The following is a 72,089-nucleotide window of genomic DNA, read 5'->3' as shown; positions in this document are numbered from 1 at the left end:
ATCGGTGCTCTGAAATAAGCTATTATATCCCATATTTCTATAAAGGACATCCACGGGGGATCTTACTGTTCTATATCAGAGGGAACTTTAAAAGAAAATCATTGTTATTTTTAGTGCAGGAGGGGAGGATCAGAGAGCTGACAGGCAAGGAGGGGAGTGGGGAGGAGGACAGAGGGAGACACAGACAAAGGAGAACAGGCTGCAAAGGCACGTACTCTGACCACGGTGTCAGGGCTCAGCAGCTCTCATTATCGTGGTCAGTTTACAGGGGGTGGGCATAGCTAGGCAGGATTAGCCAGGTATTACACGGGGTCAAATTACACAGCACAAGCACTGTGCTGTTTAACATGCTTTAAAAAAACTGGATCAATATATATTTTTGGGTTAACAAACACTTTAAAAATATATTCTGTGCTCAAAATGCCAGAACATAAGATCAAGTAGGCATTACAGTGTCTTGTATGCTGTATAATTCACATGATATTCATAATTTTGATTACTGAAGAGGTTTAACACTTTTCATAAAAAAATTATGCGGGCTGCCACTTCCTACAGTACCTTTCCCTTTGATAATGTTGATTTCCTAATGCTTTGGCTCCAATTCTTTCTAAAGCCTCGTACACACGACCGGTTTTCCTGCCAGGAAAACTGCCAGGAGAGCTTTTGGCTGGGAAAACTGTCCGTGTGTATGCTTCCTCGCAGTTTTCCCAACAGGAAAACTGCCGGGAATCCCTGCAGGAAAATAGAGAACCTGCTCTCTATTTTCCCACTGGGATTCCCGGCGGTTTTAAACCTGGCAGTTTTCCTATGGGGAAACACCGCGAGGGAGCATACACACGGCTGGGATTCCCGGCCAAAGCTCTCCCCACAGTTTTCCTGTTGGGAAACCTGGCCGTGTGTACACGGGGTAACTTACCAAGCAGGTTCTCAGTTTTCCCTTTGGGATTCCCACCGGGCTTTATATCGCCGGGAATCCTGGTCGTGTGTACAGGGCTTTAGTCTATGACCTGGAACACGTTTGGATAGAAGGAATTATGAAAATCATTTACAATATATTTGTTGCTGACCTGTGACTCAAAAGTGCTTAAACCAGCATTTTAGAAGGAGCCCAACAATGGCAACCTCTGTACGTCTTTTGTGTCAGGTGCTCTTTATATCCCAACTCCAGCCAAATATTTTACTTTTTAAACCAGATGTTCTTACCAGTTTCCAATATATTAAAAAGCTGTGCCTTCAGAATCACTCTATAGACAGGTTTACTGAAAGAAAACCTTTAATAAAAAATATGTAGACCGCCATTCTTGACCTTTAGAAATATTAGATTCCTAGCTGTCTCTGGCTTGCTTCAGTACTTTGAGTCATAATACACATGCTGCTGAAAACATCTGAGCCACTAATCCAAAAACTTGTTCAAGGTGAGTGGCTAAAAATCTTAAAGAGGGTAAGAAGGGGGTCATCAGGACAGCTAGGCAACTGATATCTTCATAAGTAGATGATAGTAAGGGCCAGCATGGTGTGATATTGCAGAGGCTATACCTAAGTGTATTGCTTTTCCATCAAGTTCAGACCAGCCGGGGAAGTACGCTTTCAGAGCTTTTGGGACACTTTATTTAAATGAATAGTTCACAGGGTTGCCCTGGCAGGGATTTTCAGCATCAGTCTCTACACAGACTCGCCACTTTAACTCGGTCTGCTTTGCGACCAATAAAATGCCCACCTGGGTTTCACAGGTTGCTGCCTAAAGACACTGTCTCCTAACTTATCTTAGGTCACATCTGGCCATATCTCCTTAAAGCCAGGGTTGACCCTCCCCTGTGTCTTTGACATACATACTCTGCTCCTGCAGCAGCTTTTCTTCAAGGGAAAGGATACCTAAATCACAGAAAGCTCTTTAATTGCTGCTGGTCTCCATAAAGATGTGGACACAGCATTAGATGCTTCATTACTCCCAAAACTCTTCAAAGACTCTGGACACCAGAACTCAATTCGGGAGTTACAAAATCAGTTTTCTCCACTCAGAATAGACATTCTGGAGAAATATACTTATTTTTCCACTGTGGCAGGGTACAGCAATATCACAATGGGTTTCACATTTTTTTTTTTTTTTAGTTTTAAGTCAGGGTATACAGTGCTATAAGGAAAAATGGAAAGAAACTGCGCTAAAATATCAGAAAAAGAAGAGAGAAAAAGACCTGCAACGCAGTCACAGTCTATTCACTCCGAGAGCTGCGATTACCATGTAAACAATAGATACAAGAAAATTTTTTTGAAAAAAAATATAAATCACGCTACCTCTAAAGCAGAAAACACTTATTGAAAACACAAAATTATGAATTTACAAATGGGTGATATATGGTCATATATATGGAGCAGCTCACTGCTATATCAAAAACATTAGAGTTTGATGGCCACTAGGGTGCACTATACAGCAATCTCAAAACCCCTCAGTAATAATGAAAAAGTGATATAATGGTGACTAATACAAGAAGAAAAAACATATTACATTTCGATCAAGAAACATATATATACAATAACTGAAAATAAAATATAATTCTAAATAAAAATAAATAAAAGTTGAAAATTGTGACAAAAGTCCATAAATATTTAACAGATGAGATGTCAAACACCCGTGTATTTGTGCCACATTTCAGATTAGTTGAAAAGCGTGTCCAAAAGAAAACAGTGATGTATCCTCCACCAGACTATGGATTGCAGTCTGAGCTTGCTTACACGCCATTCCAGAGCATCAAACAGAGTGCAATGCAGAGGGACTATTTGTAAAGTTAGAGCTGTAGTAGGGAGCAAGAGTCGCATAAGCTGATGCCTCCTCTGTAGTGCTGGCTCCTGTCCCTTGTGGAGTGATACCAACTGCCCTCCACCTCTTATCCTGGCTAGTGGTCGCCAGAGTGGTGCCAGCAACAGGAAAGAAGAGATCTTCAGGTTAGTGTGAAGCAATACACTGGGCATAATAGTATACAGGTAGGTCTTCTTTCACACTAATGCGCTGCCGAATGTCACGAAGGGCTCGTTCACAAGTGCAGCAGGCACTACTGCTCCTCTGAAAAGAGGTCTGAGTGTGTTTTACAGGTGGTGGGAAGGAGATATGTTGCCTCCTCACCACCTGAATTAAACCCATGATTGCCGTGCAATGCACGCGTTTGCAACATGGTAGTACGGCAATTAGAAGTTTAAATTAGGTTTGAGGAGGCAACACTGCCTGGTGATCTTTGACTTCTCCCATGATGTTTAGGTAGATCTCCACCTCTTTATTGTTGCCTACGCTTGTTCTAGAGAATAATTTGATGGTTTAGGCAATTTTTTATGTCACACAAAAAATTTTCAAACGCAATTTATTGGAATTTTTTTTTAAATTTGAAAGCTAAAAAAGACATAACCAAATTTTTGGGTAAAATATCAAATATGATGTTACGCAGAGTAAATGGATACCCAACATGTACGCTTTAAAATTGTGCACGCCCGTGCAACAGCGACAGACGATGCAAATTTTACTATTCAAAGGTGACACTTTAAAAGCCTTTACAGGTTACCACTTTAGATTTACAGAGTAGGTCTAGTGCTAGAATTACTGCCCATGATCTGACATTTGTGGTGATACCTCACATGTGTGGGGCGATCGCTATTTGCCTTTGCGTGCAAGCACTGGGGGGTGGGAACACTTGTTTTTTTATTATACATTTTTAACAATGTTGCTTTTAAAAAAAATCATGTTTATTGCTGTCACGCGAATGTTTACATTTCGGCCAGGTTCACACCTATGCGAATTGGTTGCGGCTTAAACCACATCCAATTTGCATTACATTATAAAATACATTGATTTCAATGAGGCTGGTTCACATATGTGTGATGCATTCGCACTGCGCATTGCCGAAAAAATGTGTGTGTTTTCTAGGCATTGCGGTGCGGCTCAGGTGCGAATTCAGGCCCATTATATTCTATGGGCACGCATCTAATTCGCAGATGTGTTAATTTCTCTTCAGGATTTCTCTCATTCATCTCAATACACTTCCCCCCTCCCCCTCCCCTCTCCCAGGTCTCCAAATTTGCAGTTAAAACAGAGATGATCTGCTGAACAGTTCTCTTATCTCTCTGCAGAGATAGGAGAGCTGATATTCGCACCACACTAGTGTGAATCCGGCCTTAGGCATGTGAAAAGCACTCTTTATGGGAAAGAGATGACTGCTAAAAGACCCCAAATTCCTTCACCTGCCCTTAAAAGATTAAAAACACCAAGTTTGGTGTTTTTGAATGCTTTTGATTTTTTAAAAATGGCGCAGTTGACATCCGGGCAGACCGGAAGTGATATTGGGTCATCGCTTCTGGATTACCATAGCGGAGAGCTGAACAAAGCCAATCCCAGCTTTGTTCAGCTGTTCTACCAGCCTGTGGAAGCACTGGCTGGTCATTTGGGTCTCCCTGTGGAACAGTAGAGTCCAAGCAAGCCAAAGAAGGCAGCAGGGGGGGCACATGTCCCCTCCTGCTGCTCGTAAAAGCAGGCCAGTGGCTAGCTAGCCATTGGGATTGTTTTTACAGGAGAGTTGATCGTCGTCTCTAAAAAAATGGTATTGGGGTGATGCCTTCGGCTGCAGGCATCATCCCAGTATAACCACCCATAGACTAGTGACATACGGGTACACACTGTGGCCATCATATGCAGCCACTTGTGCCCATAAAATGCAGCCACTTGTACCCATCATATGAAGCCACTTGTACCCATTATATGCAGCCACTTGTGCCCATAAAATATAGCCACTTGTGCCCATAAAATATAGCCACTTGTGCCCATCAAATGCCGCCACTGTGCCCATAAAATTCTGCCACTGTGCCCATCATATACAGCCACTTGTGCCCGTCATATTCAGCCACTTGTGCCCATCAAATGCAGTCAATTGTGCCCAGCATATTCAGCCACTTTTCCCCATTATATGCAGCCACTTGTACCTATCAAATGCAGTCACTTGTTTTCATCATATGCCGCCACTTGTGCCCATTAAATGCCACCACTGTGACCCCTACCCGCCAGGCAGTGGCGAGCTGTGGGACAGCTCCTTTGTCCTCCATGCCTCCCTCTCCTCTCTTCTTTGGTCTGCTAGGTGTCCAATCGGGACGCCTGTGCCTTCAGTCAATCAGGGGATGGGTATTGGACCCACGTTACCGGATTGGTGGAGAGATGGTTCAGTGTTAGAAAAGCAAATATTAATTTGCTTTTCTAACACATCTGGGTGGACTGCAAGCGCAATGCTCTGCGCCACAAGTCCACCTTTTTTGAAGCCTATTAGTGCCTATGGCTCTAATCAGGTGCTTAAAAAAAACACCCCCGCCCAGCGACTGAAAAGGGGCCGGACTCCTGAATAGGGGGTGGCAGCGACGGTCATGAATAGATTCATGCTATGCACAAATCTATCCATTAGTCATAGAGGGGGTGGCGGCGCCCGTGCACCCTTAATCGACGGGCTGCCCTATCTATATAGAAGTTGCACCTGTCCGGAAAAAAAGTGTGATAAGGTAGAAATACCTACATATTGTTAGAAGGTATAAAGTGCAAAACTGAGACATCTCCAAAAAGAGAAAAAGGCTCTAGGACAAAAGTTGTTGAGGTTAGCCTGTCACAATTCTTTTCAATTCATACTAAGCATATGATGGCAAAAATGCCTAGACAGCATGAAAGCAAAAAAAAATAAATACTCAATAGATTCAGACATATAGCATACATCTTAACTAGTTGAGCTTAAAGCGGGAGTTCATCCATTTAATAAATTTTTTTTTTCTTCCCCTAGATTCCTGCTCGTTCGGTCTAGGGGAATCGGCTATTTGTATTAAAATATGAGCAGTACTTACCCGTTTTCGAGCTGCATCTTCTTCCGTCGCTTCCGGGTATGGGTCTTCGGGAGCGGGCGTTCCTTCTTGATTGACAGGCTTCCGAGAGGCTTCCGACGGTCGCATCCATCGCGTCACTCAAAGCCGAAAGAAGCCGAACGTCGGTGCGGCTCTATACTGCGCCTGCGCACCGACGTTCGGCTTCTTTCGGAAAATCGTGACGCGATGGATGCGACCGTCGGAAGCCTCTCGGAAGACTGTCAATCAAGAAGGAACGCCCATTCCCGCAGCCCATACCCGGAAGCGACGGAGAGGATGCATCTCGAAAACGGGTAAGTACTGCACATATTTTAAAACAAATAGCCGATTCCCCTAGAGAAAACGAGCAGGAATCTAAGGGGAAAAAGTGCCCTCTAAGGGTGAACCCCCGCTTTAACATCGCCATGATACTTTACTGTGGTGAGCAGCTTCTCTGGCAAATACAAACACTAAGGCCGAGTACTCACGATCAAACATGTCCGATGAAACCGGTCCGCGGACCGTTTTCTTCGGACATGTCTGCCCGGGGACTTCTGTTCGATGGCCGTACACACCATGGAACAGAGGTCCGCGCGTAAACAATGACGCGGCGACGTGGGCGCCCTGCCTTTAAAAGGCTTCCACGCATGCGTCGAAGTCATTCGACGCATGCGAGGGATGGCGGGCGGCAGGACATGTACGGTAGGTCTGTACAGACGACCGTACATGTCCGGGCGGACAGGTTTCCAGCGGACTGTTTTAAAGCAAGTCCAGGAAACAGTTGTCCGCTGGAAACCTGTCCGATCCGCCCGAAAATGGTCCGCTCGGGCCTACACACGGCCAAACATGTCTGCTGAAACTGTTCCGCGGACCAGTTTCAGCAGACATGTTTGGTCGTGAGTACGGGGCCTCAGAAGACAGGACAAAGCTGACTCTGATTAGAAAAATTTAAGCATTGCCTAAGCTGCCTACATCCGAGTCTACTGGTCATTTTGACATACAGTTTGCAATGAAGGTAATATCTGCTTACTCACTCTTTCCATCTCACATGCTCATTTGTAGTTACCCAAGTATGTGACAGGTTTTCTACATTAGTATTTAAAAAAATGCAGCCTAAAATACTGCAAAAATGTTGTACCTTCATGCTTTAATTTAATTTCTATCTGGAAAACCACAACACTCAATCCAATAATTGCTATTTTCTTTAAACAAATGATTGCATGGAGCAGAAAAAAACTGCGAAAAATGTGATCATTCTTATAGCCAGCTCCGGAATCTCCAGAATGTATTTACATGAAGGAGAAGAACATTGGTCACAAGGGAGTGCATAAACCGTACATAAAAAAGACATATTTTAAATTGAGTATCAAAGATTGAACATTTAAGCTTTTTCTTCACATCTGCTCTTTTCTTAAAAGTCTTGTGGTTAATTTGAATAGCCTTAATAGTTTAAAAACAGCAGGGTGCCACATTACTGGGAGACTGTTATTTGCCAATAATGTGGAATAAACTGTCTGAAATTAGATGTCATATGATAAAATGAAGCTCATTACTGAGAATCACCAAACTTATTACTCATGTATATGAATATATGCCACATCAGCTTTCCAAACTGCACGTCTTGCTTACCCAGAAATCAAATTACCTTTCGTGATTGAAATGCATGCAGTGTGTGTTATTGAATAAAAAGAGGGCAAATATGAGGACTGAAAATATTCAATTTCTTTCCTTTGTTGTTTATATCCTGTTTACCCTGTAGTGCTGTTTCTCTTATTCGCTTTAACAGTTTATTAAATATAGGAAAGAATCAGCCCTTGCTGGTTTTGTTGCGAGGCAAGGTTATGCAGTATGTCTTAAATTTCTGTATTGGTCTGTAGAAAAAAAAAATCCAGTCAGTACATCCATTATGTTCTATCCTACTTTTTACTCTGGTGTCCACATTATCAATAGAATAATAACCATATGTATTCTATCTATCTATCTATCTATCTATCTATCTATCTATCTATCTATCTATCTATCTATCTATCTATCTATCTATCTATCTATCTATCTATCTATCTATCTATCTATCTATCTATCTATCTATCTATCTATCTATCCCCTTATACACATGATGAGACTTCCATCTGACTTTTCCGTGGATTTTTGTCTGAAGGGCGTTGGCCATGAACTTGTTCTGCATACACGCCGCACAACATTTTCAGCCAACTTTTACCAAACCATGTGTTTTTTCAGCTCTTTACTGCCACCCTTTGGGAAACTTCTTCTATTGTTGCTAGATGTTTAGCATTGGTTCCGAGCATACGTGTTGTACTTTGGATTTTAGTTGGACGGACTTGCGTACACACGATCGGATAAACCGATGTAACATATTTATTGCCCAACAATTGGTGAGCATGAACAGCCAAATTTTGTTGTCGTTAATTCAGCCAACAATTGTCTGATGGACATGGTCGGATTATCCCACACATCGGGTGGCATCTGCGACAGCTCTGTCACCCAATGGCAGTGCAGTTTGTTCTCTTGGATTCTCTTTTTATGTTTATAGCGCAAAAAAAATAAAAAATCGCAGAGATGATCAAATACAGTAGGTGTTTGTGATATTGTGCTTTCAGCACGACAGCGTCGCGCTGATACTCGGCGACAGGGTGCCGAGATCTCGCCGACATCTCACACTCACTGGAATAGTGACAGCACATCCCAGCAAGCGCGTCATAGAAGCGACGGGAGATCCGACTTGGATTCCCGCCAATTCTACACGTGTGCGGCGTTTGTTATGAATCCTGAGGGGGAAGTCCCCGCCGGATTTTAAATAAAAATCCGGCATGGGTCCCCCCCTCAGGAGCATACCGGGCCCTTAGGTCTGTTATGGGTTGTAAGGAGAGCCCCCTCTACGCCGAAAAAAACGGCGTAGGGGTCCCCCTACAATCCATACCAGACCCGTATCCAAAGCACGCTACCCGGCCAGCCAGGAAGGGAGTGGGGACGAGCGAGCGCCCCCCCCCCCCCTCCTGAGCCGTACCAGGCTGCATGCCCTCAACATGGGGGGGTTGGGTGCTCTGGGGCAGGGGGGCGCACTGCGGCCCCCCCACCTCAGAGCACCCTGTCCCCATGTTGATGAGGACAGGGCCCCTTCCCGACAACCCTGGCCGTTGGTTGTCGGGGTATGCGGGCGGGAGGCTTATCGGAATCTGGGAGCCCCCTTTAATAAGGGGGCCCCCAGATACCGGCCCCCCACCCTAAGTGAATGAGTATGGGGTACATCGTACCCCTACCCATTCACCTGCAAGAAAAGTGGTAAAAACACAAATAAACCACACAGTGTATTAAAATATTTTATTTTTCTGCTCCGGAGGCCGCCCCCTGTCTTCTTTATTAGCTCTTTTACCAGGGGGGGCTTCTTCTTTGACGTCTTCGGGTGGGTGGGGGCCGCCGTCTGGTTCTCTTCCACCGCCGGGGGGGGTGGCTTTTAAAAAAGCCCCCACCCCCCCGGCGGGTTTCCTCCGGCGTCTTCGGCGGGGCTCTTCTTCTTCCGCTATCCCGACGGGTCTTCTCAACTCTCCGGGGTTCTCCTTCTGTCTTCGCCGCTCTCCGTTGTTGACTCGGCGCACCCCGGTTCTTCGTCTCGCTGTCCGGTGTCTTCTTCCGTGCTGTACATCTTCTCCTTCCGTGCTGTGATGAGTTCTTCTTCCGTGCTGTGACGTCATGTTCTTCACTTCTCTCCTTCTCCCGATGTTGACTCGCCGGTCCTCCTCGCTGAAATGACGGATGCGCGCCTTGCATCGGACCTATATAGGCCTCACAGTCCCATCATGCTCTGTACCTACCCATGTGATACCTACCACGTGGTAGGTATCACATGGGCCCTGTCCTCATCAACATGGGGACAGGGTGCTCTGAGGTGGGGGGGGCCGCAGTGCGCCCCCCTGCCCCAGAGCACCCAACCCCCCCATGTTGAGGGCATGCAGCCTGGTACGGCTCAGGAGGGGGGGGGCGCTCGCTCGTCCCCACTCCCTTCCTGGCTGGCCGGGTAGCATGCTTTGGATACGGGTCTGGTATGGATTGTAGGGGGACCCCCTACGCCGTTTTTTCCGGCGTAGGGGGGCTCTCCTTACAACCCATAACAGACCTAAGGGCCCGGTATGCTCCTGAGGGGGGGACCCATGCCGGATTTTTATTTAAAATCCGGCGGGGACTTCCCCCTCAGGATTCATAACAAACGCCGCACACGTGTAGAATTGGCGGGAATCCAAGTCGGATCTCCCGTCGCTTCTATGACGGCTCTGTCTCCATCGCGGCAAGCCAGCTCGGCGCTGGCTCCCGCGATGGGGCTCGTAGGTGCTCAATCTCGCTGAGAAAGAGAGCGAGATTGACACAAAATCGGGTTCACCTACTGTACCACCAAAAGAAAGCTCTCTTTGTGGGAAAACAATGATAAAAATATAATTTAGGTACAGTGTTGTATGACCGCGCAATTGTCATTCAAAATGCGTCAGCGCTGAAAGCTGAAAATTTGTCTGGGCACGAAGGAGGTTTAAGTGCCCAGTAATGAAGTGGTTAAATCTTTTTGTAGAGGTTCAAACAATCACACTAAGTACCTATAAATTTAGCAAGGAAGGGGAATGGAGGGATTATGGTGGTGCCTAACCAGTCAAAACACGAGGGTTTAATTCAATTTAAAAGAAGACAAAATGTATTCTATACAAATTGATATAGTGCTAATATTGATCAATACATGATATAATACACTTAATTAGACTTTATAACAAATTCACCCTACATGTTTTACCAAGGCATTGGCTTCTTCAGGGGTATTAATAAATATTCAGCGTAGTATTACAGTCTATAAAGAAAGACAGAATAATAATAATAATAATAATAATAATAATAATAATACATAATTAGGTTTGTACATAGCAAAACACAATAAACACAACAAAACTTGAGAGCTAAGAAATATCTGAGTGCTAGAAGGCAAAACAAGGCCCTGCTATAAGGATAGCCTCTGTTAACAAATATAACTCTCTGTATAATGCATCCTTACCTACTCCGGTGTCCACAGAGAACGGGTCGAACAAGATGTCCGAGGACGGCAGACCAAGGAACAGACCCTAGTGTGGCTGCAGGGGACTATTATATCAAAACTGAAAAAGAGCCAAAAAAGGCTGTTACAAAGGACAAAAAGCCCAATGGCTATTTTTTATCCCTAAATGGGGCTAACAAAGCCTCCAAACATACCATATTAAGCAGACATTAAAACATAAAAGAAGGGGGGGGGGTGACTGAACTGTCAATGTCCAGGAAGGGATCAGAAGCAGATGTGATCCAGCTAAAGAAGAAGGAAAAGGTTGAATTTTTTTAGAAAGAGATCCAAATCCCAAGTTTTAATAAGTCCTAAAGCAACAGAAATCGCAATAGGCTGGCTTACCTGAGGATAATCCACTATGTATTAAGGGTTAACAAGGCTGGATATTTAGCACAGACAGGACCCTGACATAGTATCCAGATATGAAGCAAAGGATCAGAAGGAGGACAGCCTAATAGTCAAAGGATTGAAAAAACACACATAAATCCAATGCATCCTATTGGATAAAAGAACAACACCAAAGTAGGACCTAAGAAGAAGTAAATTACCTTCATTCATCAAAGACAAAGAATTCAGCGCCCCCACGGCAAACCAGCACACAAAGGGTAGCAATGCCGACTTAAATAGCCCCCCGGGACCGGGACCGGATGTACAACTAGCCAATGCACCTGTTCGGCTACAATGCTAGAGCCTACAATCCCCATAATGCTATGCGAGTGTTCGTCAGCGTGAAGAATGACGTGGCCAACGGCGGGCGGGACTAAGCTTTGCCAGTCAGGGGAGCAAAACAGGGAGGGCAGATAAAGAAATGGATATGATGGAACAAGCAGCAGGGGCATGGCTAAAGGCGGGCAACGATGTCAATGGGACTAATGGCCCTTGGGTGTCAATACAGCCACAGGCTGTGACCAAGGTATCGCACAGGGGCATCAGAGCAGACCAAACATCCGGGATAGGGGTGGACAGACTCCAGAACATTGATGGAAAACAAATTTCCTTGGGTACTTAGCTAGTGGCATTGGATGTTGAGAGTTTGTATAACTCTATTCCACATAAAGAAGGCATGGAAACTATGAAGATTCAGTTGAATGAACGTGGACCTTCTTCTTGTCAGTATAGCCAGTTCGTCCTTCGGTTGCTTGAGTTTATCCTTACACCCAATGTTTTTGTATTTGGTACCTCCCACTTCCTCCAGGTGCAGGGTGTGGCTATGGGGACCATTTGTGCCCCCTCATATGCCAACATGTACCTGGGGGGTGGGAGAGGGAACTTTTTTCCAATGATCATCTATCGAATCTGTTACAACATGTGATTGCCTGGTACAGGTATATAGATGACATTTACATTTTTTGGTCTGGTACCAAGGATGAGCTCTTGCAACTGATGGATCTACTGGCTATCAATGACTACAATCTAAGCTTTACCGTGGAATGTAGTCAATCGAGCATTAATATCCTCGATCTTAAAATTCATGTTGATCAAGAGGGGACCCTTCATTCCTCTCTTTATTGGAAACCCTCACTGGGCAATACCCTTTTGCATGCTAGTAGTGCACACCCTAAACCGTTGCTTGACAGCATCCCCTATAGCCAATTTTTATGGCTTAGGCCTTAGGAGAAACTGTAATCTTGAGCTGTATTTCGTTAAGGTGGCTAATGATTTACGTGATAGGTTACTTGCCAGGGGTTATAGTTGATCTCTTCTGAAAAGATCCTTCAACAGAGTTGTTAGGCTTAACAGGAAAGATCTAATTCATTCAATCAATCCACCCAAGTCAAATGAATCTGTTTGCGTAATCACACCATTTTCTAAACAACATGGTCAAATGAGAAACATTCTGAATTTTTTTTGGCCTATCTTGCTGGCAGACAATACTATCAAAAAATATATTAAACCGCACCCGGATATAACATATCGATGCGCCCCATCACCGAAGTATACAAACATACAAACAGCTTTGATACAAATGGGCACCTTCCCTTGTGGAAGATGTGTCATCTGCTCTTTTTTATCCAATTCGAGACCCCATTGACATGGATGGGTGGTTTCCGTTGCATCAGAGGGGGGCGGGGTCACCCATTCACGTAACTGAGAAAGCCCGGCATTTCCCCTTGCGTCAGAGGGGGCGGGGTCACGTGACGGGTGGCCCCCGCCCTCAGCTACATAAGAGCTGTCAGGCTGGCAGCGATCATTCGCGGAGTGTCTCCGGTGGAGTAAGGATCGTGACCTTGTTCCTCGCTGGACATCATCGCTGGAGCGTGGAGATCACCCATCGCTGGATACCAAGAATAGATTCCATCGCTGGAGTAGAGATTGAGACATCGCTGGAATGTTTTTTTTCTTTTAATTTTTTTTTTTAAATAAAAGGCCTTATAAAGCTGTGCCTGTGTGTTTTTTTAACAATTTGACTATTTTTTGTGAAATGATAGGGGTACAATGTACCCCTTATCAATTCACATGGGGGGGTGGGATCTGGGGGTCCCCTTTGTTAAAGGGGACTTCCAGATTCCCATAAGCCTCCTGCCCGCAGACCCCCACAACCACCGGGCAAGGGTTGTGGGGATGAGGTCCTTGTCTCCATCAAAATGGGGACAAGGTGGTTGGAGGGGCTTTGAGACCCCCAAAGCATCCTCCCCATGTTGAGGGCATGTGGCCGCTCCATAGGGCAAGGGGGGTCATTTCCCCCCCCCAGAATAGCCAGGGAGAGCCAGGAGCAGGGCCGAACTGGCCCTGGGGCCATTTTAAGCGGCGACTGCAGCGCTCCCATCCTTCTGTCCTCCGGCGCTCGTATCGTATGTCATGGAGCTGGGTCTGTGTGCAAGGTCCTGCCCCCTAGTTCGGCTCGTCTGATAGTCTTCTAGTGTTCCGCCTATCACATGAGCCAAACGTGTCAGAGGACAGAGAGAGGGGAGCACCGTTTGATATTGTTTACCAGTCCTGTGCTTTGTTTGTTCCAACATCTGTTGCCACAGGTAACACTACACTATTTTCTGAGGGTTTTTTAGCAAGTCTGGAAATGCAGAGCAAACACAACACAGAGTTGTAGCCTACGGCATAGTTTCTAGTTGTCCCTTATTTAGAGTGCCTGTCCCTCTTCTGGAATCAAATCCATTTGTCCCTCATTCCAAAAAGTTCCTCTTTTAGACCTGAAATAAATACACTGTCAATATAGTGTAGTGTTTCAGTCAAGGAAAAGGGGTGCTGTGTAATGTAAAGGGGGCCAGTGATGCAGGGTGCTGTGTAATGTAAAGAGGTCCAGAGCTGTGGGGTGTTGTGTAATGTAAAGGGGTCCAGAGGTGCGGGGTGCTGTGTAATGTAAAGGGGTCCACTGGTGCAGGGTGCTGTGTAATGTAAAGGGAGCAAGTGATGCAGGGTGCTGTGTAATGTAAAGGGAGCAAGTGATGCAGGGTGCTGTGTAATGTAAAGGGGTCCAGAGCTGTGGGGTGCTGTGTAATGTAAAGGGGTCCAGAGCTGTGAGGTGCTGTGTAATGTAAAGGGGTCCAGAGGTGCAGTTTTGGAGAGGGGGTACACAGTAGTGACAAAGAGATATTGAAAGATGCAGGGGGCACAGTAGGGTGTTTTTACATTTTAACGTGGGGGGGGCGCTTTTAACCCCCCGCTAGCAGTCGAAGACAGGGTAAAATGCGTCTGTGTATCGCTGCTGCCGAAGAGCCCCCCCCCCCCCCCCTAAAAAAATGTCAGCGGACGCCCATGGGGGAATCCCACGTCATTTTTAAAAAAACAAAAATAACGCGGGGTTCCCCTTAATATCCATACCAGACCTGAAGGGCCTGATATGTAAATTGGGGATACCCAAAAATGTTGGTTTCCTGCACAAAATGTAATTTTTGAAGGAAAAAAAGTCATTTAAAACTACTCCCGCTATTAATGAATTGTCGGGTCCCGGCAATACAGATAAAAGTGATTGAAAAAAATGGCAGGGGTTCCCCTTAATATTCATACCAGACCCAAAGGGCCTGACAATGGACTGGGGGGGACCCCTGTAATTTTTTTCAATTACTTTTCTCTGTATTGCCGGGACTGACAATTCATGAATAGCTGCTAATAGTTTTAAACAACTTTTTTCCCTTCAGAAATGACACTTTGTGCAGGGACAATTCTAAGCACAGGAAACATGCGCTACTTTACATGCATACTTTAGACACGCCCCAGGTACGGAATTTAAAGGAATATTTCACTTTTTTTGTTTCACTTTAAGCATTATTAAAATCACTGCTCCCAAAAAATGGCAGTTTTTAAAAAAAAAATTTGCATTGATACCTGTCCCCTGGGGCAGGACCCAGGTCCCCAAACTTTTTATGACAATAACTTGCATATTAACCTTTAAAATTATCACTTTTGATTTTTCATGTTCATGACCCATAGAATTTAACTGTGTTCGCGTGTTGGAACACATTTTTTGCCTGTTCGCATGTTCTGGTGCGAACCGAATGGGGGGGGGGGTGTTCGGCTCATCCCTAGTACTGTTGGTTCAACTCACTGTGAGATATCTTCTCTCCTCGGCGCTGGACCAAAAGACCGACACGAGGAGCGTGACATCACTTCTTCTGCTTCTTTTGCTTCTGTTTACAGTTACAGAAGCAGAGGAAGCATTCCATTCGTCAGGGGTTCCCACCACTGTTTCACAATAATATATAATTTACATTTTATATTACTTTGAAGCTATTGCTTGTTTAGTTACTTGAGATATAATTATTTCACAGTTATTTGTATTATGTAATGCAATAGCAGAGGGTCTCACCACTGTTTATATATTCATAAAAAAGGTAGCGCTGCACTTCTCTTTGTATATTACACATTACAGTGTCTAGCTGCACACCTTTCACTTATTAATTTGACCAATAGTGTTCCTTAACATGTATATAGTGGTGCAGGGATAAACACACAAATCCTTGCAAAAATAGTCTCACTTTTTGGTGACTATTACTTTGACCAGTGTATTTGAGTTGGTGACCTTGTCTTATAAGTCCACCTTCCCAAGGCTTCCTAGGGTGGTTTGAGACCTCACCCATCCTTTCCACCTAATGCATGTTTCTGCTTTTCAACTTAACTTGTCTTTCTGTCCAGCTCCTTCTCATCCAATAGAAAATCTTTAACATACCTTAGATATTGTCAGGACTTTTAGTCTTTACCTTCAGGCTTCCTATCCTTCCATCAGACTCATGCCATGTTTGTTGTAGCCAATGGTCCCCATTAGAAACGTGCTTCTTATTTTTTTTTTTTTATCTTTCAATAGATTTTTATTTTTCCAAATATAGAATACAATTACAGTATGACCAAAGGCCGTGTCTACAACATCAAAACATTCAACAAATAAGGCAAAATGTCAGCAACAAGGCCTCAACCGACTTCATATTGCCCGATTGTAGGCTGATTAAAGGAAATATACGAGCTTGCTAACAGGGGAAGGGGAGGGAAAAAAAATGAATATAGTAGTCACTCGCTCAGGGGAGTCCTACCTGTCCTGGGCACCCCTAATGGGATCATTCTGTGCCCCGGCCAGGCCCCCCCCCCCAATCCACCCCTCCAATAAAAGCATACGTAAGAAAATTAGTGGGTTCGAATTTGACTTCACTGCACTTCTAGCTTGTACTTACGAATACAATTACGCCTATAGTGTTGCCAAATAGTTTTTTATAAAAAAACGAATATAAAACATTACCCGTAAGTCAAACAACTATCTTAAAAGGATAAGAGGTAGGAAAGAGAAAGAGAAGTGGGGGGAAGAGAAAAAGAAAGGGAAGGGAGCATGTGCCTAACTAGAGCTGGAGGATGCAGGTTGCCCAGGGTGTACCCCAGTATCTAGAGATAAACCACAGTGGGACGCCCATGGTTCCCATACAGCTTCAAATTTTTGTTTCGTGTTAGATAGGATGCTGGCCAGCTTTTCCTGCATCATGATCCACAAAATCTTGCGGTTTACTGCTTTAATGGAAACCCTGGGTTGTTTCCAAGCCCTAGCGATGGTAATTTTAGCCCTGAGGAGCATAAATCGGATCAGCTTCTGATTGGGCTTGGATATACCCGGAATCCGAGCGTTTAGGAGAGCAACAGATGCTGACCTGGGGACCGAGCATTTAGTGACTGTGTAGATGAGGTTAAAAATCTTCTTCCAGACTGGTCTAATTCGGGGGCATTCCCACCAGACATGCACCATCGAACCCAGGAGTTGGCATCCTCTAAAACAACTGGGATCTGATGATGGGTAGATGGCCGCAAGTCTGGCGGGAGTCATATACCACCTCATGAGAACTTTTAAGTTTGCTTCAATCAAGGAAGTATTTAAGATACCCTGAAATGAATCAAAGCAAGCCGATTGCCAGGTCTCCAGGTCCCATTCAAGTTGGAGGTCGGCCTCCCATGCCATCATGTAGGAAGACTTCTCGGTCGGGCGAGTGAGGGAAGAGTAGATGACAGATATTCCTCCCCTTTGTCCCATGGCCTGCCCGCACCAGAGCTCGTAGTCTGTGAATTTGGGAGGTAGAGGTCTCTCCGTCCATAGAGTGTGTAGGAATTGTGATATCTGTCTGAATCTGAATTTTTCAGTGTCAGGGAGATCCAACTTGGTTAAACACTGGTCTAGGGTAAGAGGGCCCTTGGTTGTGAAATAGTGTCCTATGCGGTACAGGCCCTTGTCCAACCACCAACTGAAGGCCTTATTGTCCATTCCAGGTGGAAAATTTGGGTTTTGAAATACATTGGCTAGAGGTTGCGCTTTCGAAACCAGGGCTGGAAGGTGACGGATTCTATCCCAAAGGGCGTAAGATTGAGAGAGGGAGGGGGACAAAATGGGTGGTCTTCTCTTTTGGGGGCACCAAAGTAAGTAGTCTAGGGAAAGATGGGGGACAGCCTGTTTCTCTATATGGACCCAGTCCGGTTTATCAAATTTGGAGTAAACTACTGATAGTTGAGCCAGCCTGGCGGCTAAGAAGTACTTATATAGATGCGGTAATCCCAGCCCCCCTCTTTTCCTATGGTTATATAGGGTGTTTTGGGGGATTCTGTAACCTGACTTGCCCCAGATGAATTTGAGTATTTTGCTTTGTAAAGACTGCAACTGGTCTTTTCTGATGGGGATGGGAAGGGAGCGAAATAGATATAAGATTCTAGGAAGCAAGGTCATCTTTATAGAGTTAATTCTGCCTAGCCAGGAAAGTTCATATTTGGCCCAGTTATTCATGTCTGCTGTAAGTTTTCGGTATAGGGGAGGATAATTGTTTGTGTATAGGGATTCTGTACGCGCTGTTAAGGAAATCCCTAGATATTTGATGGATGAGGGACACCATTCAAATTTGAATGACTGTTGGAGGAGGGATACTGTGGAAGGTGGGGGGGACACATTCAAGGCTTGTGATTTGGCATAATTAACCTGAAGCCCAGAGATTTTAGAGAATTCTGAAATTACCCTGTAGAGGTTTGGTAAAGAAGTAATGGGAGAGGTTAGAAATAATAGTAAATCATCGGCAAAGAGCCCACATTTATGAATTTGATCTCCGCATGATACACCCAAAATGTCAGGGTTCTGTCGGATAGCTATTGCCAGGGTTTCAATTGCCATTGCAAAAATGATTGGGGAGAGAGGGCATCCCTGTCTGGTACCCCTAGCTATGTCTATTGGGGAAGAATAGTACCCTTGGATTCGGATTAGGGCCTTGGGGTTGGAATAGAGAGCTTGTATCACCCCCAGGAATCTCGGGCCAAAGCCCCATCGCTCTAGTAGGGGGAGGAGATATTGCCAGGACACAGAATCAAAGGCCTTCTGCAGATCAAGTGCTAGGAGAAAGCCTTGTTGTTTCGGACCTCTGTCCCAGTTGGATTGCAAGATTGAGACAATGTCTACTGCCCTTCTCACTTGATCTGGGCCTTGTCGACCTGGGATAAACCCAACTTGGTCCTTGTGAATATATTTACCAATGAAAGAGGAGATGCGGACAGCTAGAATTTTTGTAAGAATTTTTAGGTCATTATTTATCAGGGATATGGGGCGGTAATTACAAACTTCTTCTAGATTTTTCTCCGGTTTTGGAATAACCGTAATGTATGCAGTATTCAGTTGTGTACCCAAGGGGGAGCCTTGAGTCTTGAAATTAAAAAAGTTTGTCATATGTGGGACTAGGGTATCTGCAGATGTTTTATAATATGGGACTGATAGACCATCTGGGCCTGGGGCTGAACCCTTACGGAGGCCCTTGATTACTGTCGCCACCTTCTCAACCGAAAAAGGTGCTTACTGCTTTAATGGAAACCCTGGGTTGTTTCCAAGCCCTAGCGATGGTAATTTTAGCCCTGAGGAGCATAAATCGGATCAGCTTCTGATTGGGCTTGGATATACCCGGAATCCGAGCGTTTAGGAGAGCAACAGATGCTGACCTGGGGACCGAGCATTTAGTGACTGTGTAGATGAGGTTAAAAATCTTCTTCCAGACTGGTCTAATTCGGGGGCATTCCCACCAGACATGCACCATCGAACCCAGGAGTTGGCATCCTCTAAAACAACTGGGATCTGATGATGGGTAGATGGCCGCAAGTCTGGCGGGAGTCATATACCACCTCATGAGAACTTTTAAGTTTGCTTCAATCAAGGAAGTATTTAAGATACCCTGAAATGAATCAAAGCAAGCCGATTGCCAGGTCTCCAGGTCCCATTCAAGTTGGAGGTCGGCCTCCCATGCCATCATGTAGGAAGACTTCTCGGTCGGGCGAGTGAGGGAAGAGTAGATGACAGATATTCCTCCCCTTTGTCCCATGGCCTGCCCGCACCAGAGCTCGTAGTCTGTGAATTTGGGAGGTAGAGGTCTCTCCGTCCATAGAGTGTGTAGGAATTGTGATATCTGTCTGAATCTGAATTTTTCAGTGTCAGGGAGATCCAACTTGGTTAAACACTGGTCTAGGGTAAGAGGGCCCTTGGTTGTGAAATAGTGTCCTATGCGGTACAGGCCCTTGTCCAACCACCAACTGAAGGCCTTATTGTCCATTCCAGGTGGAAAATTTGGGTTTTGAAATACATTGGCTAGAGGTTGCGCTTTCGAAACCAGGGCTGGAAGGTGACGGATTCTATCCCAAAGGGCGTAAGATTGAGAGAGGGAGGGGGACAAAATGGGTGGTCTTCTCTTTTGGGGGCACCAAAGTAAGTAGTCTAGGGAAAGATGGGGGACAGCCTGTTTCTCTATATGGACCCAGTCCGGTTTATCAAATTTGGAGTAAACTACTGATAGTTGAGCCAGCCTGGCGGCTAAGAAGTACTTATATAGATGCGGTAATCCCAGCCCCCCTCTTTTCCTATGGTTATATAGGGTGTTTTGGGGGATTCTGTAACCTGACTTGCCCCAGATGAATTTGAGTATTTTGCTTTGTAAAGACTGCAACTGGTCTTTTCTGATGGGGATGGGAAGGGAGCGAAATAGATATAAGATTCTAGGAAGCAAGGTCATCTTTATAGAGTTAATTCTGCCTAGCCAGGAAAGTTCATATTTGGCCCAGTTATTCATGTCTGCTGTAAGTTTTCGGTATAGGGGAGGATAATTGTTTGTGTATAGGGATTCTGTACGCGCTGTTAAGGAAATCCCTAGATATTTGATGGATGAGGGACACCATTCAAATTTGAATGACTGTTGGAGGAGGGATACTGTGGAAGGTGGGGGGGACACATTCAAGGCTTGTGATTTGGCATAATTAACCTGAAGCCCAGAGATTTTAGAGAATTCTGAAATTACCCTGTAGAGGTTTGGTAAAGAAGTAATGGGAGAGGTTAGAAATAATAGTAAATCATCGGCAAAGAGCCCACATTTATGAATTTGATCTCCGCATGATACACCCAAAATGTCAGGGTTCTGTCGGATAGCTATTGCCAGGGTTTCAATTGCCATTGCAAAAATGATTGGGGAGAGAGGGCATCCCTGTCTGGTACCCCTAGCTATGTCTATTGGGGAAGAATAGTACCCTTGGATTCGGATTAGGGCCTTGGGGTTGGAATAGAGAGCTTGTATCACCCCCAGGAATCTCGGGCCAAAGCCCCATCGCTCTAGTAGGGGGAGGAGATATTGCCAGGACACAGAATCAAAGGCCTTCTGCAGATCAAGTGCTAGGAGAAAGCCTTGTTGTTTCGGACCTCTGTCCCAGTTGGATTGCAAGATTGAGACAATGTCTACTGCCCTTCTCACTTGATCTGGGCCTTGTCGACCTGGGATAAACCCAACTTGGTCCTTGTGAATATATTTACCAATGAAAGAGGAGATGCGGACAGCTAGAATTTTTGTAAGAATTTTTAGGTCATTATTTATCAGGGATATGGGGCGGTAATTACAAACTTCTTCTAGATTTTTCTCCGGTTTTGGAATAACCGTAATGTATGCAGTATTCAGTTGTGTACCCAAGGGGGAGCCTTGAGTCTTGAAATTAAAAAAGTTTGTCATATGTGGGACTAGGGTATCTGCAGATGTTTTATAATATGGGACTGATAGACCATCTGGGCCTGGGGCTGAACCCTTACGGAGGCCCTTGATTACTGTCGCCACCTTCTCAACCGAAAAAGGTGCTTCCAACCTGTCTCTATGTTCTGTGTCTAAGGATGGGATGGATAGGCTGTCCAGGAAATCGTCGATCGAGTCCCTGGGAAGCTGTGGAGGAGCACTATACAGGTTAGAATAGAATGTTTGAAATGCTTCCAGAATCTTTTTTGGATTGGCCGTAGGTTCTTGACCCGCTATGCGTATCTTGGGCAAGGAATGAAACCTTGTTTTAGGGGACAATTTGGTCGCTAACATCTGACCTATCTTTTCTTTTTGGGTGTAAAACTTATTGCCACTCCAGCGGAGAGATCTCTCCGCTTTTGTTGTGAGAACTAAATTAAGTTCTAGTCTCAGCTTTTCAATATTCTCTAGTAAGGCTAAAGACGATTTCTTTTTGTGTTGTGCCCTTAGGGTCCTGTATGACCTCTCCAATCGCACAACGTCCGCTTCGTGTTCTCTTTTGATTCGTGTGGAGATCTGAATAATTTTACCTCTAATACAAGCTTTATGGGCTGCCCATAGGGTCTCTGCGGAGATATCCTCAACATTGTTAATTGTGAAATATTCTTGAAGAGCTTTATTGATTTCTGTTGTTGTGGTTGGATTGGAGAGAATGGACTCGTTTAGCCGCCAATGTCCACTCTTTGCCATACCGGCTATGGTGCGTATGGACATGATGACCATGGAGTGGTCAGACAGGACCGTGTCTCTGATTTGGGCCTTGATCACTGCCGGAAGGACAAATGAAGGAATTAAAATATGGTCAATCCTGGCATAGGTATTATGCGGGTGAGAGTAATGGGTGTAGTCTCTCTTTGAAGCATTAGACTCCCGCCAGACATCCGTCATCCCCCTGTCATGGAGTAATTTGGCAATTTTCAGGCTGACCCTAGTGGGTCTAGTAAGTTGGGCAGATGGAGGTTTGGATTTGTCCAAACCTTGGTCAAAAGCCACATTGGAATCCCCCCCCAAATGACTGTGCCTTCCATAAGGGGGGTTACAGTATCCAAGATTAGTTGGAAAAACTTGTCTTGCCCTTTGTTGGGAGAATAGTATGAGACCAGGGAGTAAAGATGACCCTCAATTTTGCCCTTAACCAATATAAACCTTCCCTCTGGGTCTTTGAAGTCAGAGAGATATTCAAAGTTACAGGATTTGGAGAGAAAAATTGCAACCCCTTTAGTTTTATTCTCAGCATTAGCCAAATAGAAAAGGGGAAAATGAGAGTGGACAAATTTGGGACTGTACCGCCCAGGAAAGTGGGTCTCTTGTATCATGAGGATGTCAAGTCCGAGCGCTTTGTAACTATTAAAGATCTTTCGCCTTTTGACGGGGGAGTTCAGGCCCTGAACATTATGTGTGGCTATTTTGAGGGAGCTCTGTACGTGATCAGCCATGGGGATCCGAAAAGTCACTGTGTCTGTCTCCACCTCCACTCACCCTTAGATGTCTTCCGCTCTCCCAAACCTGCCAGCTGTCAGGATGGACATCAGGCAGCCAGGTGAACACCCTTAGTTCGTAGGTAATGCAAGCTGTAAAATATTGAAAGGTTAGGCACATGTGGGAAAGGCAAGGAACAGAAAAGGAAAGAACAGAATCGAAAGAGAAAAAGAGATGAAAGGAAGGTCTCCCAATCCAACTAAAGGAGAATAGGTAAAAAAAGCGAAAATACATTCTCGGGGGGGGGGGGGGGTTGGGAGACGCCCTCGAGAACTTCTACCAAGGTAGAACAAGTCAAGCTTGCTCCAGGAGGGAACAAGCGACCTCGCCCCCAGAGACCTTCTGGAGTCTGAGGGAAAAACGGAGGTACATGGGGCCCACCCCAGCCAGGGCGCCCCTGAAAAAATGCATGAAACAATTTTCAAAAACAGTAACTGGAAGGAATCAAGTAAGTCAAGACCCAGTTCGGTCGGATCTAGGTCCGACCCGAAAGTCCCCCCGTCCTCCGCTCTGAGGGAATCGAGGAGGGAGGGAACGCAAAATCAAGGTGGGGACACCCCCCTGCAAAAAAAAAAAAAAAGAGGGGGCCGATCTTTTAAGGAAGTGAAGTAACGGTGTAATAGCAAGTGTCCAAGAAATTGTTAAGCTGATCAGAGAAAGTCTAATCCTCATGCTTAGGTCCATCCGAGATCCTCTAAAGTTCAAGGTGAATATGACCAATGTGTCAACCAAGGTCAGATGGGTCCGCCGTCTCTAGCCTTCTTGGACTTTGACCTGGTCCAGAGCAGGGATTGAGGACTGGTGGGGGTCGGTCTCTTGGAAGTATTTGGAATACTATGAGAAGTATCCATGGCGGGTTCTTGCGATATGAGCTTAAGGCGTAGAAGTAATCTTTCACCATCAGGGAAAGTGGAGAAGGAGTAATTCTTCCCTTTTTCTGAGAACTTGACCGCAAAGGGGAATGCCCATTTATATTTTATATCCTTTTGGGCCAGGACTAGAAGTAGCGGTTTCAATGACCGCCTTCGCTGCATTGTGGAGGGAGAAAGGTCTGCGTATATTTGGACGGGATGACCTTGACACAAAACATTGAGCACAGAACGTGCTAGTCTCATGACTTCATCCTTTACTGCGTAAAAGTGAGGTTTGGCGATGATGTCCCGCGGTAAGCCGTCCTTTCTGGGTGGCCCCAGGGCTCTGTGGGCTCTGTCAAGCTCTAGGCGGTTTTGAGGAATGTTAGGGATCAGACCCTGGATCACATTTTGTACCGCTGCTGGAATGTCAGTGATGGATTCAGGCAGACCTCTGATCCGGATATTATACCTCCTGGATCTGTTCTCCAATTCGTCGATCCTGGAAAGGGCCACATCCAATTGCTCCTGTACTGTTTGGATATGCTCTGAGTTCTGGTTTGTGGCTGCCACAGTTTGATCAAGCTTGTTTTCTATAGCTTCAATTCTGGTGCCCAAATTCTGAAAATCTGCTTTTAATTCTCCTGTTATCTTGGTAGCAGTTTGAGAAAGTCCCCTATCCAGAAGTTCAGCCAGTGCCTGATATAAATCAGTCACTGAGAATGCAGAGGCTGCAGTCAGGGGGCTGACAGAGAATTGAGCAGCCTGATTTCCTATGTTAGGTCCCATGAGGGGAATTGCAAAGTCCTCCATATTACAGCCTACCAGGGGTTCTGCAGAATTTATTGAGGGGGGTATATCTTGCTGATTATTCACTTGAACCAGGGGGTTAAAAAGTAGGGGAGCCGCTTCTGAAAGATTCCTTCCCTCAGGCATCTCCTCAGCTCTGCTCTTGTGAGGTGCAGCAGCAGCAGCCATCTTGGATTTCTGCCGTTTTTTGCAGTGTTTTTAAACAGCAAAATAACAGCTTTAATGTGTCCCTTTAATTAATCCAAGTATATAGAGGGGTGCCCTGGTGTCTGGGGGTGCTGTGTGTAGCGGTGGCACGACTTCCAGACTGTTTTTGGCTTACTTACAGGCACCGCTGGACTGGGGTGGTGAGGAGCTCCCGGCTCAAGCAGCCATCCTCTGGGCTCCTCACATGCGCCTCTCCACGTGCTTCTTATTTTATTACTATATCTACAGTATATTGGATTAAACAAATGTTAAATTGGGCTTATGCCATTATACATAACAAACTTTTTTCCTGTAACTGCTCATTCTACTTGGTTGCTCAGCACTTCTTGTGGCCTTCAGTTACCAGGCCTCAGGGCAAGGGTTCATTGTGTGTGTGTGTGTGTGTGTGTGTTTTTTTTTTGTGTATTTCCTACCATACTTGTTGGGTACTGCTTGTTGATGCTCCAATTTTTCTGACTGATCTTGAGTCAAGGCTATAACTGTCAGTGTTTTACTCACTGTAAAAAAAAAAATCAGAGTTCAGTGAGAGACACACTCTCTTGTGGGTTGTTTGGGCCTGTTGTTAGGTTATGTTATTTAGGCCAATATTTATTTTCCGTATACTGCCAGTAACTGATTATTTCAGGGTTAATAGAATGTGTGGTTAAATTACAAAAGACAAATGGACTGTTCAGTTTGCAAGAGAGAGTTGTATTGAGCAAGGAATTTTTCCACAGAGCTCGGTGAATGAGTTGAAGCTATGCTAATGTCCATCATCCAATCATGTACAAGCAAATAATGTAGTTTTTTAATTTTCTTGCACATGATTGGGTATTTTTTGTAAAGTGAAAAGTCATCACATTCTCTAAGCTCCAGGGAACACTCCCTTGCAAAGTGAACAGTTTATTTGCATTTAGTAAACAAACCCCTGTGTCTATTAATGAATGCAGAGAACAAAATTCTCAGTGAGTACCAAATTTTTATTTTCAGACTTATTACTACCAATAACATAGTAAGCCACTTCCAGATACATAGCAAAAGTGTCAATTGTAAAGATGTATGCTGCCTGGCCTTGTGCAGGTTTAGAAAATAAATATCTGTGTGTCTTTATTTGAGGATTGTTAGTGCCGGTTCACACAGGGGCAACCCGACTTACAGCGCGACTTTTGCAAGGCGACTTCAGCGCGTCTTGGAGCAACTTACAACGTGACTTAAAGTTGCCTCCAGGACAGGCGAATTTGGCTGTGGCCAATCACAGAATAATCAGCTCTGTGGGAGGGAGGGGTTTGCCTGAGTAAACTATTTTATTTTCCTGTAAAGTTGCTTCAGTTAAGACAGAGATCCGACTTTAGAGGCAAATTCCATTGAAATCAATGGGTACAAGTTGCCTTCAAGTTGCCTAGAAGTCGCCTTGAAGTAGTACAGGAGTCTTTTCTGAAGTCGGAGCAACTTCAGAAGTGTACATTAAGACGGCTCTCATTCACTTCAATGGAATTTCTCATGTCGCGCGACTTGGGGCGACACAAGTCAGATCACAATTCGCTGTAGTGTGAACCGGCACTACGTTTATTCAAGATTACAGATGTTTAGTATTTGCAGACACACATGAAAAATTACTCTACTGGCTTTTCTAGGGAGGCCATCCTTGACAGGTAAAATACCATATTACAAGATGGACTTGTTCAGATTGTAGAGAGATTGCCACGTCACCACTAAAGTGGATAACATTGGTGGATTCAGAATGAAAATGACACAGTCAACAGTGGTAATGTCATTTCAACACTGCCCCCTGGACCCCAGAGTATCACCTGAAAGTCACCTTGCTTCATGGTAGACACAGCCCTAATAACCGCATTACTAAATCTGGTCCTTTATTTCCACTTAACCTTTCTTTCGTCTGTGTAATAATGCATTACCTTTATTATACAGCATATGAACATTAAACATGTAGCATAATTTCACTCCGAGAATGCAGCAGAAAATGATCTAATGTGCCTTTTTTTTGCAGCAAGCATTAGAAATGAAATAAGGTGCTCTGCAAATGTAATACAATTAAATTTCTGGATCATATGGAAATAGCGCTTTATGAGGGAGTTTTGCAGCTTTTGTAAGATAAATGTAAAATACGTAATAAACGGAGATGAAAGAAACTGATGAGCCTCATAAAAAAATAAAAAAAGCCTTCTATGCCTCAAGCTGTAACAGTGTCTCTAATTAGTTATCTGATTTATGTAACTGAGTTTCTGTATCACTTAAATATTGTGTGAACGCTGAGGCCATTGCATCTTTTCACTCCCCTAGATAATAGACTCATAATGAAAACAAATGCACACTTATAGGTTAATGCCATAATTTATTGAGAAGCATGTTTAGAACTTCTTGTTGTAACCTTGTAGACGATAGACAGTAATGTGTTCCATCTTATTGTGAATTAAACAATACTTATTACGTATCAAATTAGCGGTAATGATTGAGGGAACAGAAAGGTCATGCTATATAAAACTTTGTAAATTAGAGTTTAACAATGTTTTAAACAATGAGGGAAAAATGCTTCTAGTACATTTTATGTCTTGTGTTAGGAAATGCTAACCAGTTCCTTCTAATAACCATGTTTTGATCGAACCACGTATTTCAGAGGCGAATACTAATATGCTTTCAAATTTGCATGCAAAAATTAAAATAATGTAAAAAAATTAATTCATGCTATTATTTTTATTTATTTATTGATGTAATTCAAAAGCAGTCATGCTCATGCTGAGGCCTAAAGCAGTCATGTTTCAGGAATGTTGTGTAGTTACAATCATTTCTATGAATCAAGGAATTCAGCACATCATACTGCCATATATTAGTAATATTCATCATGCTTTACTAAAATGTACTTAGTTAAAGGAGATTGAAGGAAAATTGTGTTTTACCATATTTTCTTTCAATATTAGTTTCCAGCCTGACAAAAAAAGTAAGAAATATTTTCCCTTTTACACCTAGATACATATGAAATGGTGCATATGAATCTTTCATATTTACATATCAAGCCAGAGGGTGGAACTATGTATAACCATTTTGGCTATTGTTTACAGAGCCCAATAGCTTAATCACCTATTTAAACGTACCACTTTTTTTGTTTTGGATTGATTAGAGCAGTGTTTCCCAACTCCAGTCCTCAAGGCACACCAACAGGTCATGTTTTCAGGCTTTCCATTATTTTGAACAGGTGATTTGATCAGTTTCACTGCCTTAGTAATTACCACAGCCGTTTCATCTGAGGGAAATCCTGAAAACATGACCTGTTGGTGTGCCTTGAGGACTGGAGTTGGGAAACACTGGATTAGAGAAGGGTTACAATTAGTCCTGGTGATGAACATCATCAGAACAGAAAGTGACGTGAATTTTGAAAATGTGGGGAGTTGATGCAGAAACAGATGTGTACGTAGAGGTGGGAATCCTACAGTGGGATAACCTGTTCCTGTTAACAAACACTTTAATAACTAAAGCTTAGATCTTTTGGCCGGGAAACCCAGCCGTGTGTATGCTCCATCGCAGTTTTCCCGACAGGAAAACTGCCAAAAAAAAAAAAGAACCAGCTCTTTTTCCCCGCCAGGATTCCCTGCGGTTTTTAAGCCGGCAATTTTCCTATGGGAAAAGACTGTGGTGGAGCACACACACGGCCGGGTTTTCCGACCAAAGCACTCATGGCAGTTTTTTCCTGTCAGGAAACCCGGTCGTGTGTAGGGGAAAAAGTTACCGAGCAGGCTCTCGGTTTTCCCCTCGGGTTTCCCAGCCGTAAAAAGTTTGCCCGGAAACCCGTACGTGTGTACGAGGCTTTAGTGGAGTGACTCTACATACCTTACTATTTTCATGCAAGGCAATAAGATTCATTTAGAAAAAGACAATATGAAAGCAAACAATTACATTAGACTAGCCTCTATTAAATACATTTGTATACAGTACAGTAAATAGAAAAAAAAACTGTTACAAAATAAAAGTTAACATTTCTATATTCAAAATTAAAAATAATTGACCTGAAACCATTAAATATCATGTGCATCTAGGGCCACTGACTTTAGACTTGTTTTGTAATCTGTTTTTTGCCAAAATCTCTTTTCATTGTATAGTCAAAGTCAAGTGGAGGAGTATTGGTGTGAAGATGTTTGTGTCTTTCTGTCCTGTACAATGACATTGTGATAAATTTAGCCCTCGCTCGCACCAGCGCGGCTTTGAAAATGTGCTGCTTCAGTGCGATTTCAAAGCCACAGATTAGTGCGATCTGAACCTCTGATTTTATTGCGGCTTTTAACTTCATTTAATAGAAGTCAATATAAGTCGCAATGAAATTGCAAAAAAGTAGTGCAGGAACCTTTTTCAAGAGAAAAGATTACCCAGTGCATACAAATGGAGAAGCCTGCATAATAGTTCAATTTTGTATATGTAGATAATATTGTCCTTATTATAATAAGGGTTTGTCTATATGTACTTAAGTATGTGCCAGCCATCCCTAGAGCGTATCCAGAATCCTCTGTGAGGAATGCAAAAGGGGAGAGGAGGGAGGCATACCTAAGTGTAGTATTAAAAGATTATTTAATAGCGCAAAGTAATGCACTTACACAATTGAAGACATTAAAGGCATATCTGTGGGTAAAATAGGTCCTTATAGAGGGGTGCCAGCTATCCGGTTTCCCAGTGTTCAGGGTTCAGGGTTCATGCTGGTATCCTGCAGAGTGGGAATGATCTGATATGTGGAGCTTCAAAGATGAAACTGCGCTCAAAACCTTATTAAGCGATTTGATGTATTAGGAACAAAACACAAGTGACAAGCAACATAAACACTGCAACCTGTACAAACACCAGTGAACACACACGAAAAGTGAAAAATAACTAACTAAACTATGTACAAAAAACAGGAGAAATCTAGTAAAGTAGTAAAGTAAAGTAAGGTGATGGTTTCAAGGAATAGCAAGAGAGACAGGTCAGGAACAGGGTCAGAACAGGGATTAGGTTCATGGGCAACAGGCAAAAAGTAAAACAATAAAGCTCTGAAAGATTTTGGAGTAGGAGATAAATGTTCTAGCTCCTAACAGTGCCCCTGCCCTCTTTTATAGAGTGGCCTTAGGTTTTTCCCACAAACGCCAGCTGACAAAACCCATATTGTTCCCTCCCACTTCAGCACTACAAAACAGACAGTCCTTAATCAGATATAGGAATAAAGCAAATTAATACTCCATGTTGAGTCCATGTTTCAGTAAAACTGGTTCCTGAACATGTTCACTGAGAGGGCTCCCTGCTGCTTGGATCTGGCAACAGGCAAAGTGACTCGGCGCCAGAGTTTAGGCTGGGAGCCCTGCCAACTGGATTCACCAAAACAGGCTAGATTCAAAACCTTTAAAGCAGAAGATATCCCAACGCCTGGTGTACGAATGAGCCATTCGAAAATAAGGCACTTAGGATTTTCAACAACACATGCACTCTAATGCCAGGGTGCTTCAACATACAAATAATCTCCACCTCTGGGTAGGCTGCATTGTCGCTAGAATCTGCTACCTGCTCCACACATTGACAGCCACAGGCACTGACTACAGGCCCTGGGAAGCCAAATCAAAGTGAAGGTCCTCAAGAGCATGGACAGGGATATGGTGCAAAGTCTTTGGAGCAGTGGTGGGGTATTGAATCTCTGAAGTAGCAACAGGGCACAGAGAGGGTTTGAGGAGTTGTCAAGGACCCCACTTGCCTGGATAAGCAAGTGTGTCCTAAGGATGGATGGTATTTCTTAAGAAAAAGTAGGGAGGATTTATTGCTGAGGTGGAAAGCTGGGGTGTGGAGAGTTCAAAATGTGGAGTGACATCTGCCAGTACAGAAGTTGACACAAGAGCAGATTGGCTAAAGACTTACATCGCAACATGTGTGTGTGTGTGGGGGGGGGTCATCTGTGTCTTGCACGTCAGAGTACTCTTTGCGCAGAACGCACTCATCAATGCCCAAAAAATGCTCAAAAAAAATCTAACATTAAGGCAGTTCCCCAACTTAGAGATGAGCCTTCACTGTGTGTAGTATGAGAGTAAGGTGTACTCAGAGCTAAGTAAATACATGGGAAAGCTCCGCAGATTTCCATAATACAATCATATGTAAGCAAATTTTTTTTTTTTAATTGTGTTCGGATCCACTCTGAACCACCCTGAGCGAATCCACCAAGAAGTTGGGTTCAGTATTGGGATAACCATAAGTGGCTAAGACATTCCCAACCCCACAGCCACACATATACACATCAATTGTATGCAGATAGCTGCGGGACAGGGAATTCACCAGTTGCAGATGATTGGCCCAGTACAGGTGACAGCTTCCTGGTGAGCTTGGGAAGGAGGGTTCTGAGTGTATCTGAACATGCCCGAGTTCATCCCTAGTTGGGGTACAACTGCTGGTATCCTGCAGATGGAGCAAGACCAGATATGTGGAGATACACAGAGAAAACCGGACAATACGATTTATTATCACAGACAAGATAAATGCAAGAACCTCAAAAACACTAGAGAACGCACATGAACAGTGAAAATTAACTAACTAACTAGGCTATGTACAAAGCAGAAGGAGAAATCATTGGGCAAGACAGGTCAGGGGTGGGGGATCAGATTTACAGACAACAGGTACAGGGAGAAGGTTCAGGATATCTGTAAAAGAGAGAACAAAGGTGCACAAGTAAAATGTTGAGATTCTGGAGAAGGAGCTAAACACCCGTCCAGCAGTCAGCATTAATTGAAAACTAATTCCTGGGACCTGCTGACTGCAAGAAGACACCCACTGATGGGCACATGAAATGCAGTCTTTAGGTACATGGACCACTGTGCCCCCAGCAGATGTGCTAGCTCCTAGTACTACTAAAGGATTAGTACACACAGGCAGCCACGTATTTGTGTTTAAATGTAATCAGGTTTAGTGGAGAATTTGGGGCAGTGCAAAACAAGCTGCCTGTTTCATAGTTACATTAACTACTACTAGATAGTTAACTTTGTTGAACTGCAGCTTGCTGACATACAGCGTTGCAATATGATGAAGAATGTAGCACTGTAACTTAGACCTAATGCAAACAATAGAGTTTTAGTGATTGGTGTTATTGCCTTCAGATCACTGATTTATATTGCTCATTATAGACTTGTGGTGTGTGCCTTTCTAAAATCTGCAGGTTCAGGAAAAAGCCTGCTGTGTGTTGTCTCACAAGTCTCACAGTGTAAACTGCAATTCAGCATACTAATAGGTTTTCTTTATGAAAATTAAACACCATCAGTACATCATGCCTTTTGTCGTCAAAGCAAACTCTGTGGTCTTGGCTTTTCTGAGGACCACAGAAGGTGCTAGCTGTGTAATAAACTGCCGACAAGGACAATAAGCCATTTTCTGGGCAGGTGTCAAGCAGCAAGGCAAAAAACCTTGAATGAGCAGTATATAGAGAGAAAAGAACTGTGCAATTAAAGACATTACGAGGTGTATCAGTGCAATACATCCAAGAAGCACCTTATTACACAATGGGCTGTGACCTCACATTGAGAAAAGTGAACTTAGCAAGGTTTCAGGTAAATGCATCCTAGAAAATGTAAGTAAATACATGTATTTAGGAGGGAATCTGGTTAATGCTGATTTTATATGCAGACTGTCAAGCCTCGTACACACGATCAGTCCATCCGATGAGAAAGGTCTGAAGGACCGTTGTCATCGGTTAACCGATGAAGCTGACTGATGGTCCGTCGCGCCTACACACCATCAGTTAAATAACCGATCGTGTCAGAACGCGGTGACGTAAAACACAACGACGTGCTGAAAAAAATGAAGTTCAATGCTTCCAAGCATGCGTCGACTTGATTCTGAGCATGCGTGGATTTTTTAACCGATGGTCGTGCCTACTAACGATCGGTTTTGACCTATCGGTTAGGAATTCATGGGTTAAATTTAAAGCAAGTTGGCTTTTTTTTAACCAATGGTTAAATAACCTATGGGGCCCACACACGATCGGTTTTGACCGATGACCGTTGTCCTCTGGTTAACCGATCGTGTGTACGAGGCCTAAGTGAAACATCACACAGCTTTTGCTGATTCAGAACAGCTACGTATGAATGATACTGTTTGGGACACTAGAACTCATCAACACAAGGCTGGTAATTCTGACTGGTGTATGAAGCACCCCGGCAGTGGCTTCACTACTAGACCAAGAACAGGTAAGAAGGCTTTATACAATGTAACGTGGAAAATTAATACAAATAATCTTCTTGAAAAGACTATGTAATGCTGTTTTACTTGGCAGGCCTATAAGCAGGGCCGGCCCTATGATGGGACCGGGTGGTACCATGGGTACCAGGCAGCACTTTTAGGGGGGCAGCATACTGATGCCCGCCAGCCCGTTCCGCCAGCTCCGCTACCCAAATAAAATTGATGTCCTTTTTTTCCCACAAATAGAGCTTTCTTTTGGTGATATTTGATCACCTCTGCGGTTTTTATTTTTTGTGCTATAAATATATATATTTTTTAACTTTTTGCTATAATAAATATCCCCAAAATTTAGAAAAATAAACTATTTTCTTCAGTTAAGGCCAATATGTATTCTTCTACATATTTTTGGTACCAAAAAAAAAAAAAACACAATTAGCGAACATTGATTAGTTTGCGCAAAAGACATTGTGGCTGCCGGCAATTCACAGGTCCCTTTATACTCCTGGATACATGTATAGAGCCATGGCAGGTCCTTTTATATGCCTATATGCATGTATAGAGCCATGACAGACCCTCTTTATACATCTATAGAGCCATGACAGGCCCTCGTTATACTCCTTTATACATGTATAGAGCCATGACAGGTCCTCTATATTCTCCTACATACCTGTATAGAGCCACGACAGGTCCACTTTATACTCCTATATACATTTATAGAGCCATGGCAGGTCCTCTTTATATTCCTTTACATGTAAAGAGTCTCGACAGGTCCTCTATATACATCTATAGAGCCATGACAGGCCCTCGTTATACTCCTTTATACATGTATAGAGCCATGTCAAGTACTCTTTATAGTCCTATATACATGTATAGAGCCATGACAGGTCCTCTTTATACTCCTATACATGTATAGAGCAATGACAGGTCCTCTTTATACTCCTTTATACATGTATAGAGCCATGACGGGTCCCCTTTAGTTATCATGATATAAAATAATGAATGTGGGGGCCTTTTGGTTGGTGTGATTTTTTTCTGGGGGGGGGGGAGGGCAGCGTTTCATTCTTGGTCCCAGGCAGCACAATGTCTTGGGCCGGCACTGCCTATAAGCGTGGATGTTTAAAGCATTGCACAGCTTTTTTTTGGTTTGTATAACTCTGATGTCTATTTGAAAAGAGAATGAAAATGTTTATAAAAGTGTCACTAAAAAATATCCTTATTCTGCAAAAAGAATCAAACATCCATTCATTAAAGCGGTGTTCCAGCCTTAATTTTTTTTAAGTCAGCAGCAAAAAGAATCAAACATCCATTCATTAAAGCGGTGTTCCAGCCTTAATTTTTTTTAAGTCAGCAGCTACAAACACTAAGGACACTTGCCTGTTCAGGGAGCCCCTGATGTCTGCCCCACGAGGCCGATCTGTTCATCGAATCGGGTGCCGGCGCCGCCATTCGAACTAAGGGAAACAGGCATTTGGAGCCTTGGGGCTTCACTACACGTTTCCTACTGCAAATGGCCAGCTGTCTTCTGGGTCCCAGAAGACAGCCCGCCTCCATTTCCCAGAAGACAATGCGCGGAGACCGAGAATGAAGAGTGCCGTGGTATAGGGAGTGGCAGATTAGGACGACTGCCGAGCAACAGGCATTTCTGGTAAGTAACATTTTTTTTAAATGTTTTTTAATGTATTTTTAGGAGCCTGTTTATGTATTTTTTTTTTTTTTTTAGGATGGACCTCCGCTTTAAATTGTTATTCTGCTCTGTAACCTCTCCTTTTCCTTTTTGGAACCAGCAGTGTACGTTAGTTATGGTCATCTACTCTATGCATACTACAAATCCCAGAGGCTATAGTTCATCTTGGGAGCAAGCAATCGAGGGTGACATTCCTACAGTGGGATCATGGAGAATGAACGTAGCCACTCTCTAACAGGATGTGGAAAAGAGGAACTTAGAGAGTTGGAATAGAATGTATTTTTGGAGTTAAGAATACATACTTGAATTAATTTTGTTTTTATTAAAGTGGTTGTAAACCCTAGGGAAACCCCCCCCCCCCTCAAAAAAAAAAAAAAAAACCTGCAAGACAAAGGCATAATGAGCTTGGTTTATCACCTGTAAGAAAGCAATGGGGCCAAAGACTGATGACATCTTATTTTATTCACGTCACACAATCCACACTACTAGACCCTGTCCTCATATGTTTTTCCCATACAGGCTTAGTCATAGAAACTCTGGGGCAGATTCTCGTAGTTCGCCGCATCTCTGCGGCGGCGTAACGTATCTCATTTACGTTATGCTGCCGCAAGTTTTACGAGCAAGTGCTTGATTCACAAAGCACTTGCCTGTAAAGTTGTGGCGCCGTAGCGTAAATCCTCCGGCGCAAGCCCGCCTAATTCAAATGATCCGGGTAGGGGGCGTGGATCATTTAAATTAGGTGCGTTCCTGCGCTGATCGTACTGCGCATGCGCCGTCCCTAAAATGTTTGCGCTAAATGACGTCGCAAGGACGTCATTGGTTTCGACGTTAACGTAAATGGCGTCCAGCGCCATTCACGGACGACTTACGCAAACAACGTAAATTTTTAAATTTCGACGCGGGAACAACGGCCATACTTAACATTGGTTGCCCCTCATATAGCAGGGGCAACTTTACGCGTCGCAGAAGATACGGAAACGTCGTAACTTTACTGCGTCGACCGTGCGTATGTTTGGGAATTTCGCGTAAATAGCTAATTTGCATAGACGACGGGAAAAACGACGGAGGCGACACCTAGCGGCGGAAAAAAAAATTGCATTTAAGATCTGACAGCGTAAGAGCCTTACGCCTGTCAGATCTAATGGATATCTATGCGTAACTGATTCTAAGAATCAGTCGCATAGATACGATGGCCCAGATTAGGATTTACGACGGCGCAAATGGCATTGCGCCGTCGTAAGCCCTTTGAGAATCTGGGCCTCTATTGCTAAGTCCATAAGGGTGAAACACGTCAGAGCAGGGCGATAATACAGGGTCTAGCAGTATAAATTGTGTGATCAGAATAAAGTTGTTTTTAACACGTAACTACGTCATTGATGAGAAGCCCCTTTGCTTTCTGACACTCACAAAAAATAAATAAAAAAAAAAGGTTTCTTGGTGTAGTTACACCTATATTTCAGTTTGCACTTGCCCCCAGCTCTCCTGCTAGTCTTATGCTGCATACACAAAAAAATTAAGTTTTTAAGGGTCTAGAAAAAACAACGTTTTTTTCAACCCGATCATTAAAGCGGTTGTAAACCCGCATCAAAAATTTTTTTCTCCTGCAAGGCAAAAGTCATAATGAGCTAATATGCACCACATATTAGCTCATTATGAAATACTTACCTCGGAACGAGGTGTGTAGAACTTACCTGGTCCACGCCGAGCAAGATGTCCTCTTGCCTGGCGTGTCTTCCGGGTATCGCCGCTCCAGCGCTGTGATTTGCTGGAGCGGCGATGACGTCACTCCCGCACGTGCGCGCGGGAGATTTAAATTCGGCAATGTCCTTTCGCCGTTGATCCCCCCTGCGCATGCGCTGCGGCGCATTGCGAGGGGAATATCTCCTAAACCGTGCAGGTTTAGGAGATATTCTCCTTACCTACAGGTAAGCCTTATTATAGGCTTACCTGTAGGTAAAAGTAAAAAAAGTGGGTTTACAACCACTTTAAAATGGCCTTGCCTACACACAATCGTGGGGAAAAAATGCTGCAGCAAAGCGCGGTGACGTAGAACACGTACAATGGCACTATAAAGGGGAAGTTCCATGCGGATGTCGCCACCCTTTGGGCTGCTTTTGCTGATTTAGTGTTAGTAAAAGGCAATTCACGCTTTTTAGTCTGTTACAGCGTGATGAATGTGCTTACTCCATTACGAGAACGAGCGCTCCCGTCTCATGTCTTGCTTCTGAGCATGCACGTTTTTTTCGCACGTCGTTAAAGCCCACACACAACCATTTTTTTTATGACATAAAAAAAGACAACGTTAAAAACAACGTGAAAAATTAGAGCATGTTCAAAAATTTTAATGCCCATTTTTTACATCGTGAAAAACGCTCTGGAGCCCACACACGATCGTTTTTAATGACAATAAAAAAAACGTAATTTTTTACAACTCGAAAAACGGTCGTGTGTATGCGGCATTAAAATTACTTTTCCACCATGCAGTGTCATATAGCAATGAGCCTGCCAAGCCAGAGTTAAACTCTGCGCTGTCCACTCTTAAAGAGGAACTGCAGTCTGCTCACATAATTTGTAATAAAAACATATTTGCCATTCTGAAGCTTCTCTCCAACCACTTTGCATATTATTTTATATATACTGTGATTCTGTACTTGCCAAATATGCTGCAGAAATCTCCATCCACTGAGTCTGGCTGCAACCAATTTAACTGTGGCTAGCTGAAGCTGCTGCCTGTTCACTTCCTGGATTTACACAGACACACAGAGGCATACCTCCAGCTCTCATTTCCCTTTTATAACTCACCTCCCCTCCCTTTCTGGCAAACTCTCACAAGAGTTAGAGAGAGAGAGCTGTGCATGATGTCACAAGCCTAGGCTAATGACCACACAAGAAACAGGAAGTGGGCTGTATAAGGTATTTACTGGCAGAATCCAAACAGCAAGGGCAGAAGCATTAATAGATGGGAAGATGAAAAAAAACACTGAAGGTCCGCTTTAAAATGGTTCTAAAGGTTGAAGTTTTTTGCCTTCATGCATTCTATGCATATAGGGAAACAATGTTTAATATGCAGCTCCCAATGCAGCCCCCCCCAATACTTACCAGAGCCCAATTGCGATCCAGCAATGTGCACAAGAGCAGCTGCTCTTCCAGGTCTCCTAATTGGCTGAGAGACAGCAGGTGAGGAACAAGGAAAAATTTTGGGGACAACTGCGCTAAGATGGGTGCAAAGATTGGATTGATAAGCAGCAATTAGAGTGTATAAAAACAAAACATGTGAGAAAGAAAATAATTAATTGCGCTAAACCAAAATTGTTTGTTATATGTGAAAAAAACAAAACATATGAGACGAAGTGATTCTTTCACGAAACGCGTCGGGTGGATCGAGCGATGTGCTGACGTCATTCCCCTCATCGCAAGATTCTCAAACACGAGTGGTTTTTCTGTTCCTGGATACGTCCGGCCGGCGTTACAGGTCAAATGCATTACATGTCTACTCAAATGTGAGTCTTTTACCTGCTGTATTTAGTTTTAAAATAAATCATCCTGGTTTTATGCTATGTGGAGCTCTGTTTCTTTTATATTCCCGCTGCTGAGCCCTGTATGAATTTTTACCCTGTCGTGGATACATCATTCTCCAGTCCTAGTGGTGGTCTCACAACATGCCCCAGTTTCCATAGTGGAGTGATATGCTGATTGTGGTCCGGCAGGACCTGTATGTCTGGTAAGCAGCTGTACAATTGGTGGTGGACTCACAAACGGTGTTCAGGACCAGTTTTATGGAATCTACACGGGTGTCTCTTTCCATCTGAATCTTTATGGACTTTATATCTACTCAGATTTAGTTTTGGATTTATGTGTTTAAATTTAATTCACTTTATTGATATTTGTTTTGTTTTAACCGTTTCAGTCACATGAACCTTTTGGTGTTGGAACACTTAGGGTTAACAACGCCCCAATCAATTGGAGTCTGTGCCCTGGTTCTGGGCTATTAGCACATCTGATTTGTATCATTAGAGTGCAATCATAGCATATATGATACACATATGTTTGTTTTTTTCACATATAACAAACAATTTTGGTTTAGCGCAATTAATTATTTTCTTTCTCACAGCAGGTGAGGAGGAAGCGGGGCGGGCCAAGCCTTGTTCTGTGTGTCGCAAGAGGCTTGCTATGGGGGCATTTGGAGAAGAGGAGGAGCCAGGAGCGCCGGCTGGGGACCCAAGAAGAGGAGGATCAGGTCTGCTCTGCGCAAAACCACTGCACAGAACATGTTTTTTTTTTTATGTGACCTTTATTACTTTAGTTTGATTTATATGAAGTGTTTGTACTCCATACCAACCGATTGAAAGGAGAGTGTACTGCGCATGCATGAGCCTGGCTCAGCAAATTATGTTAAGTGACTCTGTGGCCTGTGAATGGCAGATATAGAAAAGCATCCTTATATTCCCAGGGTAGAGGTCTACCAATATGGATCTAGAGATGAGGCTGACAGTAAATTTGATGGGTGAAGCAGCTGCACCAAAAAGAGAACCCACATTTTTAACACATTTATTCAGGAAAAAGTGAATATACAGAAAATTAAAAACAGTGGGCTAGATTCAGGTAGCTGTTACGGCGACGTATCTCCAGATACGCCGCCGTAATTTCAAATCTGCGCCGGCGTATCGTTACGCCGATTCTCAAAGGCAGATACGCTCAAAAAATAGGCTTCCTCCGCCGATGTAATTTGAAAGCGGCGGCGTATAATTGTGTGCAATATTACGCTGGCCACTAGGGGCGATTCCGTTGTTTTTGGCATAGAATATGCAAATTTACGCTACACCGCCGTAAGTTAGGAGGCAAGTGCTTTGTGAATACAGCACTTGCCTCTCAAACTTACAGCGGCGCAGCGTAAATACGATACGCTGCGCCGCCGTAAGAAGGGGCGCAGCTACCTGAATCTAGCCCAAAGTGTCATCTTTGAACAATGGATAAGGAGACCTACAGTGACAGGGATGTATCTCAGCTATTAAACTGTATTCAAGCACATTCAATATAAACTCTTGATTGATAATCGTTTTCCTCAATCCTTAAGGGGAAAATTCTATGCTTGCAAGTAGTAGTATCTTGCGGCACACAATGCTTTAGTGAAAAGAAGGTTTTCTGAATAAAAATACTGTATATCTTGCACAAATATGTGTTTAATGATGGATGGTACAGATCCTATTTACTATGGTGACAATGTAGAAATTAGGACTTCATTTGGAGGTGACTTATAATAAAAAAAAGGGCTATCAAATCTGTTTTAAAAAAAAAGGGCCGCGTTATTACAGGAATGAAACAAAGCTTCTGGGGAAGGCTATAGATTCTTCATTTGGAGATCTGCAAAACGTTTCTATAATCAATAAACTGCACATTTAAACCATGAGTGCTTTTCATTTTTATAATTACTTAGTAAGTCATTTCCTCACCAGCAAAGAAAGGGCAAACTATAGGTCCCACATTGATATCTTCTTCAGAAGGGACCTTAAATGCACCCATGTTACAGTTTCCAATCTCAGAAATCTCATCCACAACATCATTTTTTGCAATTGGTATATTAAAGTAAACAATAGCATAGCTTTATAATGTTGCCACTAGCACTACTGTGACCACCTGTGGTTACCTAGACACTGCCTCTTTGTCTTGCCACCTGCACCAATGACGTCTTCCTCTATTTTCTTTATTTTCATTTTTAAGTGCAGAAAAGATACAGGATGTTGGGGAAAAAAACAAGACCATTAGCAAGCAGCCTTCCTCGGAAAAAAAAAAAAAAAAAAGGGAATACGTTAATAAATTTTTCGGATACACAGTACTTAGAAAATAAAATTACCAGTCCTAAAGTAAACATTTACTGCCATTTGTTTTACAAATAGATTGCTCACCTTCAAACCATCGGCCTGTGCAGTCATTGCAGACTTATTGATACATTGACCCTTTTACTGCCACCAACATAACTACTTTGTCATCGGCAGTAGCAGCATGTAAACACAATAGCAGCCATTTGTTCATTTACCTTTTTTGAGCAGACCACCGATTTTTTTATTCCTCTAAGATTATTATTTTTTTTTTTGCATTTTTCAAAAAAAAAAAAGAAACACAGAAATACGGTGAAATATAATGTATTATGTACAATAATCAGTTAAAGGATATAGTGATATCCCATAACATAAGAGAAATACCTTGTGGTTGCAATGAACAGTCATGTGACTGCTGAACAGGACTCTACAAATAAACAACAGCAAGACATTTGGATTGCATATTCTTGAATTAAATGTTGCATTGGATGTAAATGTGGTAGCACAAAGTGTTGCCAACCTACCAGATTTAAATTTACTGCCACAACACCCAAAATTTACTGGCACAGCCAGGTTTTTACTGGCATATCAAAAAGTTAAAAAATTACAGTTTTAAGTGCAAATTTGAGTATTTAGGCTACAAACAAGTTACAATATGCAATTAGCAAAGTGATTTAAGGTAGATATTAAGGCAAAAACATATTTCTTATTTTGTTTTCGATATAGTAAATAAGTAGCTCAGGGACAGGAATCGAGAGGACAAGAAATTAGAATGGGTGGCAGTGGCACACACGCATGAAATTGACTCTCACAGTGACACTGACAGCAAAGTGTAGAATCTCTGATGATGATGGCACCTCACCAACATGACACGTCCCCTCCTGAGTCACAGTCTCTATGGCAGGTGGTCCCTTCAGTCCACTACCGTCTTACATTCCTCCTGTCCTGCAGACCTGCACATGAAGCTCCAACTGCTCCATTCCCTTGGTAGGATTGCTAGGATTCAGATGGCCACCAGCATCCTAGCAATGACCAAAGTTGGGTCCAGATACACAGATCTGAGCAGGAAGCTGTCACTTTTAGAGGAAGTAGTAATACCTTGAGTAAATATATGAGTTATTGCAGCAACTGGAGGTTTGCTTCTGTGGGAAGATGAACAGGCTATTTAGTTAGCCCATTTGGTGAACAGCCAGAGTTTTTGGTGAACCCCATTGCTATTGTTGACTGCATGGAACTAAATTCTGAAAGCTTGATGGGTATGTCCTAGAAACGTTGGTCCTGTTTACTGCATGAAACTTCAATAAATTCTACAAGTTTGTTGGCTTTTTTATGCATTATGCTGCCCATCTGACTACAATATTTTGAGTGACTAATCCAGAAAAATCATGCAGATAAGGACTTCTGATATACATAGCCTTTTTTTGTCCAGAACTAAAAATATGTGACCGCTCTGGTTGGAGCTGCTGTACTAGCAATCTGATGTTAGTACAGCGATCTCCCCAGCTGTTCTATGGTGTTCTGACAGGGAGAATACTGTGGTCAGCGGTCTTAGCCATTGGCTGAGAGCGCTGATCAGGAGCCATTTAGTAGACCTTTTCTGGTCATGACCTTTCTTTCAGACCAGCTGCAGTACACATGGTCCGAACGTCGGTCGGTTTCTATTGAACCTTCCAATGCCCAACGCCGCATGCTCGACATTCGGCCTGTGTGTATGGGGCTTAAGCCTTATTATAGGCTTGCCTGTAGGTACAAATTCAAAAGCGGACTTTTAGGTAGATTCAGTAAGAGTTAGGCCGACTTATCAGTAGAATCTACGCCGACGTATGTTTAAGCGTATGCTCAAACAGAGATACGCTTAAACATATCTAAGATACGACGGCTTGCGCCGTCCTATCTTAGATTGCAATTTTTCAGATGGCTGCTAGGTGGCGCTTCCATTGCGGTCAGCGTAGATTATGTAAATGAGTTTATACGCCGATTCACGAACGTACGCCCGGCCGCCGCAGTCGATTTACGCCGTTTCCGTAAGGCCTTAGGAGGCCTAAAGTTATTCCACCTATTAGGTGGAATAACAATGTTAAAGTATGGCCGCCGTTCCCGCCGCGAGATTCGAAATTTTAACGTTGTTTGCGTAAGTCGTCCGCGAATCGGGATTTACGTCGTTTACGTCCACGTCGAAATCAATAGGCCTGTGCGGTGTACGTAACCGCAATGCACACTGGGAAATGTAGTCGCCCGGCGCATGCGCAGTGACAAAAAAATGACAAAAACGTGAGGTCAAGCCTCATTACCATTAAATACGCCCCCCCCCAACCCATTTGAATTAGGCGCCCTTACGCCCGCCGCATTTACACTACGCCGCCCTAAGTAAGGAGGCAAGTACTTTGTGAATCATGTACTTGCCTCTCTTACTTAAGGCGGCGTAGTGTAAACACGCTAGGCTACGCCAACCTAGATTTGCGCGCCCCTACCTGAATCTACCCATTTACTTCCACTTGAAATGTCTTGCATTACAGGATATTGGCCTGTAAAACAGTTAGTCACATTCACTGGACATGTTCTGTGATATTGAATATGTTTCGTAGCCTATCTATCCACTTCTTCATTGGCTTGGATAAGCTACAAAACATCTTAACCATAACAGAACAAGTCCAGTCGAATGTGACTAACATCCATTCTAAAATAACTATTTATCCTTAGTCACATATGCCAATACAATATGTTTGACAGTTTTCACTGCATCCCTAGTGCATCCCTAGTACAACCATTAAAACAAGAAACATTCTGGATGCCATTAACTTATTTCTTTGTAGGTCTTCAGTCAGAACTGCGACCCAGCTTATAGAATCTTATGCAGTCTTTGTGCTATAAATCAGAATTTATTTGAGTGCCCTTTGTGACCCTGAGCTGTAGGAAATAAAAATGTTATTGGAATCAGAGCTGCAGTGCAGTTACCTGACTAGTTATAAAGCAGATATTTATTTTTGCAGCAGTGAGGTTATGTTGCTCCTGTATTAATTCATGTCCTTGTAAACCTAATAAGAGAATACCAGTGAAGGAACCAGACTGTTTTGTTCTTGCTTTTTCCCTGCACTTTCTCCTAATTGGCATATTGATGGTGAAGTAATGGTCTCCAATGAACCTGGTATGATAAAATAAAAATTCTTTCCTTGTCCGAGCTTCTAATTAGTGTTAACTTACGTGCTAATTATATAAAATTATCTATATATGTGAAAGGAATAGCATCTCATTGTGAATACTAGTAGACATTTTATTGTCTTTTATGCAAGGTGCCAATTCCTTTTATTTTTTAAAGGTATACACTGGTCAAAACTGAATATTATTTATAGAAAACCATAGGGGGGGCACAGTTTAGTGGCTCTTATCTTTTCATTTTAATCCAGGCATTTTTATAGCGCAATGGTAATGTGATGATAAAGTCTTAATAACAGAATTTTTTTTGAGAGATCAACACCAGTTAAAGTGGAACTTCACTCTCCCAATCAACATTGATTATTTTTAATGCTCATGCTGCTAGTATTAGTAAATAGATAGGAAAGTATATCATATTTACTTGTTTTAAACTTTTTTTTTATATTTCTTCTGTTACTTCCTGGTTTCTCCTTGCCTAGGAAAATGATGTCATACATCCCAGGAGTCTGCAGGAGGGTCAACAACTTGATTTGTACCTACAGGTAAGCCTATAATAAAGCTTACCTGTAGGTACAGTGAACATCTCATAAACCTGCATGGTTTAGGAGATATTTATATTGCATGCAGCCAGTGATGTCACCAGTGCATGCGATCTGAAGGGACGGCATACCCGTGCCTTCCCTTCAGAGCGCCGTGCCGAGGTCCGTGCCGAGGTCCGTGACTCCCATCCACATGTGAAGAAGTGACATCATCGCAGTGCATCCAATCGGATGGTCGGAGGATGCGAACCAGAAGGAGATTCGAGTGAAGATGGAAGTGCCTTCGTTTTAAAGCAGAGGTTCACCCTCAAAATGAACTTTTTAGCTAACCTATCTCCAGCCTTAATAAAGGCTCGTAGCGTTGTAATTTTTTTTAAATGTGTACACTTACCTGTCTTCAGCCTCACTTCCAGGTCTTCTTCCTTGCCGGGAGTGGGTGTGTCGCTCCTTTTCCCTGACGGGGAGCTCTGCGCAATGTCTCCTGGGAGTGAGTATTGATCCTCCCAGGAGACGATTAACGTGCGGGTAAAGCGCGTCATCGCCTTCCGAAAATATCCGAAAATATCCGACGGGGACTCGGCTCTTTACGGCGCTATACGGCGCCTGCGCCTGCCGTGTAGAGCTGACTGCGCAGGCGCCGTAAAGTGCCGAGTCCCATCTCGGATATTTTCGGAAGGCGTGACGCGCTTTACCCGCACGTCAATCATCTATGCCTCGTCGTAGGAACGCCTACTTCCCGGGGGAGCGAGAACCCGGGTGAAAAGAACGATAAAAAACTTAAGTACAGCGAAAAGAAAAAAAATCCAGCATACTGTTGATGTCAGCAGTATGCTGGAAGTAACGGTATAAAGATATTTTATGGTGAACCCCCGCTTTAAGGTTAGTATTTCATAATGTGCTAGTATGCGATGCATACTAGCACTATATGCCATTGTCTTACGGGATTAAAAAAATAGATGCAGGTTACTACCGCTTTAATAACCCAGGAGTCTTGAGGAGGGGATTTCTCAGCTAAGCACACCCTCCTGCATGCATGCTTGACATATACAAAGATAGAAAAGGATATTAAAAGATATCCAAAACCTTGAATATGCCAGTCAGTACTGCTTAACCGGTTAACGCCCGCCGCATGTACATATACGTCCACAGAATGGCTCGTACAGGCAGATGGGCGTACAGGTACGTCCCCTCCTTGCCGCGGGTCGGGGATCCGATCGGGACCCCCCCCCGGTACATGCGGCGGGCACTAACCCGCGGGGAGCGATCCGGGACGACGGCGCGGCTATTTGTTTATAGCCGCTCCGTCGCAATCGAGCTGTAGAACGGGGAGATCCGTATGTAAACACGGCTTCCCCGTGCTTCACTGTGGCGGCTGCATCGATCGAGTGATCCCTTTTTTAGGGAGACTCGATCGATGACATCAGTCCTACAGTCACACCCCCCTCTGAAGTGTCCGCGATAATGTCGCAGTCACGAAAAAAAAAGCTGATCGCCGCCATTAGTAGTAAAAAAATAAAATAAATAAAACTATCCCCTATTTTGTAAACGCTATAAATTTTGCGCAAAGCAATCGATAAACGCTTATTGCGATTTTTTTTACCAAAAATAGGTAGAAGAATACGTATCGGCCTAAACTGAGGAAAAAAAATGTTTTACATATGTTTTTGGGGGATATTTATTACAGCAAAAAATATTGCATTTTTTTCAAAATTGTCGCTCTATTTTTGTTTATAGCGCAAAAAATAAAAACCGCAGAGGTGATCAAATACCACCAAAAGAAAGCTCTATTTGTGGGGAAAAAAGGACGCCAATTTTGTTTGGGAGCCACGTCGCACGACTGCGCAATTGTCTGTGAAAGCGACGCAGTGCCGAATCGCAAAACCTGGCCTGGGCATTTAGCTGCAAAATGGTCCGGGGCTTAAGTGGTTAATCACTTATTAAGAAGTGGACAATTTGGGGATCTCTTGATACCAAGCCAAGGTCAGGTAGACCAAGAAAGATTGCCGGAAGAATTGCTCAGGATGCAAAGAAAAACCCACAGGTAACAACAGGAGCAATACAGGCTGCTCTCCAAAAAGACAGTGTGGTTGTTTTTAAGGCGCACAATTCAACAATACTTGAACAAAAAAGAGCTGCATGGTTAAACTGGCAGAAGGAAGCCTTTACCGAGCCAATGCCATGAAAAAGCCAATGAGGCATGTCAACGTGTTGTTGGACATATTGTAACCAGGCTTTTTTGTGGAACTTGTACAGTAAAGGCTTCTTTCTGGCAACTTGACCATGCAGCTCATTTTTGATCAAGTATCATCATATTCTGCTCCGTAAAAATAACCACCAATCTTTTTCCAGAACAGCCTGCATTTCTCCTGAGGTTACCTGTGGGTTTTTCTTTGTACCCCGAACAGATCCTGTGGCAGTTGTGGCTGAAATCTTTCTTGATCTACCCGACCTTGGCTTGGTATCAAGAGCTCCCCAAATTTTCCACTTCTTTTTAAGTGATTGAACAATACTGGCTGGCATATTCAAGGCTTTGGATATCTTTTAATTTTCTTTTCCAACTTTGTAAATTTTCATTACCTTGTTACGCAGGTCTTTTGACTGTTCTTTTCTACCTCCTCATGGCTCTGTCTAGCCTGCTTAGTGCATCCATGTAAGAGCTAACAAACTCATTGACTATTTATACACATACACTAATTGTGATTTAAAAAGCCACAAATGTGGGAAATGAACCTTTATTTGCCATTTTAACCTGTGTGTGCCACCTTTTGTGTCTGTACCAAATCCAAACATTCCAGGATATGTAAACTTTTGATCAGGGTCATTTGGGTAATTTCTGTTATCATTATGATATAAAAAGGATCCAAAAAACAATGTGATAATAAATGGCTTCATGTGATTGCTATTCTTAAATAAAAAACATTTTTTTTGGCACAATCAGTCATATTTTCAATATTAATGCCAAAATGTCACCCTTGGCAGGAACAACTGCAATCAAGCACTTGGGATAACTGTCAATAAGTCTTTTGCCGCGTACACACAACTGTTTTTCGGGTTGTAAAAAATTACATTTTTAATGGTCTAGAAAAAACAAAGTTTTTTTCAACCCAATCGTTAAAACTGCCTTGCCTACACACGATCGTGAAACAAAAAATGCTCTAGTAAAGCGCAGTGACGTACAACACGTACGACGGCACTATAAAGGGGAAGTTCCATGCGGATGGCGCCACCCTTGGGGCTGCTTTTGCTGATTTGCGCTTTGCAGTCTTCGTGTTTTTCAGTCTGTTACAGCGTGATGAATGTGCTATCTCCATTACGAACGCTAGTTTTACCAGAATGAGCGCTCCCATCTCATAACTTGCTTCTGAGCATGCACGTTTTTTTCACGTCGTTAAAGCCCACACACAACCATTTTTTATGACGTTAAAAACGATGTGAAAAATTAGAGCATGTTCGAGATTTTTAATGCCCATTTTTTACATCGTGAAAAATGCTCTGGAGCCCACACACGGTCATTTTTAATGACATTTAAAAAAAAAATGTACAGCCCGAAAAACAATCGTGTGTACACGGCATTTCACATGGAGCAATTTTGGCCCATTCTTCTTTGTAGAATTGTTTTAATTCAGCCACATTGGTTTTCCAGCATGAATGGCCTGTGTAAGGTCATGATACAGAATCTCAATTGGCTTTAGGTCCGGGCTTTGACTAGGCCACTCCAAATCCTAAATTTTGCTTTGTTTGAACCATTTGGAGGTGTACTTGCTGTTGTGTTTCGGATCATTGTCCTGCTGCATAACCCAAGGGCACTTGAGGTCACAAACTGATGTTCGGACATTCTCCTTTAGGATTTTCTGGTAGAACTCAGAATTCATGGTTTCATCAATTATGGTAAGTTGTCCAGGTCCTGAAGCTGCAAAGCAGCCCCAGACCATCACACTTCCACCACCATGTCTGACTGTTGGTTTGATGTGCTTGTTATAAAATGCTGTAATAGTTTTTATGCCAAATGTAAATGGACGCACACACAATATTTGAATAAAAGTCTTGGCAATAATCAATATGTTTTTTGATAAATGTGAGATGAGCATTTGTGTTCTATTTGGTCAGCAGTGGCTTTGGCCTTGGAACTCTCCCATGGATGGCATTTTTGCCCATTCTCTTTCTTATTGTTGAATCATTAACACTGATCTTACCTGAGACAACTGAGGCCGGCAGTTCTTTAGATGTTGTTATGGGTTCTGGATGAGTTGTTGTCATTCTCTTGGAGTCATTTTTATAGGCCGGCCACTTCTTGGAAGGTTCAGCACTGTTCCAAGTTATCTTGTTATTTGTGGATAATGGCTCTCCCCGTAGTTCACTGGAGTTCCAAAGCCCTAGAAATGGTTTTGAAACCCTTTTTAGACTGATACACGTACATTACTTTGTTTCTAATCTGTTCTTGTGATCTGTCAGTGTGCTTCACTTAGTCAGAAAGCTTCTATTTATGTGATTTCTTGATTCAACAGGTCTGGCAGTAATCAGGCATGGGTGTGGCAAGTGAAATTTAAACATTAAAGTTTATTAAGATATTTCTCACACGCAGCATGGGCATACTTAGAATTACACCTCAAAACACATCCTGCTACTCCTGCCAAGTATGGCAATACCACATGTGTCTTTTTCACTGTCTGTACTTATTATGTACTGGACATGACTGGTGTGGTCATGCTCAAGGACACAGTAAATTGGTGTGATAGTGATCAGGAATACATTAACCTGTGTGGCAGTGATAAGGGACACAGTAACTGGTGTGGCAGTGAACAGGGACACAGTAACTGGTGTGTTGGTGATCAGGGACACTGTAACTGGTGTGGCAGTGATTAGGGACAATATGACTGGTGTGGTGGAGATCAGGGACACTGTAAGTGGTGTGATGGTGATTAGCGACAATATGATTGGTGTCATATTGCCGCAATATGTCTGGTGTGGCAGTGATAAGGAACACTGTTAGTGGGTGGCAATAATTAGGGACACTGAGTGGGCAGCGGTGATTAGGCACACTGACTGGTGCGGCAGTGACCAGGGTCACTGTGAGTTGGTAGCAGTGATTAGGACACTGTGAGTTTGACTGCGGTGATTACAGACACTGACTGGTGCAGTGGTGATTTAAAGACACTGACTGGTGTGGAAGTGATTAGGGATATTGACTACCAGTACCAGAGCAGTGCAGTGTTACCAGTGTTACTCTGGGGTCGTGAACAGGGATTCATTTTTTTTACACTCTGATCACAGCTATTACATGTTACAGAGCTGATGTGATTGGCCCTGGTACTGTGTGATCACTGTGGCCAATCACAGAGATCATCACAATAGTAACAAGGAATCATGAATGACAGCCTTGTTTACTATTGTAACTGTGATCACTGTGATTGGTCACAACAATCACATGGTACCAGGGCTGCTGTGAGCGGCCCAGTGCTGTGATCGGTAATGCACAAGGGGGCATGCACAAAGCGCAGTTCTGGGAATTTTTACAGGCACATCCTCCCTAAACTAGGGTGTACATTGGCCAGGCAGGAAGTGGTTAATAAAGGATCTTATTGTGGTGTTGTGTATTTATTATTTATTATTTTTCTCTATTGTGAACGAGTAACAAGGGATACAATATACCCCTTACTTATTGACGTGGAGGGAGCATATTGATGGGACAACTTATTTTGAAGGGGGGCTTTCAGACTTTGCCAGGTGGTTCTCCTAACAAGGTACCTTCCCTATGCTGAATCCCAATATGGTTCAGAAGGGGGGAGGGGAATGCACACTTGCTACCCCAACTCTCCTGGCCAGCCAGGCTGCATGCTTTGGTAACATTCTGGTATGGTTTTAAGGGAGGACCAAATGCTTTTTTTTGTGAGGGCCCTCTCTTAAAATCCATATCAGACCCCCTTTCTATGACATGGATTTTGGGGGGAACCCCTTGTTGGTTATTGTATTGTTTTTTTTCCACACAGCGTCATTGCTTGGTATGATGTACCATAAGAACCAATGAATGTTTCTAAACCGGTGTTCTAGAAACCAATGACATTGGTTGATAGGATGCAGGTGCCCAGCCCACACAGAATCATTGGTTGCTAGTACACAAGCACTGCCTTTAAGATTCCAAACTACTTTCCTAACTAACAAACTATTATGAGCTGTAGCTCTTCTAGTATTGGTATAATGTATTGGGTTTTTCCTACCAACTATGGTGTCCTTTTATGAAGCAGTGAAATCTATTCACTGCTTCTTTCTCCAGCATTCACAGTGAGGATTTTTCTCCTCTGTGTGCCTGTTTATGAAGCGGAGAAGATCGCTTCACCCTTGGAGGAGTGAAGTGATCTACCAACTGTTCAAACAGTGGAGAACGGCCCCTGATACTGGAATCTCGTGAGACTTTACGAGATTACAGTACCAGAAATTCACAGAAAAAACGATATGTCAGTTTATTGAGCGGTGATAAATTATCACCGCTCATTACACTGACAAGACCGCATGGTTAATGTAATTAAAATAACAAGTCCCCCTTCAAAATATATACATGTATACACACACACACATTGGGCCAGATTCTCATAGATCGGCGTATCTTTGTTCCGGCGTAGCGTATCCTATTTACGCTACGCCTCCGCAACTTAGACGGGCAAGTGCTGTATTCTTAAAGCACTTGCTCCGTAAGTTGTGGCGGCGTAGCGTAAATAGGCCGACGTAAGCCCGCCTAATTCAAATGTGGAACAGGGGAGCGTGTGTTATGTAAAATAACCATGACCCGACGTGATTGCCTTTTTTCACGAACGGCGCATGCGCCGTCCGTGGACATATGCCAGTGTGCATTGCTCCAAATATGCCGCAAGGACTTATTGGTTTTGACGTGAACGTAAATTACGTCCAGCCCCATTCATGGACGACTTACGCAAACGACGTAAAATATTCAAAATTCGGCGCGGGAACGACGTCCATACTTAACATTGGTACGCCGCATGTACGCCACCATATAGCAGGGGTAACTTTACGCTGGGAAAAGCCTAACGTAAACAACGTATCTGTACTGCGTCGGCCGGGCGTACGTTCGTGAATTCGCGTATCTAGCTGATTTACATATTTCTAGGTGTAAATCAGCGTACACGCCCCTATCGGCCAGCGTAAATATGCAGTTACGATCCGACGGCGCAAGAGACTTACGCCGGTCGGATCTAATAGAAATCTATCTGTAACTGATTCTAAGTATCAGGTGCATACAGGGCTCTGCGGGAACGCGTGGGAACAGAGTTCCTGCACTTTTTTCACAGCAGGAACGCAGTTCCCTTTGCAGGACTAGAGCAGCCGAGTCGCCCAGGCCAATCCTTCACTAAGCGGCGATGCCCAGCTCGAGTCACTGTCAGGGGCAGGCGAACCTTAGTAATCCTTTATGTTACTGGCCGCTTCCTGTATATGCATTCATCAGGTAGTGTGCGGGTATTCTGTCACTTCCTCGATGCCGCAAAGTCTCCTGGGAGCTTTTGTCATTGTTCCTAGGAGACATTGTGGAGGTCTGCCGCGAGTTATCGCAGGATTTAGAAAGAAGCAAGTTCTTTCTAAATCCCGCTACCCGATGAATCCATATACAGGAAGCGCCCAGTAACATAAAGGATTACTAAGGTACAGTGGATCGAAAAAAAAACATGTGGTTTAGTAATTATGCATATGAGCGTATTATTTTATTTTTTTTGGTGGGGGAGTGGATCTTGGGTGGGTGTTCCCACACTTTTTTCCCCAGGACTTGATACGCATAGATACGACGGCACAACTCAGAGATATGACGGCGTATCTGGAGATACGCTGTCGTATCTCCTTTGTGAATCTGGGCCATTGTATATATATGTATATACACACACATGTGTATATATATATATATATATATATATATATATATATATACACACACATGTACACATTATATATATGTATGTATATTAGGGTTGTCCCGATACCACTTTTTTAGGACTGAGTACAAGTACCGATACTTTTTTTTATGTACTCGCCGATACCGAATACCGATACTTTTTTTTAAATGTGTCCCCAAATGCAGCCATGTCCCCCACATATTGCAGCCATGTCCCCCACATTCCAGCCATGTCCCCCACATTCCAGCCATGTCCCCCACATAATGCAGCCATGTCCCCCACATAATGCAGCCATGTCCCCCACATAATGCAGCCATGTCCCCCACATTCCAGCCATGTCCCCCACATTCCAGCCATGTCCCCCACATAATGCAGCCGTGCCCTCCACATTCCAGCCGTGTCCTCCACATTCCAGCCGTGTCCTCCACATTCCAGCCGTGTCCCCCACATTCCAGCCGTGTCCCCCACATTCCAGCCGTGTCCCCCACATTCCAGCCGTGTCCTCCACATTCCAGCCGTGTCCCCCACATTCCAGCCGTGTCCCCCACATTCCAGCCGTGTCCCCCACATTCCAGCCGTGTCCCCCATACCTTGATGCCGCCGTTAATCAGCGTCCAATCCTGCGCAAAGGGGGAGTGTCTATACGCGGCGGGGATACAGCTATTCAAACGGAAGCTGTTCCACGCACGCTGATTAACGGCTGCGGCGGCTTTGCGGCGACGGGTTTGCGGTGGCGTTGGCGGCAGGAGGGGGGGACAAGTATTCTATTTTAGTATCGGGGGTATTTGCGGGAGTACGAGTACTCCCGCAAATACTCGGTATCGGTCCCGATACCGATACTGGTATCGGTATCGGGACAACCCTAATGTATATATATATGTATACACATAAATATTACAGGGGGACATGGTTACAGTGTTGGGGGGTCAGAACGAGGTAGAAGGAAGTTAAAAATCTTCCACCTTCCTCCTCAGAACTCCCTCTTCACCAGCTCTGAGATGGTGAATCGGGGAGTGTGAATTCTGACACAGATCACCAGTGAAGCTCTCAGATCACAGCTTCATAAACTGGCCGTTACTGTGTCAGTCTATGAGACTTCTCTATGTGTGAAGAAAATCGGCGGGAGAACAAATTCAAACACTTCTCCCCCCGATTATCTCTGTTTCATAAACTGTTTATGGGCTGTGATCAGTGGTGATCCCTGGGATCACCTTCACTACTTCATAAACGGACACCTATATTTGATTTTAATTACAAAAGAAATTACCACCAACACCATATTTCCCAAAGTGTAACTTATATGTTTAATGAGCTTTGGTTTATTGAACTTAGATCAGCACCCTCAGCCCTGCAGTGTCTAGAATGAATTAATGCAGGGCTACTCTATAAACATCACTCAAAAACAAAAGTGAACTCTAGAATACTTTGAAAATCCTATAGGGGAGAGATAACAGGAGACCCTTTGGAGATGAGATATTAAATGTTTTACTTTATTGCTGACTGAATAGGGTAGTGGTTTTAAACAGGAGACTTTATTTTCATTAAAGCCTGATTTTTGGTGCTTATTGTATACCATTCCTCTTATTGCTTTGTACGCAACATTATAAAATATAATAAAAAAATCTTCAAATGGGGTTGTCTGAGGTCTTTAATGCACATGAAACAGAAAATAAGGTACTCTTGTAAACATACTTAACCACTTAAGACCCGGACCATTATGCAGGTTAAGTACCTTGCCCCTTTTTGCGATACGTCACTGCGTCGCTTTAACTGACAATTGCGCAGTCGTGCGACATGGCTCCCAAACAAAATTGGTGTCCTTTTTTTCCCACAAATAGAGATTTCTTTTGGTGGTATTTGATCACCACTGCGGTTTTTATTTTTTGCGCTATAAACAAAAATAGAGCGACAATTTTGCTATAATAAATATCCCCAAAAAAGATATAAAAAAACATTTTTTCTCCTCAGTTTAGGCTGATACGTTTTCGTCTACCTATTTTTGCTAAAAAAAAACGCAACAAGCGTTTATCAAATTGGTTTGCGCAAAATTTATAGCGTTTATAAAATAGAGGATATTTTTATGGCATTTTTATTAATATTTTTTTTTTTACTACTAATGGCGGCTATAAAAATGCACTGTTTACTGTGAAAATGACAATTGCAGTTTAGGAGTTAACCACTAGGGGGCGCTGTAGGGGCTAAGTGTGACCTCATATTGTGTTTCTAACTGTAGGGGCGCGGTGCTGGACGTGTGACATCAGTGATCTTCTTTCCCTATATCAGGGAACAGACGATCACTGACATTGCCACAATGAAGAATGGGGAAGGTTTGTTTACACACACCTCTCCCCGTTCTTCAGCTCCTGTGACCGATCGCGGGACACCGGCGGCGATCGGGTCCGCGGGTCCCGCGGGCACTGTCACGGAGCTTTGGACCGGCGCGCTCGGGACCCCACGGCTGGGCTCTTAAAGAGGACGTACAGGTACATGCTTGTGCCCAGCTGTGCCATTCTGCCGACGTATATCGGCGTGAAGGGGTCCTTAAGTTGTTAAACAAGTATGTTCTTTCCTGTAGGAACACAGATTTATGTTTTAACGAAATTCACAAGCTTAATTTTGGATTAAATATACTGGGCCGGATTCAGATACAATGGCGTATCTGTCCGGCCCGCGTAACGTATCTCCGATACGTTACGCCGCTCTAAATTTGGGCGCGAGTTCTTTATTCACAAAGAACTTCCTTTCTTAGTTACGGGCAGGTACCAGCACTCATCGTGTCTTTGAAATGGTGGAGCTGGTTCGGCGTGATTATTTTTAAATCATTGGCCTGTTCCTTAGTGTTCGCTGAAGTGAGTTGAATTTGGATAGAGCCTGTTCACGATTGGTTGGGAGTTAAACCCTTGTAGCACGAATAGGTAATGGCGCAACCCATCTGTTAAACTCATCCTGGAAGAATTCTTTGTCCATTATTTTGATGAACTCTCTGGGCCAGATTCAGAAAGATCAGCTGATCTTTCTGCTGGCGTAACGTATCTCATTTACGTTACGCCGGCGCAAGTTTTTCAGGCAAGTGCTTTATTCACAAAGCACTTGCCTGTAAAGTTGAGCCGGCGTAGCGTAAATCCCCCGGCGGAATTCAAATTCCGCAGGTAGGGGGCGTGTAACATTTAAATCGAGCGCGTCCCCGCGCCGAACGAACTGCGCATGCGCCGGCCGCGACTGAATCCCAGTGCGCATGCTCCAAATGACGTCGGCAAATCGTCATGCTTTCGACGTGAACGTAAATTACGTCCATCTGTATTCGCGAACGACTTACGCAAACAACGTAAAATTTCAAAACTCGGCGCGGGCCGTCGTTCGTTTCTGAATCGGCGTAACTCCTCATTTGCATTCTCCTTGCGTAATAATACGTTGCACTGCACTGCTTGCGTACCTTATGTACTGTGAGAATGTCTCTTCCCAGCAAGACCAAGATTTCAGCATTCATGTCCATTGCAGGAATCTCATTAACAAGGTGCCCTAAGTGAGGATGGTAATACGCAGCCTCTGGAGTAGGAATTTCTTCCCTTTCGTCTGGTATCTTGTCACACTCAACTAATGTTGGTAGGGGTATGCCCTCTCCCTTATTGATATGAGAGACCATGAACCCATAATAACAATATACTCTGACAAGTAGGGTTGTCCCGACACCACTTTAAGACCGAGTACAAGTACCGATACTTTTTTTCAAGTACTCGCTGATACCGAATACCGATACTTTTTTTTAATCTCATGTGACAGCGGCATATGTGTCAGTAGTTTTTTTTTTTTATCTTTAACAATTTGTTTTTGCTTTCTTTTTTTAAGGGGGGGGGGGGTGGACCGTGTGTTTTTTTTTTTCTACAATTTTTTTTTAATTCTTTTGTTTTTTTATTCTTTATTTTAATTCTTAATTTTTTCAGCCCTGTTGGGAGGCTTTGGTGAGATATCAGGGGTCTTAACAGACCTCTGACATCTTCCCTTTGAGACAGGGAAAGGGACTAGGGACACATGTTCCCCAGTCCCTTTCTCCACAGCATCAGCTGCGCTGAAAATGAAAGGAGAGAAGACAGCGTCTTCTCTTTATTCATAAACTGAAACATTGTAAACACAGGTTACGATGTTTCAGTTATGTGAATGGACAGAGTCAGTGATCACTGACTCTGTCCATTCGGAGCAGTAAGGAGCTGGATTTACCAGCTCCTACACCGCTCTCCGTCCTGACAATTCCAGGGGGTGGAGGAGGAGCACGGAAGGGGAGAGAAACAGGGCGGGATACACGGCGGGATACACGGAGGGATACATGGCGGGATACATGGCGGGATACACAACGGGATACACGGAGGGATACATGGAGGGATACGCGGATGGAGAGAGAAACACGGGGGATACAAAGAGAGAGAGAGAAACACGGCGGGGGACATGGAGGGAGTGAGATAGACTGCAGCAAAATGGAGGGGGCTGGAGGAGGACACGGGACAGTCAGCGGTGATCGTGCGTGAGGGAGTTACAAGCACGATCACCGCTGATTTTAAAGCAGCTAAAAGCCGCTTGGGGGAGGGGGGTGGTGTCGAGAGAAGCAGAGAAATTTTTACTTTTATATCTATACAGCGGTGATCGGTGCTTTTAACTTCCCCACGCACTGATCACCGCCAACAGTACAAGTATCGGGTGAAGCATCGGGAGCATTTGCCCGAGTACAAGTACTCAGGCAAATGCTTGGTATCGGTCCCGATACCGATACTAGTATCGGTATCGGGACAACCCTACTGACAAGTATTGAAAATGACCATCAACATTTTTATTATCTCTGTCCATAATGTTCAAATTTGCCCTCTTCTGTAGCCATCCACCCCTTGCACGATATAACAGTAATACACCCACCCCTTGCAGAGCCATCCGCCCCTTACACCACATAACAGTAATAAACCCGCCCCTTGCAGATCTGCCCCTTGCACAAGATAACAGTAATACACCCGCCCCTTGCTCTGCACGAGCATCGGGAGCATGCCACTGCATCGTGGTCATTGCACAGGCGCCCTGTAACAGGTGACTCACAGTTATTCATCTTCGGCTAACTTCAGAGTCTCCGTTGTGGTTCGTACTGTGCAAGCGCTGCACCTGCGCAGTACAGGGGGGTCATTATGCGCCGGGGAAACTTTTTCGTCAGGACACCAGCCAGGACGACAAGATTTTTCACCCCCCTGTTGCCGCGGCGCCGCCCCTGTATCCACAGCCCCCCCCCCAGGTCTGGCCTCGGTGGCCTTGTCAGGAATCCGGCCCTGGCTGTACCCTACCTTTCTCCCACTCAAATGATAGGACAGTGATTGGTTTGGATGGTTCTGTAACAACTCTAAAAAAAACTGCCCCTCTGAATGTGAGGATTGGAGATGTTACATGTAATCTACCTTTTTGTTGTTTGATACCGTGCCTTGTAACTTGCTGGGAAGAGATATCTTATCAAAATTACAGTGTAAAATAAGTTACACTCCTGAGGGGGTCTTTGTTAACTCTCCGCTGACTGAAATAGAGCAAGATGTGGGTGACAGTCCTCATGTTCATTAATTCATCACCAGCCTTGCTGGAGTTACCTGAGTCACTTTGGGCAGAGTCCAAGGAGGACATAGGTCTCCTAAATGTGACTCCGGGCAGAGTGAAGGTGAAATCAGGATCTACCTTACTGAAATTACCTCAGTATCCACTCTCCTGTCAGCAACGGGAGGGAAGGGGGTGTCGCGGGAAGTGAGCTTGCAACACTCCTCTATATCTTGTGAAAAATAAATCTACAGTTAAGAAAGCTCCAGTTAAGTACCTGATGGTACATGATTTGCGAGCGATAAACAAAATAATTGAAACTGATGTACCTATCGTACCAAATCCGTATACTCTTCTTTCAGTTATTCCCAGTGATGCAAGCTGTTTCACTGTGATTGACCTGGCAAAAGCTTATTTTAGCGTAAAGCTGGAAGAATCGTGCGTCTACCTGTTTAGTTTCACCTTTGATCAAAAACAATACACCTGGCTCCCCCTCCCTCTGTCACAAACTACGGTGAACGAGAGTGAACCACAACTGTGGTTAAGGAAAGATTTTAATGCACTTCTCTATGCAAAGTGATTTTTTAGTACTGGACCCCAGGCATCACTCTAATCAGAGAAAAAGAGTTTGGGGGTTCACTACATCATCTCTCTCACATATAGGAATGCGTTGAGCTACTAAGGGTGGAGGTATTGCAACATACCTTCAACCCCTAGCCTTAAAAGGTTACGATGAATGTGAGTGAAGCACAACTGCATTAAGGAAAAGATTTCAATGCACTTTTCTATGTAAAGTGATTATCAGTACTGGACCCCAGGCGTCACTCTAATCAGAGAAAAAGAGTTTGGGGGTTCACTACATCATATCACTCACATATAGGAATGCATTGAGCTACTAAGGGAGGAGGTATAACATACCTTCAACCCTTAGCTTTAAAAAGGTATAGAGAACATGTTTAGTAATTTAGGCCAGGAGGGCCTATACTATAAAGAACAAATGTCAAGCATGTAGCATATGAAAATACCGTATGCAAATAGCATATACTCATGGCTTATTCATGCCATGAATAAGCACTGGTTTTGTGCGAAACGTCGGCTGTCCCCTGTTTCTGTTGCTGTGATCTGGTAATGCTTTTGCTGTTCATTTAATAAAAGACAACCTGTACGGTTTTTTGGAGTGCGGCCATGCATCCTTCATTCAACCTTTATGCTTGCCTAGTGCACCGCCAGCACCCTTGGAATCCTGTACCAGTGCATGACCATATAGTAGACCCACCTGGAGCGGTGACTTTCTTTCTTATATTTGCTTTGGATTAAGCAGAGCATTGTAGCAGCAAGGGATTCTGTAAAGGAGGGTCTCCTAGTGGAGGATATCTTAGGGTGTCCCCAGCAACTTCCGTAAGGATGGTAGCGTGGTATTCCAGGTAGTGAGTACTTAGAAGGATTAAGTGTAGCTTCGTGGTGGCATGGATATGTATTCAGTTCTGGGGAGTTTTGCCAGTAGTTTGTTTGTAGCGTGGTCCAGCTAAGGCCGACAATAATAGAACAGCGTGTACTCTGCACGCTGTTCAGTTTATAGGAGAGAGACATGTGTAGTCAATGAGGCATTGATTTCACTGACACTTCCACGTTCCACGCTGGAACGCACGCGGCGCCGGGCTATGACGTCAGTGCGTGGAACGCAATACGGCGACGAATCTCCAATTACAGTACCCCCCCTCTTAAGGGATATCCTCCTGGGGATCCCAATAGGTGAAGGCTTATCAGGGTACCTAGAATGAAATTGATTACATAAGGTAGGAGCATGTACTTCAGCTGAATCTTCCCAAGAGTCATCTTGTATACCACAATCCTTCCACCTAATCAAGTATTGTAGACGTCCTCTTCTTCTTCTAGAGTCTAGAGTTCAACCTCATAATGATCTTCACCCTGAACTAGGATAGGGGGTGCGGGAGGAGGATTCCTACCAGAAAATTGATTGGGTAGGTAGGGTTTAAGGAGAGAGACATGAAATGACGGATGAATCCTCAGTTACGGAGGGAGGGAAAGTTGCATGGTATTTTGGTTGATGACCTTAGAAATAGGAAATGGACCAAAAAATTGCTTGGCCAATTTCCTAGCGGGTATATGTAAACGTAAGTTTTTTTGTAGAGAGCCATACTTGATCCCCAACTTTATAAGATGGTGAAGGTCTATGCCTAAGATCATAATAGGTTTTTATGCGATCTTGTGCGCGTTTGAGATTTTGTTTCAAAACTTGCAAAACAGAAGAAAGGGTTGACCAATAATCATTAATTTAGGGTACATTCGTAAGTAGTGGAGACTCAGGCAGAAAATTAGGGTGAAACCCATATAGCTAGATTCAGGTACAATGGAATAAAGTTACGGCGGCGTAGCTTAGCGTGTTTAGGCTACGCCGCCGTAAGTTAGCTAGGCAAGTAATGATTCTCAATGTACTTGCCTGCTAATATACGGCGGCGTAGCCTAAAGCGGGCGGGCGTAAGGGCGCCAAATTCAAATGTGTGTTAGGGGGGTGTGTTTAATGGTAATGAGGCTTGACCTTACGTTTTTTAAGTTTTTTTGTTACTGCGCATGCGCCGGGCGCCTACATTCCCCAGTGTGCATTGCGGCTAAGTACGCCGCATGGGCCTATTGATTTAGACGTGGACGTAAATGACGTAAATCCCGCTTCGCGGACGACATTTACGCAAACGGCGTAAAAATTTCGAATTTCGCGGCGGGAACGGCGGCCATACTTAACATTACTATTCCACTAGGGCCTAGCTCTAACTTTACGCGGCCTATCTCTTACGCAAACGGCGTAAAAGTACTGCGTCAGCTGGGCGTACGTTCGTGAATCGGCGTATCTCCTCATTAACATATTCTATGCCGACCGCAATGGAAGCGCCACCTAGCGGCCATCCAAAATATTGCAATCTAAGATAGGACGGTGCAAGCTGTCGTATCTTAGATATGTTTAAGCGTATCTCTGTTTGAGCATACGCTTAAACATAAGTCGGCGTAGATTCTGAGTTAGGTCGACTTATCTACTGATGTCGGCCTAACTCTACCTGAATCTACCTAATAGTTTGCATAAAAAGGAGAATAGCGAGTAGAAGAACTAGTTGAATTATTGTAGGAGAATTCAGTGAGAGGAAGGAGGGTAGTCCAGTTATCCTGAAGATGAGTGCAGTAACATCTGAGATATTGCTCAAGACATTGGTTTACACGTTCTGTTTGCCCATTTGTTTGTGGATGATATGCACTGGAGTATCTATGGTCTATTTGGAGGATATAACATAGAGCTTTCCAGAATTTTGAAACAAATTGGAAACCTCTATCAGAAAACAGACGTGAAGGAATACCATGTAATTTAATGACATGATCGAGTAGAGTTTGCGCTGTTTCTTTAGAAAAAAGTAATTTTTTAAGGGGGACAAAATGAGCCATTTTTGTAAGCATATCAACTGTTACCATGATGGTATTATAACCGTTGGAAGGGGTAATTCAACAATAAAATCTAGAGACAATGCTTCCCAAGGTTTAGAAGGAATAGGTAAAGACATCAGTAAGCCGTAGGGTGGTCTTCTTTCATGTTTGGATCTTATACAGACCTCACAGGTTGATACGTATTCTTTTATTGTGGCTTTCATACTACGGAATAAAGGTCCAAAAGTTATAGAAGGCGGGAAAGGGAACTCTATAAAAACGTACATGGTACAGGATAAAGTAGATCAAAGGGTAGAACAGGAGACGGAGGAGATGGAAGAATCAGCCCCCCCTCTAGAGAGCTCAACAGCTGGAAATTTTAATAGGGAGGAAAGAAAATCCCCACAGAAAAATCAAGAAGAGCAACAGCAAACATTGGATAAGGAGAGAAGAAAATAAATAGATAACTCCCAAATGCCGTCTACCAAACAAGATATGGCAGAGCTGATGACATATTTGGAAAGTAGAATTAAAGGCGAATTGAATGCAACCAGAGCAGACATTAAAAGTGTATTAACACAAGTTGAAGAATCGGAAGCACAACTAGATGAACACAAAAAAGCTATCCTGGAATTACGAGAGAGAGTGGACAGGGACTGGATAGAAATGAGGAACCTCCGATATAAACTTGAGGATCAAGAAAATAGAAGCAGACGAAATAACCTAAGTGTCCGAGGCTTGCCAGAATCGGTAGAAAGTAAAGACTTAGAAGATGTGATTCGGGAAGTATTTAATAAAATAAGGAAAAAAGAAGCGCAAACACCGTTAGCCATGTCGCTAAATGGTTTAAGAGTATTCCACAGCTGTTACATGAAGGCACCATAAGTAATCCCAAGCAGCACGGTAGTATAAATTAAAGCCAGACAGTACTTAGTAAGGCTATATGTGAACCGGGTAATTCTAGAGCAATAAATGTAGCATAGTAATGGTACTTATCCGTTTGCAAAGGATGAGAGTTCTTCAGTAAGCAGAGTATTGTAGCAGCAAGGGATTCTGTAAAGGAGGGTCTCCTAGTGTAGGATATCTTAGGGTGTCCCCAGCAACTGCAGTAAGGATGGCAGCGTGGATCCAGGTAGTGAGTACTTAGAAGGATTAAGTTGTAGCTTAGTGGTGGCATGGATCCGTATTCAGTTCAGGGGAGTATTGCCAGTAGTTTGTTTGTAGCATGGTCTGGCTACGGCCGACAATAATAGAACAGCGTGTACTCTGCACACTGTTCAGTTTATAGGAGCGAGACATGTGTAGTCAATGAGGCATTGATTTCACTGGCACTTCTGCGTTCCACGGTGGAACGCACATGGCCCCGGACAATGAAGTCAGTGCGCAGTCGCCGTATGCTTTCCAGCGAATTGCCGATTACACCCTCAATGCTTATCTATCTCTCCAAGCTGTTTTAATCAAGCTCTAAAGCAAGTGTTGGACCAATGGCAGGTGCCGCCAGGGGTCCCACTGCTCCGGTATGTAGATGACTTGTGCTTGGCGGCAGTAACCAGGATAATGTGTGAAATGGCTTCTTTCAGTTTGCAAAATTATTAGGCAGAGCTAAATTGCAAGGTGTCTAAGGATAAGCTACAGTGGTGCCAGGACAAAGTTGTTTATCTGGGGCACTGTATCTTTAAGTTGGGTAAACACTTAACCTCAGAAAGGAAAGAGGTGATACACTCGTACCCCCTTCCTAAAAATCAAAGGTCTTTAAGAGCATTTTTGGGTTTGGTTGGGTATTGCAGACAATGGATCCCTAATATGTCTTAAATAGCTAAACCATTGTATGCTTTGACCTCAGGTAAGGCTGTGCACTTTGAGTTGTCTGCTGAGGAGATACATGCTGTGGAGGCATTGAAAGAGGCTATAATGACATCTCCGGCATTGGCACTGCCAGACTATAAAAAGGACTGTTACCTGTTCTGTCATGAATCAGGCAATCAGGCATTTGGAGTGTTAACACAAAAATCTGCTGATAAGCACAAACCTGTGGGATATTATTCCCAGCCTCTTGATCCTGTAATCTCAACAGCACCTTGTGAGAAAGCCATGGCAGCAGCAGCCATGTTAGTGGAGAAAACTGCTGACATTGTGTTGGGGAACACCCTGATTCTCATGGTCCCCCATGCAGTGGAGCAGGTGCTCGGACATCTTAACAGAAGACACTTATCTGCTGCAAGGTTAACTAAGTATAATCTGGCTTTGCTTACACCAAGTAATATTGTCATTAAGAGGTGTGATGTTTTAAATCCAGCCACTTTGTTACCCATTCTGCATACTCCAGTGGAGTGGGTGCATGACTGTTGTCATACAACTGAAGCTTACTATCAGCTCCCAGTGACGGTACAGGATATTACCCTGGAGAACCCAGAGCTGGAACTGTGGGTAGATGGTTCCAGGTAATTATTACACTGAGGAAGGTTCTCCCGTTACTGGTTTGGCTGTGGTAAGTCAGGAGGAAGTCATTTTCCAGAGGGCTCTACCAAATCATTGTTCAGCCCAAGTGTACGAGTTGGAGTCCTTGATAAAAGCATGTGAAGTGACAGAGGAGCAATCAGTGAATATATACACTGATTTGCGGTATGCCCACGGACAGTGGCGGCTGGTGCTCAAAAATTTTGGGGGGTGCAAACAAACAAAAAACAAAACAATTGCAGCCTCACTGTGCCCATAAAACGCAGCTACTGTGCCCATCAATTGCCACCACTGTGCCCATCAAACGCAGCCACTGTGCCCATCAAACACAGCCACTGTGCTCATCAATTGTCGCCACTGTGCCGTCAAATGCAGCCACTGCGTCCGTCAATTGTCACCACTGTGCAATCTATTGTCGCCACTGTGCCATGCCATCAATTGTCGCCACTGTGCCATTGATTGTCGCAACTGTGCCGTGCCATCAATTGTCACCACTGTGCCATGCCATCAAACGCAGCCACTGTGCCATCAATTGTCGCCACTACGCCATCAATTGTCGCCACTGTGCCCATAAATTGTCGCCACTGTGCCATGCCATCAAAAGCAGCCACTGTGCCCATCAATTGTCGCCACTGTGCCCATCTATTGTCGCCACTGTGCCATGCCATCAACTGTCACCACTGTGCCATGCCATCAATTGTCACCACTGTGCCCATCAATTGCCGCCAGTTTGCCCACCCAAAAACCGCCTCTCTCGATGCCTTCTCCCGCCCTTGATGTCTCTTCAGCCAATCAGGTTACTGGTAACCAGACCCGGTGAACCAGATTGGCTGAGACGTGTGTCAGTGTTAACCAGGGAACACACCCCCTGTGCGTCCCCTGGTTAACTATTTGGAGGCCGATTAGAGCCAACGGGCTGTAATTGGGAAGCCTATCAGAGCTGCTAGCTCTGATAAACACTTCCAAACCCAACCAACTACTGTTATTCAGATGGCCGGTGCTCACCAGGTGGCTGGCCACCTGAATAGTGGGCGGCAGCGGCCCCGGCAACAATACATAGATTCAAGCAATGCATGAATCTATGTATTGTTGACTTCAGTGGCAGTGCAGGAGAGAGAGGGGGCGGTGCTCCTGCGCCCACTGTTGAATGCACCGGCACTTCCCATGGAGCTGTTCATTAGTGCGACACTCTGGAAAAGAAAAAAAATTCCCAACATCACAGGGGAAGCCTATTAAAAACTCTGCTCAGGTGAAAGCCCTACTTGAAGTTATCACTTTGCCTACTGCAGTTACAGTGGTCAAGGTGAAGGCTCACACAAAAGCATCAGATGTTGTTGCCATGGGCAACCAAAGGGCAGATGAGGCAGCTAAGGAAGCTGCTTTGCCTCCCCTGGTAATGAGTGATAATGAGAGAGTGTATTTTTTTAATTGAAAAGCATGGCATCTCGAGAGGAAAAAAATGGTAGAAAGGGAAATGCCAGACCTATTCTCTGTATTTGATGGCCCCTGCAGTTGTCTGTCCTGTTATAGTGCTGAAGTAGAAATTCCTAAACTGGAATTTGAACCTGCAATTGAGAATTCTGCCAACCGGGTGACCACATTCAGAGGTTCCCTAAGCCCTACATTCACTACCAAGAACTTTGAACTAGAACAATTAACCTGTGTTGCTGGACCCTGTTTCCTACCCAGTGCCAAAGAGCCCTCAGAAGAGAATAAGGAGTCTGTTTATTCTGATGACTCACTTCAAATATTTGAAGAACAGACTGTACGGGAAATTTGGGTTGTGGGACATTCATATATACATTGGGTTAAGAAAAAGGCATTACAAGTGGGGATGGAGAATTTGGGGTATGATTCCAATGAGATATGAGTAATTTGGGGCGGTCCTAGGGGAATGCGCTGGAAGGCTTTGGAGCCACTCTTGTTAGAGGCTGGTCATTATCCTACTCCTCTCGCCATTATCATACACTTTTTGGACTGATCTCCTTAATAAAAGGAGATTTGAAGTGGATTTTAGAGTATTTCCCTGACACCATTCTGGTATTTTCCTCTATTGTTTCTCTGACCATGTTGAAGTCGGGGAGCAAAGTGGAGGGGAAGGAGAATAAACAATGTTCTACAAAGGTTTTTGTGGAAGGAAAAGGGGTATAGGTACAGTAACTATTCTTTGGAAGGAGAACAGCTTGATCTCCTCCGAGATGATTTGGTTCACCTAAGTAATGAAGGGAATTGCATTTTTGTGTCAAGTTTGAGACAGATGGTGGAGTTTTGTCTGTTCATGAGGGATGTGAATTCTTAGTTAGAGTATGGATGGTTAAAGTGTGCACTGGCTAAATAAAATTAAAGTTTGCTTGAGTGAATAGTGATGACTCTGTCCCATTAATTCCAGCTCTTCAAGGGTAACCTTTGCCCAGTTAATGAGTGTGGCTACTCCAGCTTGTGAATGTCAGTAGAGGAGATGGCATGGGCGGTGTCTATATTTTAGAAGGATAATAAGGAACTACATTTTGTAACCTTCTTTTACAGTCTGTGGACAGAGATAAGTGTGTGAGAGTCAAGGACTTGTATCTTTGCATCTCCATACTTAAGATGACAGATGTTTTTGAGGGTCTTATATCTCCCTTGGTTGCTGTCACTTCAGGCTGATGGAAAAGAATGAAGATTAGTGATCGGCAATGATCAAAGAGGGGAAATGTGTGGGGGTGATTTATGATCATGCTGAATCACTATATGTTTGCTGTGTTAATTATTTAAGTATATTCTGTATTCCTCTGTTGGCATTGCAAAATGACAAAAAACATGTTTTGTAAAAAAATATGAGTTGTTAGCAGTTTAGATAACAATATGTGTTGTTAGCAGTTTAGATAACAAAATGCATATTGTAAGCAGTTTGTATGTCAATATGTCAAGTCATAATAGTGCGTGCTGACAGAGGATGGAAGACACAGGTAACCAGATAAGCAGATGTGAAGCTCTGGGTATATCAGACCATGGGAGGGATATAAAAGAAGAGATGTGTTAGAGGATCAGTGGGAACATATACATGTTCTGTATACTGTTGTGTTCCCCATATATATACCGTATATGTGTGCTAATAAACAATTGATTTGGAGCCAGTCTTTTTTTTTAGGTATTTTCCCTTTACAAAACCACTGCCCAGCACAGCTGAAAAAATGTGTCCATCAGGGAGGATAGGATGGAGTGGGGATGGGCTCCAGAGGACTGGAGTTGGCCTTTACCTACAGCTTAAAGCAATGTATATAAAGCATAAACAAATGCCCTTCTTTTTCCTTTAGAAAATTTCCTTTAGAAAATAATGTTTTTACCTCTTTTCCATCTTTTTATGCATATCAGCTGTCATTTAGCTGTAGGGTATATATGGGGTTTTGGGACTTTAAATGAGGCGCATGACATACTATAGTCATACGCCTCAATCGCTAAATCTGAACTTTAAGAAGAAAAGGTTTGGAAATTTAAATGAAGCATGTGACAAGTAGCTGGTAAAGTGATCAAATGCATGATAACACATTTATTCTGCAGTGGCGGCCCGTCCATAAGGGGTGCCCGGGCGCCGCCCCCCCCCTGTAGTCACAAAAAAAATAAGTTATTATGGGAAGCACCACGTCCATGCAATCACAAGATTCCCGATGCGGCGCTTCATTTGCAGGCTTTAGTGCCGCCATGTGGCGCTTACCGAGGCGCCACAGTGTCTGCCCGGCGCTCGTAGTATCTAATACTATGGCTGGGCAGATTGAATGACATCTAAGGCCATGATGTCACTTCCTGTTGTCTCTCTCTCATCGCGCCCGAGTATGAGGAGCAGACTCCTCCACAGCCATGGCTCCACCAAAATGGTAAGTGCTGCTGCTGCCCCTCAGTTGAATTTTCATCTCTAAGGTGAGGTCGTCGGCGGCAAACCCCCCCCCCCCCCCCCCCGGCCCCACCGCATATCATCTTAACAGACAGTGAGACAGTCACGGTAATTGATGAGCCAGTCGCTGTAATTGATGGGGCAGTCGCTGTAATTGATGGGGCAGTCGTTGTAATTGATGGGGCAGTCGCTGTAATTAATGGGGCAGTCGCTGTAATTAATGGGGAAGTTGCTGCAATTGATGGGGCAGTCGCTGCTATTGATGGGGCAGTCGCTGCTATTGATGGGGCAGTCGCTGCTATTGATGGGGCAGTCTATGAAATTGATGGGGCAGTCGCTGCAATTGATGGGGGAGTCTCTGCAATTGATGGGGCAATCGCTGCAATTGATGGGACAGTTGCTGTATTTAATAGGACTGTCGCTGCTATTGATGGGACAGTTGTTATAATTGATGGGACAGTCGCTTTAATTGATGGGACAGTCGCTGTAATTAATGGGACAGTCGCTGCTATTGATGGGACAGTCGCTGCAATTGATGGGACAGTTGTTGCAATTGATGGGGCAGTCGCTGTAATCGATGGGACAGTTGCTGTAATTAATAGGACAGTCGCTGCTATTGATGGGACATTTGCTGTAATTAATGGGACAGTCGCTGTAATTGATGGGACAGTCGCTGCAATTGATGGGAAAGTCGCTGTAATTGATGGGACAGTCGCTGTAATTGATGGGGCAGTCGCTGTAAATGATGGGGCAGTCGCTGTAATTGATGGGGCAGTCGCTGTAATTGATGGGACAGTCTCTGTAATTGATGGGACAGTCGATGCAATTGATGGGATAGTCGATGCAATTGATGGGACAGTCGATGCAATTGATGGGACAGCTGATGCAATTGATGGGACAGTTGATGCAATTGATGGGACAGTTGATGCAATTGATGGGACAGTCGCTGCAATTGATGGGACAGTCGATGCAATTGATGGGACAGTCGATGCAATTCATGGGACAGTTGATGCAATTGATGGGGCAGTCTCTGCAATTGATGGAGCAGTCACTGCAATTGATAGGGGCAGAGGCTGCAATTGATAGGGGCAGAGGCTGCAATTGATGGGGCAGTTGATGCAATTAATGGGGCAGTTGATGCAATTGATGGGGCAGTTGATGCAATTGATGGATCAGTTGATGCAATTGATGGGACAGTTGATGCAATTGATGGGGCAGAGGCTGCAATTGATGGGGCAGTTGATGAAATTGATAGGGACAGTCACTGCAATTGATAGGGCCAGAGGCTGCAATTAATAGGGCCAGAGGCTGCAATTGATAGGGGCAGAGAATACACATTTATATTGTTGTGTAGAATCTGGGCCTGCTGTCTCTCTCTCTCTCCCTCCAACCCTCGTTCATCTCAGATGCTAACCACACCACCTTAGAGCTACGCCCACTATTTCAATGAAACCACGCCCATTTCCACCAAGTGGGAGGGGTCAAAAAGGAAGGGCGGGGTCTGGCGCCCCCCCCCCATCCTAAAACTTCACAAGCGGTTACTGCTTTCATGTATATACAGATATCATGATGGCATATTATAATTATAATCCATATGTATATACATATAGCTGTAATTGCATGAGTAAAAGGAGATGAGTCTCTGTGTCATAGTACAGTAAAACCTTGGTTTGAGAGAGTTTTGCAAGACAAGCACATTTTTTTTTATAAATGTTGACTTGATATACAAGTGATGTCTTGATATAAGAATAGCGTCATGTCACAACTATACAGTATAAAAGAAAAGAGAGGCACCTCTAAGGCCCTGTACACACGATCGGACAAAACCGATGAAAACGGACTGCAGTTCAGTTTCATCGGTCCAAACCGACCGTGTGTGGGCCCCATCGGTCCGTTATCCTTCGGTCGAAAAATTTAGAACTTGCTTTAAAATTGAACTGATGGACGCCTAACCGATCGGTCAAAACCGACGGTTAGTACGCAAAAGCATCGGTTCAAAACCCGTGCATGCTCAGAATCAAGTCGACGCATGCTTGGAAGCATTGAACTTCATTTTTCTCAGCACGTCGTTGTGTTTTACGTCACCGCGTTGGACTTGATCAGTTTTTTAACTGATGGTGTGTAGGCACATCAGACCATCAGTCAGCTTCATCGGTTAACCGCTGAGAACGTTCCTTTGGATTACAAGCCCTGTATATACAGTGCTTTAATAACAAGTACTGTTATGAAAGGTAAGTTTATTACTAAAATCACAGTGTATATATGGGCATATCTGTTCTGCAGTGGTTACTGGGCTGCTTTTAAACTGGTTACCTGCACTGAGCCATAGACTACTGTTACCTGCGTGTTTGGTGAGCTTTATGAAAGTGTACCACACCTACAAAATATAATAGAAGTCTTTGGCAAAGTGCAGCTAACCTGCAGGAAAGCCACAGGTGAACTGTGATGCACTCGCGGTGCTGGTAAACAACCATGCATTAGTGTGAAAGCAGCCTTAGGCCCCTTTCACACAGTCAGTCCGACCCAATCTGACCCACCATTCACCTCTAATGCCGCGTACAGACGGTCGTTTTTTGTGATAGAAAAAAATGACGTTTTATGTGATGAAAAAAACCAACGTTTTTCAAACTTCATTTTCAAAAACGATGTAGCATACACACCATTGTTTTTTCCAAAAGCTCTAGCAAAGCGTGGTTACGTTCAGCACGTACGACGGCACTGTGTTCCATTCAAAATTGCGTCCTAACTTGCTTCTGAGCATGCGCGGGTTTAAAAACGTTGTTTTAAACGTCGTTTTAGCCTACACACGGTCATTTTTTATGACACAAAAAACGACGTTTGGGAAAAACGACACAAAAAATTGAAGCATGCTTCAATTTTTTTTGTCGTTTTTCAGAAGACATAAAACGATGTTTTCCCCACACACGGTCATTTAAAATGACGTTTTTAAAACCGTCGTTTTTTTTACATCACATAAGTGTGTACGGGGCATAAGGAGTGGCAGATGTAAATGGACTTAAGTCTGTTTACAAACGCCTACCTCCAATCCGATCCGCAAAAAAAAAGAGTAGAGTGGGCTCTATAGAGTAGAGAGGGCTGCCATCCACCCGCTCAGCTCATTGTGGCTCGCGACCGGTTACCGAGTCGCTTAAGTGGCGCTCGCTCTTCAAAAGTTTGGGCACCCCTGGATTAGACAGTCTTTTTTTTTCCTTTCTCTCCTGAGGAGACCACACCCCGATTATGTTTCTAACATGTGGGATCACCAGGTAATTAGTCTGGGAGATTTTCTTCTTTTATATCGGTTTTCTATGGGTTCCTTTAGTATTGTGTCTTATTTTATTCTATCAGTTCCCTGCTGGAGATATTTTATGATGGGTTTAATGAAATGCTTATATTTAGTCCACACTTGGGTTGTGGTGTACCTCCACTTTTTTTCCCACATGCTCTCCATTTCTTTTCACCCCATTAATAGTCATAGGTGTTGTTATTTAAGCACACAGCATCACCCACTACTTAATTCATAATTCAATATTCTTTAAAGGGGTTGTAAAGCTAAATGTTTTTTCACCTTAATGCCCCCCCGAACCCCCGTTTTACTTACCTCACCCCTCGAAAGTCCTGCATGCGTCCCCGTGATCCTCTTCGGTTCCCAGCCTGGCCATTGATGGGCTAGGCTGGACGGATAGATAGCAACACAGCCATTGGCTGGCGCTGCTGTCAATCACATTCGATGACGCTGTGCGCCGGGGGGCGGGGCCGAGTGATACAGTCGGCGGCTATGCCCGCCGCTTTATCATGGGAGCGCCTGCAAAAGCTTTCCACCATGCGAGCTCGCTCGCATGAAGGTGGAAAGCTCTTGCAAGGAGGAGACAAGACAGCCGCCGAGGAACCCCAGAAGACCGGGTTCGGGGACACTCTGTGCAAAACGAGCTGCACAGTGGAGGTAAGTATAACATGTTTGTTATTTTTCCCCCAAATTTTTTCTAACTTTAGTGTTCCTTTAACCACTTCAATATAGGGCATTTTCACCAAACCAATTTTTAGTTTTCAGCGCTGTCGCATTTTGAATGACAATTGCGCAGTCGTGCGACGTGGATCCCAAACAAAATTGGCGCCCTCTTTTTCTCACAAATACAGCTTTCTTTTGGTGGTATTTGATCACCTCTGCGGTTTTTATTTTTTGCGCTATAAACAAAAGAAGAGCGCCAATTTTGAAAAAAAAAACACAATTAGCTGGATTCAGAGACGCCGCCACGTGACCTGACGTGATTGACGTTTTTTACGAACGGCGCATGCGCCGTCCGTGTACATATCCCAGTGTGCATTGCTCCAAAGTACGCCGCAAGGACGTATTGGTTTCGACATGAATGTAAATTACGTCCAGCCCTATTCACGGACGACTTACGCAAACAACGTAAAATTTTCAAATTTCGAACGACGGCCATGCTTAACATTGACTAGTCCAGCTATTTGATGGAATAACTTTACGCCTGAAAACACCTTACGTAAACGGCGTATCTTTACTGCGACGGGCGCACGTACGTTCGTGAATGGGCGTATCTAGTCATTTACATATTCTACGCCGAACTCAACGGAAGCGCCACCTAGCGGCCAGCCTAAATATTGCACCCTAAGATACGACGGTGCAGGCTGTCGTATCTTAGCTAGGTTTAAGTGTATCTCAGTTTGAGAATACACTTAAACTTAGGACGGCGCAGATTCCGAGTTAGGTCGGCGTATCTATTGA

Source organism: Rana temporaria, chromosome 5 (genome assembly GCF_905171775.1).
Source record: "Rana temporaria chromosome 5, aRanTem1.1, whole genome shotgun sequence".
NCBI classification, from domain to species: domain Eukaryota; kingdom Metazoa; phylum Chordata; class Amphibia; order Anura; family Ranidae; genus Rana; species Rana temporaria.
This window is presented reverse-complemented; position numbering follows the sequence as displayed.